Source organism: Oryx dammah, unplaced genomic scaffold (genome assembly GCF_014754425.2).
Source record: "Oryx dammah isolate SB20612 unplaced genomic scaffold, SCBI_Odam_1.1 HiC_scaffold_26, whole genome shotgun sequence".
Lineage (NCBI taxonomy): Eukaryota > Metazoa > Chordata > Mammalia > Artiodactyla > Bovidae > Oryx > Oryx dammah.
The window spans coordinates 93,958,985-94,031,073 of record NW_024070210.1 but is presented as its reverse complement, the minus strand read 5'-3'; the positions used below and the strand labels follow the sequence as shown (position 1 = coordinate 94,031,073).

The window sequence follows — 72,089 nt, the reverse complement described above, 5'->3', positions numbered from 1 at the left end:
CTTCTCTTCTTTTCACAGCTATTTGTAAGGCCTCCTCAGACAGCCATTTTGCTTTCTTGCATTTCTTTTCCATGGGGATGGTGTTGCTTCCTGTCTCCTGTACAATGTCACAAACCTCCATCCATAATTCATCAGGCACTCTATCTATCAGATCTAGTCCCTTAAATCTATTTCTCACTTCCACTGTATAATCATAAGGGATTTGATTTAGGTCATACCTGAATGGTCAGGAGGGCCTAGAGGAGCTATTCCATATTCAAGGTCAGGAGGGGCGGCGGTGAGGAGATACTCCTCATCCAAGGTAAGGAGCAGCGCCTGCGCTTTGCTGGAGCAGCCGTGAAGAGATACCCCACGTCCAAGGTAAGAGAAACCCAAGTAAGACGGTAGGTGTTGCAAGAGGGCATCAGAGGGCAGACACACTGAAACCATAACAATATGGCTAATGGAGTTTAAATGATTAGGATAAGGCTCAACAGAGAGGCTGCAGGGGTCTGGGTGCTTGTAGCTGACAGTATATCAAGGGAAGGAGGCAAAAGACCTAGGCCATCCCATTTCCTCCAGATCGACCAACACAAGGCAACAGGGTTAGCAAGGAGGCAGGAAACCTCAGCAACAGCACTGTCTTGGGAGGAAAAATCATGCATTTGGCTGAAATGTCTCAGAAAAGAGGAGAATATGTCGAGACCTGGGCTTGAATCTTTTTGTTCTAATCAAAGAAAAACAACAAGAAGCAAAAGAAAGTCATAACCCAAAAAGGCATGCAGTTGAAATTGCTGAAGGTCAAGTAGCCACTCCTTTGCCCCAAACTCAGATCAACACGATTGTGAGACACAAAGAGCTAACAGAGTTTTTGAGGTCAATTATGTCTCACCTGAAACCAGAGGGGACCCTGAGAAGATCCAGAGGCAAATGCTTAGAAGAATGTAGGGCCGCCTGACCCTTTGTCCCTGCTGGAAATGGCATCTGGCAGCGGGTGAGAGCACAACTCACTGTTTACTTCTGCTTAGCCCACCTATTATTTTGAAAGCTCCACTTGGTAAGACTGTTTTTGAGATAAATAAACCTCTGATACTTTGTTCCTGAGCCTCCCCTCAATTTTCCCCAAACATGACCTTGTTTTTAGACCTGAGAGATACTGCCTGGTAGAGCATGGTATCAAAGCCTGCAAGATGGACTGATTTGGTAGGACCAAAAGTCACTTCAGGAACCTATTCAATCCTGGTATTTTTCTGTTGCCTTCTTTTCACTGTTTTAATTAGGAAAGTAAGCAATACACAAGATGAACAGAGAAAGTGTAGCACAACTCATTGTGCTGTCAAATAGGACACTTCCTGTCCTAGGTCTCCAGAGTGAGGTTCTTTGCTATTTAGGCCTATACTTGCCTGCTTGACTACCTGCTTCCACTGGTTCTAAGGGGAAAAGTATTCCACTAGACCACAGGCTTTACATCTTTGGGTCTCAGTTTCTTCATCTATAAAGTGGGTGTCTCTGACCACCTCACACAATGATTGTGAGACTTAAAAAGAGATAAACTCAATGTTGGCATTGAGAAGGTCCAATTAAAGACATTCCTGTTTTCCACAGTCATGTTCTGAATAATTGAGGAGTAAGACAAAAGGATATCTCAGATGGAGAACTATAATACCACTTTTATTAGTGATAAAGCTAATTTGAAAAAATGGCTTATATCTGCAAGGACATAGAATTCCAAATATAGAACTGAAGAATTAAAAGGACTCACCCACCCAGCACGGGAATACTCAAGTGCCTCTCACCACCTCCTTCCTCCCTTCCCAGTAAACACCTGGAATGTAGGGAAAGGGCAGAATTTATGATTCTGCTGGGTAGCTTGCTTCCAAGAGGAAGGCAGTGTTACCGAGCTGAACATGGCTAGTTTACACTTCCAACCCTACCAATCTATTACGTCATCTTTTCTTTTCTGGGGAAATGCAAAAAAAACAAAAAAGGACAGAAAGAATGAGGAACATCATACGAGTAAAGCCATCTCCATATGGAAGGGCACTTCAGAAATATGAAAAAAAAAATTGCCTTCACCTTCCCAAGAAACAGATCTTATCACACCACAAACATGTTTTACACTTGTATTCAAAAGCTACACTTTAAATGTAGTACTTCACGTCTATAGCAAATGCTGGGACAAAGTGAACCCTCCTACACTGTTGGTAGGAAATAGAAGTTGATGCAACCACTTTGGAAAAAAGTATGAAGGTTCCTTTAAAAACTAAAAGGAGAGTTGCCATATGATCTAGCAATCCCACTTCTGGGCATAAATCCAGACAAACTATAATTCAAAAAGATATATGCACCCTTATGTTCAGAGCAGCATTATCCACAATAGCCAAGACATGCAAACAATCTAAATGTTCACTGACACACTAATGGATAAAGAAGATGTGCCATATATATACACTGGAATTTCACTCAGCCATAAAAAGAATGGAATCATGCCATTTGCAGCACCATGGAGGGACCTGGAGATTATCACACTAAGTGAAGTAAGTCAGAAAGAGGAAGACGAATATCATATGATATCACTTATATGTGGAATCTAAAATATGGCACAACTGAACGTACGTTCAAAACAGAAACAGACTCACAGAGAGCAGATTGGTTTCCAAGGGGAAGGGTGGTGGGTAGGGATGAATTGGGAGTCTGGGAGTACTAGATGCAAACTGTTACACATAATGGATAAACAACAAGGCCCTACTCTGTAGCACAGGGAACTATATTCAGTGTCCTGTGACAAATCAAATGGAAAAGAATTGAATCACTTTCCTGAAACTAACAATGTTAGTTAGCTAACAATGTGATAAATCAACTATACTCCAATCAAAATTATTTTAGAAAAAAAGAAAATGAGGAAACCACACACACAAAAACTAGTGAGAGAGTCCCTTTCTCTAGTCTGCTATAGCAGTTTAATGTAACATAATCATGGCGATAACATCGCCTCATTTTTGGCACATTCTACTGGTTAAAAGAAAACAGCAGGTGTCACTCTTACACGGGGCAAGAGATTATATAATGGTGTAACCCATGGGAGCAGGGAGCACCTTACAGTGTGTCTACCACACGTGGTATGCAATTGCACTACAGTTCATCACATTATCACCCATGGTTGGTACTGTAACAGCCGTAATGATGACTGTAAGGATGTGGTGATGAACAGATTTTCCTGAGTACATGGTAGCAGTTACAGAAGAAAAGGAACTCAGGCTTTCAAACTCTCAGCTTAAGTCATCATCATAGCACCAGAGAGTTTCTATGGCAGCCCTAAGGTTTTCAATGTTTTGTGGCCATTAAATTTCTCCTATGAAAGTTAGGGCGTTGATTGGGAAGAAGTGGGAGCCTGAAACTTAGAATGAGTACCTCTGTTTGGATTAAGGTGAAGCTGAGATTCTTGATTCTCGAGACACCCCTTGCAGTGTGGGGAGCTTACACTCTTTTTGTTTGAGTTGGCAAGCCTTAACTTGCTGGAAACACCTGTAATGATTGTACCTGAAGCGGGTGCCCATAAGGAGATGACTTTGTGGCTCAGTTGGTAAAGAATGTGGGAGACCTGGGTTCGATTCCTGGGTTGGGAAGATCCTCTGGAGTAGGGAAAGGCTACCCACTCCAGTATTCTGGCCTGGAGAATTCCATGGACTGTATAGTCCATGGGGTCATAAAGAGTCAAACACGACTGAGCAACGTTCAGTTTCACTTTCACGCTCCTTGAGATTTGCCCCTACACTCTATCGTGTCACAAGATCCATAACTAGAGTGAGATTGCACATTGCTTCGGGGAGATAAGTACAAAGTCTGACATGGAAGAAAATAGCTTACTCTCTAAAATAATGGCAAAATTGTGCTACTTTCTATTGGCAGAAAGCTGGTGAATATGTGAATGCATGGGTTTGGCCAAGGAGGATGAAATGTAACTCCTGATGGAGCAAAGGTTATTGCTGTGGGTCACTTGCCGGTGATTCTGGATTTAATGAGTTAGCAGTGGTGCACCTTTGTTTTTTTCTGGCAGGGCCTGCAGATTGATATGTCAATTTACCTGCTGTCTGCCAAAATTAGCAGAGATCTTGACTGTCTTCGATTCTAGTAAGCATCACACTGGTCCATTACTAATTACACCTATTGGCCTAATGAGCAAGAAATTTGCAAGTTTTTTAGATTCCTCCTGCTATGCTATGCTGCCGTCTATGGGGTCGCACAGAGTCGGACATGACTGAAGCGACTTAGCAGCAGTAGCAGTAGCAGCTATGCTATGCTAAGTCGCTTCAGTCATATCTGACTCTTTGTGACCCCATGGACTGTAGCCCGCCAGGCTCCTCTGTCCATGGGATTCTCCAGGCAAGAATACTTGAGTGGGTTGCCATTTCCAGGGGATCTTCCTGACACCAGGGATCAAACCTACATCTCTTGTCTTCTACTTTGGCAGGCAGGTTCTTTACCACTAGCACTTCCTGGGAATAAGGGCTATTTGAACCCCATGAATATTTAGGGGCCTGTCACCTCAGTAAAGTTTCCGGGGATCCGAGGGTCTGGACCATGTCAAGGTACTTTCTCAAAGGTGAAGCACAAGTTACTGCCCCTAGATGGCCTACCTTTAAAAAAGGCAGAATGCTTGGGGGGAATGTGCACCACACTGGAGTCATTATACAGAGCTAGTTACTGAGTAACTGGACAGATTTCCAGACTTTTTTTTTTTTTTACTTTATTTCTTTGGAACTTAGATTGACTTCACTCTCAAGCCCCCAGTTCCACTGAAAGTAGAAAACATAAACTTTCCCAACTCAAGCTTTCCTAGTTTCATCTGGATGCAAGCTCTTGTAGAAACAGAGATGAAAAGCAAGGCGTGTGTAGCCTCTACCCTTGTGTTCCCAAGCTCATCTAGTTTTTCTTTTCTTTTTTTTTTTTACTTTAGCTGACAATTCTGAGTGGATAGAAAGTTCAGGCTGCAGTACAAGCTGCTCTTAAGCCCTCTGACCGAAATACCAATGACCAATAATACTCAAAGGGTCTAGGGCAGGGGTTCCCAACCCCCAGGCCATGGACCAGTACTGCTCCATGGCAGGAGCAGGAGGGACCCAGCTGCATGGCAGGAGGTGAGCTTCCTCTGAGTCTCCCCATCACTTGCATTACCGCCTGAAACATCCCTTCTCCCCAACCACGGAAAATTTGTCTTTCACGAAATAGGTCTCTGATGGCAAAAAGGTTGGGAACCACAAGTCTGGTGCACGTCTATCTAGAGACTTCTGTAAGCACCAGTAGGCAATTCAGAGCAGATACCTTTGAGATTTGGAAGCAATTTATTATCGTCTCTTTTTCAAACAATATTAATCTGAAGTTAAATAACTTGTCTAAAGACAGACGGGTGGGAGGTGGTAGAGCCAACACGAACCCATGTCATTTGAATTAGCCAGCACACTCTACTGGCTTCAGTGATAAACACACAGGACTTCAATTACAGCACTGGTTGTCATCGTTATTGCAGACTCCCCCAGCGGCTCAGCGATAAAGAATCTGCCTGCAGTGCAGGAGATGCAGAGACATGAGCTTGATTCCGGGTCTGGAAGATCCCCTGGAGGAGGAAATGGCAACCCAGTACAGGAATCTTGTCTGGAAAATCCCATAGACAGAGGGGCCTGGGAGGCTACAGTCCATGGGGTTGCAAAAGAGTCAGACACAACTGATTGACTAAACAACAATAACTTCAATTATGGGACTTATCTTGATCTAATCTATGCCTAGTCTTCCCACTAAATGGTAAATTAACTAACGTGAAGTCACTATTTCTTGATATCCCCACACCACCCTGCAGAATGCCTCACACAGAATGGATAGTGCATTAAATGTCTGTAGGATTTGATAGCTACACCCCCACCCTTGAGGTATAACACTTACCTACGATGTGCTGACTTGGCAATCAATGAGTATCATAGCAGGGCTTCCTGGGTGATTCTGCAGTAAAAATCTGCCTGCTAATGTAAGAATGCCAGAGATGTGAGTTCGATCCCTGGGTCAGGAAGATCCTCTGAAGAAGGAAACAGTACCCCCATTCCAGTATTCTTGCCTGGATAAACCCAGAGACAGAGGAGCCTGGCAGGCTAGTCCATGGGGTCACAAATAGTTGGACATGACTGAGCGAATGAGCATGTGCACGAGTATCATAGTAGCCTTTCCCCTGCCAAACCCAATGCCAAGGAGTCTCCTAAGTTACATTAGAATCAGAGTATCTGTGTGCCCATGCCTGTGCTCCTCTCTTGCTCAATGCTTTCTCATGGCGTCTGCTTTAGAACCCACCCAAACGGAGCATGCCTCTCCTCTGTGGGCAAAATCATATTCCGAGTCCTTTGATCACCACGAAACAGAAATTATACAACCAAAAAACAGACATCTGTAATAGGGTTTCATTCTTCTAGCCCAACCAAGTACAGTGCTAAGCAATATCCAGATATTAAATTGTTCTTGCATTTGACTGAAGGCATAATTCCTTTACTTTTGACCCTAGGCCTCAAAGCAAGTGGTGATGCCATTTTGTGAGCATAATTGGGTAACCCCATGCCAGAGTAACAAATACCCAATTACAAAATTTCACTCTGGGCCTAAACTGTGGGCCCAGGTGACACCAAAATGTCATCCTCTTTAACATTATTCAGGACACTGAGAGTCACCCTCCTCTCCAATCTCTGTAGCAAGAAAGAAAGCACAAGGTATGACTTTTCAACAAAGGGGGTTAGAGCAGGGGATTTGTGGGCATTATTACTTGTGAAAATCAACATAGGCTTTGACATGTTTTGCTAAAGAACAACAGACAATGTTGATCCATTTCCTCCTCGGGAGACAGTAAAAGGACAAATTGACATCAGGAGATCTTAGACATCATGGGGTCTTCCACCTCATTTGTCAACTACACCATGGGATTTTATGTCTAGTGAAATTCTTCTTAAATGAGAAATCATAAGAATGAGAGGATATGTCTCAAGACCATAAGATTGTCTCTGGGCCTCTGTGTAGGTACCACTCTATGAGCTGTTCAGTACTCTATATCACCTATCTGACTTTACCAAAATCTTTGGGAAATTCTAGAGTGAGATATGCTTGGCTCACTCATTCATCCAACATATGGTTTTGGAAATCTTAGACTGTGGGGAAAACTACTAAGTCTTCCGGAGTGAAGAGTAATGTGAATGGTCGACAAAGCAGATGAGGTCTCTTTCCTCAAGGAATGTAGACTTTAGTAGCAGAGGCAGGAAATCAGACAAGCAATTGCACTACTGTGTGAAAAGCTATAACAAAGGAGATCCAAGGATACAGGAGTTAATTCAGGGGAAGGGAAGGAAATCCAGAAGAGGTGACATGTAATGAACAACTGGGAATTCCCTGGTGGGCTGCCAAAGGCCCAGGTTCAATCCCTGGTCAGGGAACTAAGATCCCAGAAGCCATGTGATGCAGTCAAAAATAAATAAGTAAACAAATAAAATGGTTAATTTTTTAAAAATGTCTATTAAAAAAATAGATATCTGAAGGATGTTTGCAGGTCAGGAAGCAACAGTTAGAACTGGACATGGAACAACAGACTGGTTCGAAATAGGAAAAGGAGTGCATCAAGGCTGTATATTGTCACCCTGCTTATTTAACTTCTATGCAGAGTACATCATGAGAAATGCTGGGCTGGAAGAAGCACAAGCTGGAATCAAGATTGCCGGGAAAAATATCAATAACCTCAGATACGCAGATGACACCACCCTTATGGCAGAAAGTGAAGAGGAACTAAAGACTCTCCTGATGAAAGTGAAAGAGGAGAGTCAAAAAATTGGCTTAAAGCTCAAATTCAGAAAACTAAGATCATGGCATCCAGTCCCATCACTTCACAGCAAATAGATGGGGGAAGAGTGGAAACAGTAGCTGACTTTATTTTGGTGGGCTCCAAAATCACTGAAGATGGTGATTGCAGCCATGAAATTAAAAGACACTTATTCCTTGGAAGGAAAGTTATGACCAATCCAGACAGCGTATTAAAAAGCAGAGACATTACTTTGCCAACAAAGGTCCGTCTAGTCAAAGCTGTGGTTTTTCCAGTAGTCATGTATGGATGTGAGAGTTGGACTATAAAGAAAGCTGAGCACCAAAGAATTGATGCTTTTGAACTGTGGTGTTAGAGAAGACTCTTGAGAGTCCCTTGGACTGCAAGGAGATCCAACCCAGTCCATCCTAAAGGAGATCAGTCCTGGGTGTTCATTGGAAGGATTGATGTTGAAGCTGAAACTCCAGTACTTTGGCCACCTGATGCAAAGAAGTGACTTATCTGAAAAAACCCTGATGCTGGGAAAGATTGAGGGCAGGAGGAGAAGGGGACGACAGAGGATGAGATGGTTGGATGGCATCACCGACTCACTGGACATGAGTTTAGGTAGACTCCGGGAGTTGGTGATGGACAGGGAGGCCTGGCGTGCTGTGGTTCATGGGGTCGCAAAGAGTTGGACACGACTGAGCGACTGAACTGATCTGAACTGAAGGATGTTAGACTTTGCCATATGATAAAGAGATGGTGGGGCTAGGAGGTGTGGGAACACTGTTTTAGGTGAAAATAATCGAATATTTGAAGATAAGGAAGAGCGGAAGAAGGAAGAAAATAGTGGGACTGCGCCACACTGTTGACAGTCTTCAAGCGGTGAAAGATGAGGCTGAAGATGGAGACAGACGATGGGATCCAGTGCTGCCGAAGGGTGCCGGGTGCCTGTTGGATTCTTTTCACACAAAATATAGTGGACTATACAGAGGTTTCTGCAATTTTCTTTTTTCACGTATATCTTGGATTTTTTTTTTCTACTAGCACATAGATAGCTATGCATTTTTTTTCAAGTTGCATGGCATTCCATTGTACAGATGCACCAAATTTGTTTAATTAATTAGAAGGTGATAGACATCGTTCACTACCATGAATGATGCTACAGCATGTTGTTTTGCCCATGAGAACACAGCCCCTGCTGTCCACGACTGCTTTCTCAGTTAATCCCCACCTCACTCTCCACTCCACAGAGGCTGAGAAAAGGGCTCGGGTGCAGTTAGTTTATTGAAATGTAATTCCAGGAAACGGCAGAAAGGGAGTAAGGAGAGGGAGGTGAGGGGGAGGAAATGCCAATATTAAAGTGTGTCTTAGAAGTTGCCAGGACCCCCGAGACATGTACAGAACATCCCAGAATTGTTTACATGGAGACAAAAGGCTGGAGCATTTATCCGGGGCCTCCCATGCCCCACTAGACAAAGCTCGCATTAGTTCTCCATCAGGGCCAAGCCGAATTTCCCCTACAAGAAGCTCACTAAAGGTTACTTACTGTCAGCTGAGATGAGTCTGAGAAACCATAAAACTGTCCACAGCAAGCTGGCTGAGGTATGTGGTGGGATTATAGAAACATCAGTTATATTTGCCTTTGTGAAATTCAGAAAAAAAGGCGCTCTATCTAAGCAGAACCAATTCTGCACTCTCCTTGCTTGGTGAGTAGATAGCATCTCTGTGTTAATTTGAAAAAGACTTCTTTCTCTAGGCTTTTCTCATCCCTGCTCCAGGGCCAGCGTGCACAACTAGAAAAGAAAATAGACTGAATTTCAGCCCCTTGGCCAAAGGCATTCAAGCAGTGAACAACTTGTACAACCATATCGCACGCCCCAGGATGTCTGTATCAGGAGAGTCGTTTTCTCAAAGTGGCCCAGAGGTATCCAGTGGTTCTTTCCTCAGTTCCGTAGATTCCTTACATGTCTGCAGATCTCTGGGCACTCTCCCTGTGCGTGCTCCTCTCTGGAGCTCTATTCATAAATGTCATCCGTCCTGGCCTCAGTTCAGTTCAGTCGCTCACTCGTGTCCGACTCTTTGCAACCCCATGGACTGCAGCACGCCAGGCTTCTCTGTCCATCAGCAACTCCTGGAGCCGGCTCATGTCCATCAAGTAAGTGATGTCATCCAACTATCTCACCCTCTGTCATTTCCTTCTCCTCCCACCTTCAATCTTTCCCAGCATCAGGGTCTTTTCCAATGAGTCAGTTCTTCGAATCAGGTGGCCAAAGTATTGGAGTTTCAGCATCAGTCCCTCCAATGAATATTCAGGACTGATTTCCCTTAGGATGGACTGGTTGGATCTCCTTGCAGTCCAAGGGACTCTCAAGAGTCTTCCCCAACACCACAGTTCAAAAGCATCAATTCTTTGGTGCTCAGCTTTCTTTATAGTCCAACTCTCACATCCATACATGACTACTGGAAAAACCATAGCTTTGAGTAGACGGACCTTTGTTGGCAAAGTAATGTCTCTGCTTTTGAATATGCTGTCTAGGTTGGTCATAGCTTTTCTTCCAAAGAGCAAGCATCGTTTAATTTCACTGTGATTTTGGAGCCCAGAAAAGAAACGCTTTCCATTGTCTTTCCATTGTTCCCCAATCTATTTGCCACGAAATGATGGGACCAGATGCCATGATCTTCGTTTTCTGAATGTTGAGTTTTAAGTCAACTTTTTCACTCTCCTCTTTCACTTTCAAGAGGCTCTTTAGTTCTTCGCTTTCTGCCATAGGGTGGTGTCATCTACGTATCTGAGGTAATTGATATTTCAGCCAGCAATCTTGATTCCAGCTTGTGCTTTATCCAGCCTGCCATTTTGCATGATGTACTCTGCAAAGAAGTTAAATAAGCAGGGTGACAATAAACAGACATGACGTACTCCTTTCCCAAATTGGAACCAGTCTGTTGTTCCATGTCCAATTCTAACTGTTGCTTCTTGACCTACATACAGATATCTCAGGAGGCAGGTCAAGTGGTCTGGTATTCCCATCTCTTGAAGAATTTTCCACAGTTTTTATGATCCACACAGTCAAAGGCTTTGGCATAGTCAATGAAGCAGAAGTAGATGTTATTCTGGAACTCTCTTTCTTTTTCTATAATCCAACAGATGTTGGCCATTTGATCTCTGGTTCCTCTGGCTTTTCTAAATTCAGCTTGAGCATCTGGAAGTTCATGATTCATGTACTGTTGAAGCCTGGTTTGGAGAATTTTCAGCATTACTTTGCTAGCATGTGAGATGAGTGCAATTGTGGAATATTTTGAACATTCTTTGGCATTGCCCTTCACTGGGATTGGAATGAAAACTGACCTTTTCCAGTCCTGTGGCCACTGCTGAGTTTTCCAAATTTGCTGGCATATTGAGTGCAGCACTTTCAAAGCATCATCTTCCAGGATTTGAAATAGTTCAACTGGAATTCTATCACCTCCACTAGCTTTGTTCGTAGTGATGGTTCCTAAGGCCTACTTGACTTTGCATTCCAGGATGTCTGGCTCTAGGTGAGTGATCACACCATCATGGTTATCCGGGTCATGAAGATCTTTTTTGTATACTTCTTCTGTGTATTCTTGCCACCTCTTCTTAATCTCTTCTGCTTCTGTTAGGTCCATACCATTTCTGTCCTTTATCAAGCCCATCTTGGCATGAAATGTTCCCTTGGTATCTCTAATTTTCTTGAAGAGATCTCTAGACTTTCCCATTCTGTTGTTTTCCTCTATTTCTTTGCACTGATCACTGAAGAAGGCTTTCTTTTCTCTCCTTGCTATTCTTTGGAACTCTGCATCCAGATGGGTATATCCTTCCTTTTCTCCTTTGCCTTTCACTTCTCTTCTTTTCACAGCTATTTGTAAGGCCTCCTCAGACAACCATTATGCCTTTTTGCATTTTTTTCCTTGGAGATGGTCTTGGTCCCTGTCCCCTGTACAATGTCATGAACCTCTGCCCATAGTTCTTCAGGCACTCTATCAAATCTAATCCATTGAATCTATTTGTCACTTCCACTGCATAATCATAAGGGATTTGATTTAGGTCATACCTGAATGGTCTAGTGGTTTTCCTTACTTTCTTAAATTTAAGTCTGAAATTGGCAATAAGGAGTTCATGATCTGAGCCACAGTCAGCTCCCAGTCTTGTTTCTGCTCACTGTATACAGCTTCTCCATCTGTGGCTGAAAATAATATAATCAATCTGATTTTGGTGTTGGCCATCTGGTGATGTCCATGCATAGTCTTTTCTTGTGTTCCTGGAAGAGGGTGTTTGCTTTGACCAGTGCAGTCTCTTGGCAAAACTCTGTTAGCTTTTCCCCTGCTTCAGTTTGTACTCCAAGGCCAAATTTACCTGTTACTCCAGGTATCTCTTGACTTCCTACTTTTGCATTCCAGGCCCCTGTTATGAAAAGGACAACTTTTGGGGATGTTAGCTCTAGAAGGTCTTGTTGGTCTTCATAAAACCATTCAACTTCAGCTTCTTCAGCATTACTGGTTGAGGCATAGACTTGGATTACTGTGATATTGAATGGTTTTCCTTAGAAATGAACAGAGATCATTCTGTCGTTTTTGAGATTGCACCCAAGAACTGCATTTTGGCCTCTTTTGTTGACTATAATGGTTACTCCATTTCTTCTAAAGGATCTTGCCCACAGTAGTAGATATAATGGTCATCTGAGTTAAAGTCACCCATTCCGATCCATTTTAGTTCACTGATTCCTAAAATGTCAATGTTCACTCTTGCCATCTCCTGTTTGACTACTTCTAATTTACCTTGATCCATGGACCTGACATTCCAGGTTCCTATGCAATATTGCTCTTTACAGCAATGGACTTTACTTCCATCATGAGCCCTGGCCTCCCCATGGTCTAAACTCTATTCCCCACACCAGAGACCCCCTGAGCCTCCCTTGTCTTGTCAAGCTTGGAACCTCTCTGCAGGCAGTGATCTTGGACACTGAAAGCATTCACCTTGCTTGTGTCCCCACTCTCTCAGATCACTCTTCTTGGCTGCCTGGTGACCAATATTTTGAAAGTCATGATTTCATATATTTGGTCTGAATTTACAGTTGTTAAATATTAATATGAAGGTAAATTTGGTATCAGTTACTCCTTTTTGGCCAAAAATGGGAATCTCTGTATACACACGAAAAAAAAAATTATTATTGGGCTGCTTTGGATCTTTGTTGCATCAGGTGAGATCTTTCCTTGCAGTGCATGAACTCTCTAGCGATGGCTCAAGGGCTTAGTTGCGCGGCATGTGGGACCTCAGTTTCCCAACCAGGGATTGAACCCATGTCCTCTGCATTGCAAGGTGAATTCTTAACCACTGGGACACCAAGGAAGTCCCTGTATATGCATTTCTAATTTTGATAAATACTCCCTGAATTATTTTCATACCAGTGGTACCAATTTGTACTCCAACTGGCAGCAACATCTCACGCCTATGTCTTCATGTGCCAGCCACAAGACAGAATATTATCAAAATGTGTTTACCTTTGCCAGACTGATGGGTAAGATGGTGTCTAATGATAGTTTTAATATGCATTATCTTGCTGTGAGTGATACTGAGACTCTTTTAGGATAGTTAAGAACCATCTGCATTTCCTTTCCCATGATCTCTTTACTCATATCTTTTGCCCATTTTTTTCTTGGTTGTTGGTATTTTTCTTTTTAACATATGTCAAGGTCCATTATTTCAAAGGGTCACATTATCAGCTGAAGGTCACATCAAGTCAGAGGCTAAGGTGACATTATAGTGCACCCCACGTCATAGTGTTTCATTTATGAAGTAGCATCATATTTTAGATCTTGCCTTAGTATTTCTTGAGTAAAATGTGAAAATGAAAATACTTTCTTAGCTAAAATAATGGTCTCAATACATGAGAAGTGTTAGTCACTCAGTCATGTCCAACTCTTTATGACCCCTTTAGGACCCCACCAGGCTCCTCTGTCCATGGGGTTCTCCAAGCAAGAGTGGGTAGCCATTCCCTTCTCCAGGGGATTTTCCCAACTCAGGGACCTAACCCAGGTCTCCTGCATTGCAGGCAGATTCTTTACTGTCTGAGCCAGCAGGGAAGCCAGTATATGAGAACACACATGTAAACATGTTTTGAAGCAGGAACTTCAAAGACAGGTACATTTATTACTATGTCAGTGCCTTGAGGGAAGAGATCATGTCTTATTTTTATAGTTTAATACATTTTAGTCTTTCTCGCCATATGTGTATATATATATATATATATATATATATATATACTCTATCTTAAAAGGATTCTCTGATAAAAATTGATACATTACCGCAAAATTGATACAAAGGCAAAAATTCTAAGCTTTCCTTTTATTATTATAACTCTGCCTTCTGGCTTTCTTTTTTAGACTGCATTTTCTTCCTTCTTATACGCTAATTTTCCTAGTATGCAGCATATATTTTTTTCAACCCCTTGAGGAAGGATTTAATATGTCTTCATTTTCATTAAAAAGAACTCAGCTTTACCAAACTTTTGAAAGCAAAGCAATTTTTCAAAACCAAAATTTTTGTTATTGAGACAAAATGTAAATATAGTGAAAAGCATCCATCTTAAAGGAACAATCTGATAAGGGTAAATCTACAGACAGGATGCTGGATATCTGCATTATGGTGGTGTGAGTCATTACTTTTCTCTCCCCTTTGATTTCAGTTAAGTGAACATTCATAATTAAAACCAACAAACAAAAAAATGCCTCTGCAGAGCACACCAGGACACCTGAAAGACCTATCCATCTATGCATAGGAAACTGGGTGGACTGGACCACAGAGAAGATGGCAGAGTAAGAGACGTGGTGGTACAGCCAAAGGCACCAAAGGCCATGGCTCGTCCAGCAGCAAGCCAGCACAAGGAGGTGGAGGGTGAGGGCGGTAAGCGGGAGTGAAAGCCACGCACGCGGCAGCTGCAGGGACAGTTGCTCTCTCTAAGGAGAGACCACAGTGACTAGCAGGGACAGAAAGGAAAGAGACGCTTTCACATCTCTTGCTGCCTGCCTTGGGAGGCAAGGAGATGGCTCATGGACTTCTGACACCACCCCAGGCTTGAGGATCCCCCTCCTGGGCTGTGTGTTAGTTGCTCAGTCGTGTCTGACTCTTTGCGACCCTATAGATTATAGCCTGCCAGGTTCCTCTGTCTATGGAATTCTCCAGGCAAGAATACTGGAGTGGGTAGCCATTTCCTTCTCCAGGGGATCATCCCAACCCAGGGATTGAACCCAGGTCTCTTCCACAGCAGGCAGATTCTTTGAGCCACTAGGGAAGCCCCTCTACTGGGCCATAGGCATATTCAAGTGCTAAGTACACACATTCCCTACTTCCTGCACCCTGAAATAGGCACTTATGCTGCCACCACATTTGCTTTTTTTTTTTTTTAATGCACTATGGGTCGGGCTCAGAGCAAGAAACCTGAAACTTGTGCTGTAGCACCACCTTCTGGAAACAAAAGGAAAGTTCCTAACTACCAACCTGTTAGGTAAACAAAGCCTTGCCTGAAAAAAAGGGCGTGCATTATTTCAAATGCAGCAGCAGAGGCAGTTTTCATCAAACATCATAAAAAGTCACGGTGATATGGTATCATAAAAGTAAAATGACAGTTCTTCAACAGCCAAACCCAAAGACATGGAATATTGAGATGTAAGTCATAAAGAATTTAAATAGCTGTTACGAAGAAAATCCATGAGCTACAAGAAAGCTCAGAAAGGCAATTCAATGAATCCCAAAATAAAATTAATGAACAGAAGGAGTACTTTACCAAAGAGATGGAAATTCTAAAAAAATAAGCAAATACAAATTCTGCAGGTGAAGAACCCAATAGATACGATGAAGAGTGAATGAGAATGCAATGGAAATGGAACAGGTCAGGTGGAAGAGAGAGTGAGTGAGCTTGAAGGTAGGAATATAGAAATGATTGGGGTGGAAAAGGAGAGAGTACTAGGATTTTTAGAAAGTGAAGAAAACCTGACTCCATTAGAAGAGCCAACAGAAAGGAACTCCCTGGTGGTCCAGTGGTTAGGACTCCATGCTTTCGCTCCTGGGTCTAAGGTTCGATCCCTGGTCAGGGAACTAAGATTCTACAAGCCAAGTGGTATGGCCAAAAAAAAAAAAAGTCAACATAAGAATAATGAGTGTAATGACTGTCCCAGGAGCTGCAGAGAGTGAGAAGGGAGCAGAGGGTATTTAAAGAAATAATAGTTGAGAACTTCTCAAACCTGGAGAAGGAACTAGAAATTTGAGTCCACAACACTAATAGAACACCTTATTATCTCACCCAAAAAGACCTTCTCCAAGACATATTGTATCAAAACTGTCAAGAGACAACCATAAAGAAAGGATTTTAAAGGCAGCTAGGGGAAAAGACAGTAGCCTATAAAGTTACCCCCATTAGGCTTTCAGCAGATTTCTCAGCAGATATAACAATTGTGTGTGTAAAGCAGTGCAATATATTCAGCAATTAATAACAGATATTAAGGGACAAATAGACAACAATACAATAATTGTGTGAAACTTCAGTACTAGAACCTTGGAGATGAGGAGTGCAGAGGCCCGCCACTGGAAGTTGACAATGACCAACTGAGAGCATCATCGAAGCCGATCCTCTTACAAGAAGCTGCCCAAGAACTCAATGTCAACCATTCAGCAGTCACTTGGCATTTGAAGCGAATTGGAAAGGTGAAAAAGCTCAATAAGTGGCTGCCTCATGAGCTGACCGCAGATCAAAAAAAAAATCATCATTTTGAAGTGTTATCTTCTTACACAGCAACAACGAACCATTGCTCAACTGGATTGTGATGTGAGACGAAAAATGGATACTATAAGCCAACCGGCAAAGACCAACTCAGCGGCTGGACCGAGAAGAAGTTCCAAAGCACTTCCCAAAGCCTAACTTGCACCTATAAAGGTCACGGTCACTATTGGATGGTCTGCTGGCTGTCTGATCCACCACAGCTTTCTGATCCCAGTGAAACCACTGCATCGAGAAGTATGCTCAGGAAATCGATGAGATGCACCAGAAACTGCAACGCCTGCAGCCAGCTCTGGTCAACAGAAAGGGCCCGACTCTTCTCCGAGGCAATGCCTGACTGAGCATCGCACAGCCAAAGCTTCAAAAGTTGAATGAATTGGGCTACAAGGTTTTACCTCATCCGCCATATTCACCTGACCTCTCGCCGACTGACAGCCACTTTTTCAAGCATTTTGACAACTTTTTGCAGGGAAAATGCTTCCACAGCCAGCAGGAGGCAGAAAATGCTTCCCAAGAGTTCATCCAATCCCAAAGCATGAATATTTATGCTACAGGAATAAACAAACTTATTTATCATTGGCAAAAATGTGTTGATTGTAATGGTCCCTATTTTCATTAATAAAGATGTGCCTGAGCCTAGTTATGATTTAAAATTCAGGGTTTGAAACTATAATTACTTTTGCACCAACCTAATAATAAATGCTCATGTTAAAAAATCAGAAAGGTCTCAAATAAACAATCTTACTTTATACAAGGAACTAGAAAAAGAACACACTCAGCCTCAAGTTAGCAAAAGAAAGGAAATAATAAGAACCAGAACAGAAATAATCGAAATGGAGACCAGAAAAACAATAGAAAAGGTCAATAAAACTAAAAGCTGGTTCTTCAAAAAGATTTTTAAAAAATTGACAAACTTTCAGCTAAACTAAGACAAAAGGAGAGAAGATTCAACTAAATAAAAATAGAAATGATATTACAGAAACACAGAGAATCATAAGAGCCTACTATGAATAGTCATATAGAAACAAATTATACAGAAGGAATGGATACATTTGTAGAAACACACAATCCAGGAAGACAGAATAAGGAAGAAACAGAAAATCTGAACATAACAGTAAAAGCAGAGATTGAACCAGCAATCAAAACACCTTTGCAGAAATCTCCAAAGCTAGATGACTTCACCAGAGAATCCTATCAAACATTTAAAGGATTAACACCAATCTTCCTCAGTGAAGTTGCTCAGTCATGTCCGACTCTTTGTGACCCCATGGACTTGTAGCCTACCAGGCTCCTCCGGTCTATCGTGGGATTTTCCAGGCAAGAGTACTGGAGTGGGTTGCCATTTCCTCAAACTCTTCCAAAATATTGAGAGGGAGGGAACTCTTAGAAATTCATCCTGAACAAAGTTAGCATTACTTTGATACCCAAATCAGATAAGGGCATCACAAGAAAAGAAATCTATAGACTAATATCCTTGATTAATATAGATGCCAAAATTCTCAACAAAATATTAGCAACCTGAATTTAAGAACACATGAGGATTATATAGCATGACCAAGTGGAATTTATCCCTGGGATGATGTAAGGATGATTCAATATATGGAAATCAATAAATGTAACATATCACAACAATGGGCTTTCCAGGTGGCACTAGTGGGAAAGAATTCACCTGCTAATGCAGGAGATATAAGAGACTCGGATTCAATCCTTGGATTGGGAAGATTCCTTGGAGGAGGGCATGGCAGCCTACACCAATATTCTTGCCTGGAGAATCCCATGGACAGAGGAGCCTGGTGGGCTGAAGTCCATGGGGTCGCCAAGAGTCAGACACGACTGAGCGACTTCACTTTCATGCTTTGGAGAAGGAAATGGCAACCCACTCCAGTGTTCTTGCCTGGAGAATCCCAGGGACAGGGGAGCCTGGTGGGCTGCTGTCTATGGGGTCACACAGAGTCGGACACGACTGAAGCGACTTAGCAGCAGCAGCAGCAGCAGGACAAACTCATAGCCAACATGATACTCAATGGACAGAAATTTTCAGTGTTTGCTCTAAGATCAGAAACAAGGAAAGGATACCCACTCTCACCACTCTCATTCACTGCAGTACTAGAAGTCCTAGCCAGAACAATTAGGCAAGATAAAGAAATAAAAGGCATCCAAAACAGAAAGGAAGAAATAAAATTGTCATTGCTTGCTGATAATATGATCTTATACTAGAAAGTTCCAAAGAATCAGTACAAAAAAAAAAAAAAAAACCCTTATTTTTACTCATGAACACACAAACTGTGTATCTCTTAACCGTAAACTGAATAACTCTATTCTTTATCAGAAATATTGTCTACTGAATTCTCTTTCTACAAAGTCACCCAAAACTAAAGCCCAAAAGTCATCCTGCACTTCCCTGGTGGCTCAGTGGTAAAGAATCTGCCTGCCAATGCAAGAGATCTGGGAAGGTCCCACATGCTGAGGAACAGCTAAGACCTTGAGCCACAAGTATTGAGCTTGCGCTCTAGAGCCGGGGAGCTGCAGCTGCTGAGCCCACAAGCCACAGCTACGGAAACCCGCCTTCCCTAGAGCCTGTGCTCTGCAACAGAGAGGCCACTTAAGCCCACAGTGTGAAGACCCAGACACCAAAAGTAAATAAGGAAAACTATTTTTAAATGTCATCCTATACAAATGAACTCATTTACAAAACAGAAACAGACTCACGAACACAGAAAACAAACTTACAGTTAAAAGGGGGTGGCAGAGGGGATAAATTAGGAGGTTAAGATTAGCAGATACAAACTACTACATATAAAAGAGATTAAAAAATAAGGTCCTACTGTATAGCACAAGATATTCAGTATCTTGTAATAAACTATAATGGAAAAAGAATGTGAAAAAGAATATATATGTATATTAATAATAAATATACTTTGCTATACACCAGAATCTAACCCTAACACAACATTGTAAATCAATTATACTTCAATAAAAAATTAATTAAAAATAAATCATCCTTTATTTCTCCTAATCCCTTTTCCCAAATCACCAAGTCCTTCACATTCTTCTACCTTTTGAATGTCTCTTAATACATCCTTTTCATTCAACCCTTATTACTCTGCTTTGGTTCTTAAACACCATAATTTCTCATCCAATTTCCAGATCTTCAGTTCCACTCTCTCATTTTTCATTCTACCTCCAAGTGATTGGTTTAATAAGCAAGTTTATGAAAGGAGCCTAAATACTCATTGCTTGAAAATGATTTGTTTACGTAGAAGTCCTAAGAGAATCCACAGAAAAACTGTTAAAAATAGCAGGACTTGGTAAAGTGGTTGAATATAATAAAACATTTTAAAAAATAGCTTTCCTTTATAAGTAAATAGAAGGGAAAAGTAATCTGTTCATGGTGGCAAACAAAATACCTAAACTATCATAGGCAACCTAAAAAAAAAAAAGAAATACGCCATGAAGAGAAAAATAGCAAACCTCAGAAATATATAAATGCAAATAAAGGTCTTCATTACTTTTTCTCATGATAAACTCCTAATTTTGTAAGAAAATGTGTATAAATTTTTGTTCCTTGTAGATACATCGTGTTGATGTCCTTGGTAGGAGAGGACTGAAGAGTATGAACATGTCAGTTCAGCCCACATTAATATGTGGATTTATCAAATTGCCACCAGCAATTATTAAGGGAGAAGAGTGCTTGAGGAAATAATCCTAAAATTCATGTGAAAGAACTTGTAAGAACAGAAGGAAAATTTTACAGAGAAGAATGTTTAGGAGGACTAGGCTCCCCAGCTATCAAAACATTATAAAGCCACGATAAGTAAAGGTTTAGATACAGCAAAAAAATACAAAACTGAATGAAACAGAAAAGGAAATTCCCATATATTTGTATAAACATCATAATAGAATAGCTATTTTATATATTATAATTTAATTGGGAAGAAAGGGATTATTCGAGGAACAATTGGGGAGCAAGGGTTAGTTATCGAGAAAAAATATTAGTTGCTTAAGATTTTGATGTCATTTATTTATCTAATCTATTCCAAACCATAAATATGAAAGCATTTCTTAATAGTTGCCACCTCATGCCCCAGACACCAGTCTGAGTTAAATGCCTCCCAGGGAACACACTGCATTACAATAATTGTTTTACTTGTCTGTTGCCCAACTCAGACAGGGACAAAGACCTGGGAACTCAGACCAAGAGGAGAACTGCTATGTGTCCCATCTTTGTTTGAGTGAGTGCTCAGATAGTTGTGTTTGACTCTCTGCAGCCCCATGGACTGCAGCCAACGAGGCTCTTCTGTCCATGGGGCTTTCCTGTGACTACTGCTACATGTGGGCTGCCATTTCACCCTCCAGCGGATCTTCCAGCCTCGGGGGTCGAACTTGCATCTCTTTCATCTCCTGCATTGGCAGGCAGTTTCTTTACTGTTGAGCAACTGAGGAAGCTGTTTATTTTATATTAAATATCAATATGTATAGAGTTCCTAAGAGAAGAGAGGGAACACTGTGTGCCCAGGCTTGTAAGCAAGACTCCATTTGATAGCTTTCTGATAACAGATGGTTGGGTAACTCAAGATTTCCTTTTAGCTGTACAAGTTTAAACAATAGCAATTTCAAAACCAAGATGTTAGTTAAATGCAGATTAATGGGGATTTGAAAAGATACAGTAGTAAAATGAAGATAAATACCCCCAAAGAATAGATAAATTTCAGCTACATGACGTCTATCTTTTATTCTACATGGAATAATACCGTATCTTCTTGTGTGCTGTGTGCTTAGTTGCTCAGTCGTGTCTGCCTCTTTGCGACCCCATGGTCTGTAGCCCACCAGGCTCCTCTGTCCATGGGGATCCTCCAGGCAAGAATACTGGAGTGGGTTGTCATGCCTCCTCCAGAGGATCTTCCTGACCCAGGGATTAAACTCAGGTCTCTTGTATTGCAGGCGGATTCTTCACCATCTGAACCACCAGGGAAGCCCAAGAATACTGGAGTGGGTACCTGGTCCTTCTCCAGGAGATCTTTCCCACCTAGGAATCAACCCAGGGTCTCCCACATAGGAATACCATATCTTCTTACATAACTCTAATTCCTCCCAGGTGTATTTCCTCATCTGCCGACATTGAAAGAAAAATACAAGATTCTTTGGCATGGCATATTTTTTTCCCTTTTTTATTTTTTTTTTTAATTTATTTGTTTTTATTGAAGCATAATGGCTTTACAGAATCTTGCTGTTTTCTGTGGGCTAACAGTGTAAAGTTGTTGTTATTGAGCATTTTATAAACATTCATCAAGGTAATTTTTTTCCTGCTATGTTGCAGGAAACAGCTACACAGCATTGCAAAACACCATGTATCCTCATAATGGCACAATGGAGCAACCATGTCTGGGTGTATAGAGTAGAGGAGAGGGGAGACTACATTCTACTAGATTTCCAAACAGCTTAACAGCAGCAACAGTGAGGTTTGTAGGTATGATAGTGGTGGTGGTGGCTGTCGTTTAGTCACTCATTAGCTTCCGACTCTGTGATTCCATGGACCATAGCCCACCAGGCTCCCCTGTCCATGGGATTTCCCAGGCAAGAATACTAGAATGGGTTGCCATTTCCTTTTCCAGGGGATTTTCCCAATCGAGGGATCAAAACCCCGACTCCTGCACTGACTGGCAGATTCTTTACCTCTGAGCCACTGGAGTGCCCAGTGATCTTTGGCTGGCTATTCTTCTCAATATGGTGGCCCTTTTCAAACTGAAGGCAGTGTTCATGAGCAGATGACATAGGCAGCCTAGAGAGAGAAGGTGAAGGAGAAGAGCTGGTGGCTGATAGTTGGGAAGAAAAGGATTAGGGAGAATTCTAATGAGGGCAGTAGTTTGCCTAAGACTCTAAAACCCAAACAAGCCATCCTTGTTCCTGCAGCAGTTTGATGGGCCCTTGTGTTTACGCTGACAGCGTCTCTCTGTCACTGCCTTCTTTCTATCAACCAACCACCTGACCCTCCCTCTCATGTCTCCTACTTACTCATAGTTTCTGCTTACTCATAGCTTCCGTGTGCCATACTCTGAGTCTTTTGGATTCTGTTCCTGCCACCAACTCCTTGGTTCCTTCTTCAGACCTACAGTTCACATTTCCTAGGAAGAGAATCAGCTTCACCAAACATTGTCCCCATTAAAATAGAGTTTTCCTATCAGGAAATTTAATAATCACAGGGCTAAGTCTATGGATTATGGAAACATCTAGGACTTCTACAGTCAGCAAGATCTTTGGGGGAGAAAGATCAATTCCAGACGTGGAAGGGGCCTGCGGATATAGCCACATAGGCTTGTCTGGTACTATAGCACAGAAGGATGAGCTTGAGAAAGTGGGATGGATGGGGAGTCACAACATGGGTTTTGTTTCATTAGTTGCCTGTAGTCTATTCCCATCCATATGTCCTACAGGCGAAGGGAAGTTCTGGGTCCTAGAGTTTTGGAAGTTTGGGCAGCATTATTCATGTCTCTCTTACAGTACTTACCTCATTGTAAGTATCAATGTACTTGTTTCAAAACACCAGATTGCTTGCTCCATGAAGCCCAGTATTGGTCTTATTTATCTTTGTGCCCTCAGTGCCTGACAGGGATGATGAGAAACTGCTCAGTCAAGTCCAACTCTTGGCGGCCCCTTGGACTATAGCCTGCCAGGCTTCTCTGTCAATGGATCATCTTGGCGAGAATACTGGAGTGGGTTACCATTTCCTCCTCCAGGGGATCTTCCTGACCCAAGGATCAAACCCACGTCCCCTGCAGCTCCTGCGTTGGGAGGTGGATTCTTTACCACTGAGCCCCCTGGGAAGCCCTGCCTGACACAGAGTAAATGCTTAATAACTATTGATTTGAATGAATGGTTCTGGCTTGGAATCTGAATATTAAGAATGTTTCCAAATAAGTTGAAAGATCATAGTATCATGGTATTTTTTCCTATTTTGTACTTGAAAAATATTAGCAGGAAAGACATTACATCTTTTGAGATCTTTCAATACATATTGATAATGTACATAATCTGATTTTTTTTAAATGCCTTAATATTCATTTCTTTACATATTTTGCTTTTCACCATCAACATTATTTTGTACACAAATTTCCAAATATTGATGTAGCCACATAGTAGATATTTTTATGAACTTCCACAGTCTTAAATCATTGTCTACTCAGTCATGTCCCAATTATTGGATGTTGAGAGATGTTATGGTGTCCAACAGAATAAAGACTTGTGCACATGTATAAGTTAATTTTCATCTCACTATAGAGGTATTTAGTTTATATTTAAAATACTCCAACCAAGAATCTGTACTCCTGAGACAGATACATAAGCATTCCAAATAACTTATTGAAATCTACCCAGTGGTTTGCTAATTAGCTGAGGGACATTAGGTATAACTTTTATTGGTGAATTGAGTGGTGTTCAAGGTTCAAAGACTGGGCTTCCTTGGTGGTTCAGATGGTAAAGAATTCACCTGCCACGTGGGATGTCTGCGTTCAATCCCTGGGTCAGGAAGGTCCCCTGGAGAAGAAAATGAACCCCACTCCAGTATTCTTGCCTGGAGAATTCCATGGACAGAGGAGCCTGGCAGGATACAGTCCATGGGGTCGCAACTTAGTTCACTTTCACTTTCAATCTTCATAATCTCAATTTAGTGATCTAATTTGGATGACATCAAACTAGAACAGGTTAAAGTTATATAATTATGTTCGACTTCAGTTATAGTTACTAATCATTCTAGACTGCTACCAATCGGTTACACTACATATGTGATCTTACAGATTCACATATGTTACTTTACTGTACATTTTTGGAGGCCTAAAATATTCATTTTCTATAGAGTGTGTGCATGCACGCTCAGTTGCTTTAGATGCATCCGACTCTTTGCGACCCTATGGACCGTAGCCCGCCAGGCTCCTCTGTCCGTGGGAATCTCCAGGCAAGAATCCTGGAGTGAGTAGCCATGCCCTCCTCCTATGTAGTACGTGTGCTATGCTGTGCTGTGCTTAGTCGTGTCTGACTCTTTGCTGCCCCATAGACTGTAGCCCACCAGGCTCCTTTGTCCATGGGGATTCTTCAGATAAGAATACTGGAGTGGCTTTTTCACAATGGGTTTGCTGCCAGGACACAGGTGTTGTGAAAACCACCATTAAACCTAAGCCAAAATGGGAAAGGAGAAGACCCACATCAACATTGTTGTCATTGGGCACGTAGATTCAGGGAAGTCTACCACGACTGGCCATCTGATCTACAAATGTGGCGGGGTCGACAAGAGAACAATTGAAAAGTTCGAGAAGGAGGCTGCCGAGATGGGAAAGGGCTCCTTCAAATATGCCTGGGTCTTGGACAAACTGAAAGCTGAACGTGAGCGTGGTATCACCATTGATATCTCCCTGTGGAAATTTGAGACCAGCAAGTACTATGTTACCATCAGTGATGCCCCAGGACACAGAGACATCATCAAAAACATGATTACAGGCACATCCCAGGCTGACTGTGCTGTCCTGATTGTTGCTGCTGGTGTTGGTAAATTTGAAGCCGGTATCTCCAAGAACGGGCAGACCCGTGAGCATGCCCTTCTGGCTTATACCCTGGGTGTGAAACAACTAATTGTTGGCGTTAACAAAATGGATTCCACTGAGCCACCTTATAGCCAGAAGAGATACGAGGAAATTGTTAAGGAAGTCAGCACCTACATTAAGAAAATTGGCTACAACCCCACACAGTAGCATTTGTGCCAATTTCTGGCTGGAATGGTGACAACATGCTGGAGCCAAGTGCTAATATGCCATGGTTCAAGGGATGGAAAGTCACCCGTAAGGATGGCAATGCCAGTGGAACCACCCTGCTTGAAGCTCTGGATTGCATCCTGCCACCAACTCGCCCAACTGAGAAACCCTTGCGTTTGCCTCTCCAGGATGTCTATAAAATTGGTGGTATTGGTACTGTCCCTGTGGGTCGTGTGGACACTGGTGTTCTCACACCTGGCATGGAGGTCACCTTTGCTCCAGTCAATGTAACAACTGAGGTGAAGTCTGTAGAAATGCACCGTGAAGCATTGAGTGAAGCCCTTCCTGGGGACAATGTGGGCTTCAATGTCTAGAACGTGTCTGTCAAAGATGTCCGTCGTGGCAATGTGGCTGGTGACAGCAACAATGATCCACCCATGGAAGCTGCTGGCTTCACAGCTCAGGTGATTATTTTGAACCATCGGGCCAGATCAGTGCTGGATATGCACCTGTGCTGGATTGTCACACAGCTCACATTGCTTGCAAGTTTGCTGAGCTGAAGGAGAAGATTGATCGTCGTTCTGGGAAAAAGCTGGAAGATGGCCCTAAATTCTTGAAATCTGGTGACGCTACCATCATTGATATGGTTCCTGGCAAGTCTATGTGTGTCGAGAGCTTCTCTGATTATCCTCCCCTGGGCTGTTTTGCTGTGCGTGACATGAGACAGACAGTCGCTGTGGGTGTCATCAAAGCAGTGGACAAGAAGGCAGCTGGAGCTGGCAAGGTCACCAAGTCTGCCCAGAAAACTCAGAAGGCTAAATGAATATTATCCCCAATACCTGCCACCCCAGTCTTAATCAGTGGTGGAAGAACGGTCTCAGAACTGTTTGTCTCCATTGGCCATTTAAGTTTAATAGTAAAAGACTGGTTAATGATAACAATGCATCGTAAAACCTTCAGAAGGAAAGGAGAATGTTTTTGTGGACCATATGTTTTGTGTGTGGCAGTTTAAGTTATTAGTTTTTAAAATCAGTACTTTTTAATGAAAACAACTTGACCAAAAATCTGTCACAGAATTTGAGACCCATTAAAAAAAGTTTAATGAGGAAAAAAAAAAAAAAAGAATACTGGAGTGGGTTGCCATGCCCTTCTCCAGGGGCTCTTCCCCACCCAGGAATCAAACCCAGGTCTCCTGCGCTGCAGGCAGATTCTTTACCATCTGAGCTATAGGGACGTCCCATGTAGTGTATACATATACACTAATTATTTCACAGCTGGATCCTCACATGAGATTTTTTTTTGCAAACTGGCTTCTGTCATTAATCTGGCTGACTTTGGGTGAGTCACTTAATCTCTCAGGAAGTCCTCATAGGAGAAGTAAGGTAGAAAATCTCTAAGAACAATTCTCACTTCAAAACTGCCCTTCACCATTCACAGTTTAGATACCCCTCAACATTCATATTTACTTTCAAAGGGTATTCTATACTTCTGTCTTCTTTCTAACTTGGATCAGGTAGTTTGGAAGGAAACCTGAAAATCCCCTTCGCCATTTCCCTTGCACCTAGAACCAGCTCTCTGAAGCTCTGAACTCTTCAAAGTCAAAGAGACATCTTAAAAAGAAAACCTTCCTTTCTCATCTAGCCTCTAAATTCCCTTCTACCCTATTCATGTCTAAAGTTCTACACTCTTCGGTTTTTCTGAGACTGTCACCTTTCCCTCTTTTAGACAAAACACTTTTCACTCGAAATGCATTCTCTACTTCTAAGAAGGGAAGCAAATGTCAGCTAGCATCTCTGTCCCAAAGTGTAGGTTTGTCCAAACTCCCACCAATTTAAAATATTTTGCATAAGCAAAGTCAGTTTCACTCTTTTACCTCTGTTCCATTTAATTAAATTTCTTTTCTTTTGTCTCATCAAAAAATAATCACCAATCACTATACAAATTTGGAAATTATGGGAAACTGTAAGGAAGCAGATTTTTTTAAAAAAAAGAAGAAGAAACAGTGATAAACGAACTACCCCAAGACAGCCACTGACCACAGTTTGACAGTTTTCCTCTTAGACTCTTTTGAGTCTCTGTAGTTACTTTTCACTTTTTCCTCCCACTTATCCTTCCTGTATACCTTCAGGGTCTGAGAACTCTCAATCTACCCAAACAACCAGACTGAAGGATGAAAACTTTTAGAACTTGAAAAGGAAATTAAGTTCTAGAATAGGCAGAACAATTTCCTCTTTTTCAGACCATGTTTTCTCCTCAACTTAAAAAAAAAAAATTATGAGGGCTTCCCTGGAGGTCTAGTGGTTAAGAATCCACCTGCCAATGCAGGGGACTCAAGTTTGAGCTCTGATCTGGAAGGATCCCACATGCCACGAAGCAACTAAGCCTCTTTGCGTCAGCTACTGAGCCTGAGTGGTGGTAGAGCCTTGAGCTACAACTCCTGAAGCCCACGGACCTAGAGCCTGTGCTCCACAAGAACGCCAGTGAGCAGCAATGAAGAGTAGCTCCCCCCGTAACCACAGCTAGAGAAAGCCCCCACACAGAAACGAAGGCCTGGCCCAGACAAAAATAAATGAATAAATCTTTCTAAAAAATCATGAACATTTTCAAACACATGAAAAAGTTGAAAGAGTAATGAAATGAAAACCTGAATGCCTACTTCCGAGACTGAATAATCGTTAACATCCTAAAATTTTGCTTTATTTCCATCAATCATCTACATATACATTTTTTTCTTTTGAACCATTTGAAAGTAAGAAGCAGACATCGAGGCACTTTACCCTCAAAGACTTCAGCATGCATCTCCTATGAAGAAGACATTCTCCTAGATAACTGTATATCATTACTTAAACTAGCAACAGTAGTTTCACACCACCATGTAGTATCCAATCCATATTGAGATGCTTCTAGTTGTCCCAAGAAGACACTTTGTGTTGCTTTTTATTTTTGAACAAGGATTCAATCAAAGAATCACAGGTGGCAGTTAACTGTCTCTTTAGTCTCTTTTAGTTTAGAGCAGTCCCTTCTCGTTTTTCTTTTTAAATGGGCTTTACTTTTTGAAGTCAGACCTTATTTTAAGATCATCCTTTGAATTCATTCCCCATCTCAGAACTAGCACAATCCATTACTTTTCACTTGTACTCCTCACTCAAGTCCTGACTCCATCTCTCTGATACTTACTGTCGATAAGATTATTTTTCTAGAGGGCATCCCATATCACCTTCCAAATCAAGCCTGGTGAACCAAGCCCTGCACCCTTCATGGAAGTATGAGTTGAGCTTGGCTGACTAGCATGAATCTCAAGACTTGGATAGAAGCTACTGGGCGTTACTCCTCTCTTCTCCCTAGACTTGAACTTGAGAGCTTCTGAAGCAAGAGTGCCCACAGGTATCCTGCTGCCATGAATGAGAAAGAGCCTGGAGACACCAAGGTGGCACTTGGAGCCAGAAAAAGAGGCCAGCTTGGCAGAGGGCAGAACAGAGAACTAGGGGAAAATAAACCCTGGGAATGAATATCTTTGGAGGCCTGAATCTAGTGTAATAGAAGTCAGATCTAACTCCTGGACTTTTTAGTAACTGAGCTAATTAATTCCCTTCAGGGGGCAAGCCAGTTTGTACTAGTTTTCCTAACACTACAGTCTAAAGAGTCCCAGCAGATGTATGCTTTATAAATTCACTTTCACAATAATCACTGATTCTTACAGACCCTTGGGACTTGAGCCTCAGCACCATCATTTATCAATATCCCACCATCTTCTTTCTGAATACTTGTTTTGTTTCATTTGCAGAGTTCTTTAAGGATAGAAACTTTTCATTGTAGCTGATCTTTTTATGGCCTACATATTTCTATTTTCTAATTGCTTTAGCTGATTTGTTTTCTTACTGCATTATCTTTGATATCTCAAGCTTTTGTCTTTATCACCAATTCTATTTGAAATCCTCACTAATGAGTTCCTTAAGAGTTATAACTTATTTATTAATTCTGTAATAATATTAAGACTCAATTCACTTCCATAGCATTGAAATCTCCTTTCTATGTTATTTTACCACCTAGTCTTTGAACTTTCACTTTAGTGAATTTATGTTGTTAATACTATTATTAATTGCATTAATTGCTCTAAATCATTCATTGTTTTGAAATGAGGAGTGAGAGACATTTCTTCTTTTCCTTGAGTTATATTTTCTTCTAGAGTAGATTCATTGTCTATTTCTTCACTTGCTCACTTCTTTAATTCATTTATGGTTTAAATGAATTATGGTATGTTTCTCTAGTTGCCATGCCATTTCTTTTCTTCTTGCTCATGTCTGAAGTGGGCTGCCATGTCTAGACTCTAGGGCAGTGGTTTTCAACTCAGGGTGATTCTGTACCCCAGAAAAAATGGGGACATTTTTGGTTGTCACAACTCGGGTAGGAGTTGGGGGGTGTGTGGTTTGCTACTAACCTTTAACAGTAGAGGTCAGGGATACTGGTAAACATTCCATAATGCACAAGGTACTCCACTCCCCCACAACCAAGAATTATCCGGCTGAAAATGCTAAGTGCTCAAGTTCAGAAACCCTGCTCTAGGGCCTTCTGTTCCTCTGATGTCTGATCTATGACATGAAGCCGCTGTCCTTGTTATTCTTCCATATTTCTCTTCCTTTAAAAAGAAGAACTTGCAAGCTGAATAATGGGCTCTCCTCATTTCTCTGTATAACTGGAGGGGAGAAGGGATGAGTCCTTCAGGGACTGCGTGTACCTGCTATTACGGTACCCGGGCTTTGCTCTGTTTTCTGAGATTTCTTATCATCAGGAAGCCTCTCCCTGGGTGGAGGAGTGTCTACTTCTATGGCTTCCAATCATATTCCTAACCCAGCATGGAACCAAGAAGATGGTGAGATCGTGCAGTTCTTCTGACGCCTGTTTTTTGTGGGGTTTCTTTTGGCCGCACTGCATGGCATGTAGAATCCTGAGCAAGGATCAGACCTGTGCCCCCTGCAGTGGAAGGGCAGGTTCCTAACCACTGGGCCCCACTGGCCCCAGGGAAGTCCCTTTCCTGCCTCTGTGGCCATCCTGTGGTGATGGTGCCTTCTCTTTAGGGATCTGTGACTTTTCCCTGGTCTATCTGCTGACCACCTCAGTCCATCTCTCACCTGTGTGTGTTTGGGTGAGCTCGTTCGTGCCCCACTTTTTGCAACCCCATGAACTGCAGCCCACCAGGCTCCTCTGTCTATGGAATTTTCTAGGCAAGAATGCTGGAGTGGGTTGCCATTTCCTTCCCCAGGGGATCTTCCAAGCCCAGGGATCAAACCTGGGTCTCTTGGGTCTCCCACATTGTCAGGTGGCTTCTTCACCATTAGTGCCACCTGGGAAACCACTGGAAGTTGTTGAGATTGGATCAAATAACCTAATTCTTTTGCCTCGCTCAATTGGGCTGGGATAAGATGAAGAGAGGGTCAACGGTAAAAATCTCTTTATTGCTTGGCTACTACTTACTTTTCAAAGTTTTGACCTAAAGTTGTAGTCCTTTATTGCTATTGTAATCTTTATTGCTATTGGTGAAACCTTCTCTCTCTCTCTTTTTCTGTCTTATGAAGATTTTATCAGGTGTAAGAACAGGAGATTTTTGTGTTCAGTCTGTTCTCTTTCCCTCCAGTTTTCCTACTGTAGCAATAGGTATTAAGATACCCCTGACTCAATATTTTATTATGCCAATATTACTTTATTATTGATCTTGGATGGCTATGAAACCAGGCCACCCAGGAAGCCACAAATCAATATACTCACTTGTCAAATATAGTTTTCAAAACACATGGAAGAATTGACAGTCTATGGCCCTACCACCCAGAACAGGCCTGATCTCATCTGATCTTGGAAGCTAAGCAGGGTCGGGCCTGGTTAGTACTCGGATGGGAGAATCCACAAACCTCTGAACCTCAGAGTCCAGTCTTTCTGCCTCAGACGGGCCTGGCACACAGCTGTGCTGACTGTTCTGATCACTGTCGAGAGCTCTGCAGCTTTCAGCGTTTACCTTCACTAATAGCTACTCCCCGAGAAAGGCAGCATGCAGGGCACCATCTGCCAACAGACGCAGTCCTCCCATCTGCAATGCCCAAGGGGAAGGCTGAGCAAAGAGACGGCTCCACAGACAGCCCAGCCAACACCCTGGCAGGATGTTTGGCCACAAAAACACTACACTCCCTGTATGTGCTGCGTTTGGAATGTCTCCCAATTTGCTAGACTCTAGTCAATGAGGAGCTAGCAGCTGGACATAAATACCCATTTTTCATAGCCAGGAGAGGGTCAACTCCACAAGAGCTGTCTCTATTTGCCTTTGGCTTGTTGATTTCTCTTCCACAACTACAGTTCATGAGAGATCATAAAGCTGGCCGAAGGCAGGTGGGAGCTATTTCTGGCTGTGGGCCAAGAAAGCAGCAGATTGAGAGGCAGGAAATGATCAGCCCTTTTTCTCTCCAAGTGGCCGGCCTCCCAAACACTGACGTTCCAGGAAGACTCTGAATACTTCAAGAAATTCCGTGAAATCTTTCAACTGGTTAATTCCATAGCTATATTAGGCACCATAAAATTGGTAGGAAAATAATTTTTCAATTATTTGTTTCTTGGAATTCAACCAGTGGCTAACTCGCTCAGGATAGGCTGAGCAGATGTGACCAAATCAGACGCAGACCCTCATCATCCCTGGAGTTTCCTTTGGTTTCTGAAAGTTTGAAGCCTGACTCTGTTGCAGACTCATGTCAAGTGTTTGGCTTGCATGCATGCATGCTCAGTCATATCTGACTCTTTGCAACCCTGTGGACTGTAGCCTGCCAGGCTCCTTCGTCTATGGGATTCTCTAGACAAAAAAACTGGCGTATGTTGCCATGTCCTGCTCTAGGAAATTTTTCTGACCCGGGGATCAAATCTGTGTCTCTGTGTCTCCTGTGTTGACAGGTGGATTCTTTACCAATGAACCACCTGGGAATCCTAGGCTGTTTGGCAGCTTTCAGCAAATTGTTAATTGGCAAATTGGCTTTTGATGAAACCATTTTCAGGGAAACGACCTAGAGCCCACTTCCCTCCCAAACACTGGTTCCTTACCACCCACTCTGGCCCTTAGCAAGTTGCCCATTCCAGACTCTGGCATTGACAACCTGTTCCTGATCTTAATCTGCTTCCCAGGTCTCTGACCTCAGCTCACACTTGGCCAAAACCAGCCATTGCAGGGCCATTAATCAACTTGCCTGACTTACCTTAAACCTTCTAAACTACTTATCATCCTTGATCTCTCAGAGTCATTGTCTCTGTCTTTCTCAAAGTTCTTTGTTGTTTTTAACTGTAAGTCCTGTGGCCTTACCCTTCCAGGTCAAGGCTGCTACCCTCTGGTGGAGTAAGCTGGCCCTCCTTGGTCACAGTGGAAAGCCTTCAGAGTCATTCTAACTCATCCTCTCCATTTTCTGCTCTATTGGTGTCTCTGAGCTTTTACTCCCAACACTTCTGGCAACAAAGGTGTCGGGTGTTTTTAACACCCCTTTTCTAACTCTGCTACACCAGCTGGCTGCCCTGCAATGGAATTGAATTCTGACACTACCTACCTGGAATTGAAGCTGAAGCTCCAATACTTTGGCCACTTGATGTGAATATCTAACTTATTGGAAAAGATCCTGAGGCTGGGCAAGATTGAAGGCAGAAGGAGAAGAGGGCAACAGAGGATGGCATCACTGATTCAGAGGACATGAACTTGGGTAAATTCCGGGAGATAGTGAGGGACAGGGAGGCCTGGTGTGCTGCAGTCTGTGGGGTTGCAAAAAGCTGGACATGACTTGGCAACTGAACAACAACCACCACCTGGAATTAGAATCAGAGCCCACGAGTTAAGGACTCAATCCCACACGACTGCCCCACTTCAAATGCTAGTCTTAAACCCCAGGTTGTCACAGACGCTTCTGATCAACTAGTTATAAATTTGGGGGCAGGGGTCCCATAGACTCTCCCTCAGTTTCGATAATTTGTTAGAAAGGCTCACAGAATGCAGGAAAACAAATTTATTGGTTTATTATAAAGGATTCAACTCAGGAAACAGCCAAATGGAAGGGATGCATAGGGCAGGGTTCGGGGGTGGGTGAAGGCCCTCTCTGGGTGTACCCCTCTCCCAACACCTTGATGTGTTCAGCAGCCCAGAAGCTCTCTGAGCCCCATCATTGAGAGATTTTTTTTTTAATGGAGGTTTCATTACATAGATATGCTTAATTAAATCACTGGTCCTTGGTGATTAACTCAATGTCTAGCCCCTGAAGCGAGGAGGACGGGGCCTGGGGAAAGGTGTTGAGGTGAAAATTCCAACCCTCTCATCTTGCCTGGGTCTTTCTGGTGACCAGCCCTCACCCGGACCCTATCCAGGGACCCCCAACCACCAGTCATCTAATCAGCATACAAAAGACACTCTCATTATTCTGCACATTCCAAAGGTGACCCGCTGTGGTCTCAGTAGGAGTGAACTGCCAACCCAACCTGGCACAGCCAGCCTCTTCCATCTGAACTTGAACTGTGGGTCATAGAGACCCGGAGCTGGGAGCTGCATGGCATCAGGGGCAGAGCTCTGAGTAGAAGATCCCTCAGTTCATGCTCTTGAGCTTCCTGCCTTATGCTTGTTTAAATTTTTCTTAGATTGCATAAGATCTGATATTGCCTGTTCAGTATCAGATCTATATCACACCAGGCACTATTTCAGCAAGCAGAAATGAACTGTTTCACTGTGGCCAGTCCACTGGTTGGTTGAGTAGTCTGTCCCAGTCTCCCTTCCCACGCTGTTCCCCACCCCCCCCCCACCAAAGAGACTACAAGACTCAAATATTCTATTTTCCGACTTCTCTTGGATTTAAGGGTGGCCATGTGATAGACTTCTGGCCAAAGAGATACAAGCAGAAGTGTTCTGAAAAACTTTGGGGAAATTGTTTTTCTGATGAAAAAGACAGCTTCAGTGTGCCCCTTCACCTTATTTCTCCTTTAAACTCTGGGAGACAAAACTTTTCCTCGACTCTGTTAAGAGTCTTTGGCTGGACCTGAGAATTAGGTTGACATAAGATAGGTTAACAAGAGAAAAGTGTACAAATTTTATTTTTTATCCCTATATGGGAGACTTCACATAAAAATGAAGACCCCAAAAGCAGTTACACCCAAGGGCTTATATACCAGGTTGAACAGAGAGTACTAGTTGTGGAAAAGTAACTAAAATATACAGAGAGCCTAAAGGAAAATAAGAGTTAACTTAATAAGATCTGTTTGTACAGGTTTCCCTTAGACTCAGCTCCCAATCTCTGGTGATAAGAATGTTTTCTTCCTGGTGTAGAGAGGCCATCTTCCACATGAAAGAAAAAGTGCTTTCAGGAAGAAAAAGGGAGGTCACAGCACCTTTCCTGCATCTGCTATTTTCAAGTACCTCTAGCTCAAAATTATCCTTATGCCAAAGTGGCCTGTTTGGGGATGGCACTTTCTACTACTCTTCAGAACCCAGATGTAATACCTGGAGCTTCAGCTGTCATCTTCAAACCATGTGTCAAAGACCAACAGAATTGTAGAGGTGCTGTCCCTGACAGTGTTAAGCTACTGGACCAACGCTAGTTACCACCTACCTCCATATTTCTTGATGTGAGGGTGGAGAGAAATGTTTAAACCTCTATGAGTTAGGTTCCCCATTACCTGCAGCTGAAATGAATAATTCAAAACAACTCATCCATAAAGACTAATTACCCTATGCTAACTGCTAAGTCACTTGAGTTGTGTCCGACTCTGTGCGACCCCAGAGATGGCAGCCCACCAGGCTCCCCCGTCCCTGGGACTCTCCAGGCAAGAACACTGGAGTGGGTTGCCATTTCCTTCTCCAATGCATGAAAGTGAAAAGTGAAAGTGAAGTCGCTCAGTCGTGTCCAACTCTTAGCGACCCCATGGACTGCAGCCTACCAGGCTCCTCCATCCATGGGATTTTCCAGACAAGAGTACTAGAGTGGAGTGCCATTGACTTCTTTGAATTACCCTATATATATATATACCCTATATATATACCCTATATATATATATATATATATACCCTATATATATATATACACACACACACACATATATCCAAAGAAAAATAAAAACACTAATTTGAAAAGATACATGCACCCTGAAGTTCAAAGCAGTATTATTTACAATAGCCAAGCCAGGAAGCAACCTAAGTGTCCATCAACAGATGAATGGATAAAGATGTGACATATATATATATATATATATATATATATATATATATACACACACACAAACATATATATATATATACAATGGAACATTTCTCGGCCATAAGAAGAATGAAATTTTGCCACTTGCAACAACATGGACGGAGTTGCAACAACAGCATGGAGGGTGTCATGCTTAGTGAAATGTCAGAGAAAGACAAATTCTGTATGATATCACTTACATGTGGAGTCTAGAAAAATAAAACTAATGAATATAACAAAAAAGAAACAGACTCACAAATTTAGAAAATAAACTAGTGGTTACCGGTGGGGAGAGTAAAGTTGGGAGCGACAAGATAGGGGTAGGGGATTAAGAGGGAAAAACTACTATGTAAAAAGCAAATAAGGTACAAGAATGTTCTATACAGCAAAGGGAATATACCCAATATCTCATAATAACTATAAATGAAGTATCATCTTTAAAAACTGTGACTCACTATGTTGAAACTAATAGAAGGTTATAAATCAGCTACATCTCAATTTTTTTTTTTTAACTCACCTTGGTGCAGAGAAAGTACTTCCTAGTATTGAGGCAGTAAGCCAAAATGTAATTTTACTAGTTCTAGGAAACCTTTAATTGTTTTCTAATCACTCCACATGAACCCCCTTAATCATGGGAACCATGTCATCTACCTTATTTAAAATTTCCACAATCCCTGAGCAGGGCTGGACCATCAGAAAAGTGCTTTTTAAACACAATATTCTTTTCATGAAGCCCTAGGGTTCCAGATAAGGTGCACTCCAGAATCTGCAAACAGTTTCAGAAAACAATACCCTTTGGAACCAAACAAAAAACCCCAGCGTGATTCAATGGAGGCAGAAGTGACTCACCCTAAAAGGGAGCTATAGATGTGACTGCAGAGAAAATGGTGTTCTGTGATAAGAAAACCAATATACAGCCACTTGGCAAAAGATGAAACTGGATTTACCCCTCACACCACAGAAAAGAATGGACCCCAAAGGGCTCAGAGATCTTAAAGTGAAGAGCGAAACCCAACAAGTAGTAAGAGAAAACACAGATGGATTCCTTATGACCTGGGTGTAGGTGAAGGCTTTTGAATTATAATTCAAAATCTAGATACAATAAAAGACTACGTTAATATGAACAAAAATAAAACCCAAAACTTCTGCATGGCAAAAATGACTATAAGCAAAGTCAAAAGACAAACTGGAAGAAAACATATGCAAAATATATCACAAATAATGATCTAATTCTCATTATAAGCTGCACATCTCAAATCTAACAGCAAACAGAAGGGTAACACAGACACAGATTAGAGCATCTCTGAACAAACAGGAATAGATTACCATTCACTCACTAGTTCCCATACATTTTAGGACTTCATAGTTAAATTTTACTGGCAGAAAGTTTGAAATGCTTACCTGTTTACAGACTATTTCAACAGACTATTTCAAATCTAGTGTGCAGAAGAGTTTCTGTCAAATCTGTAAAAACAAAATATGCACCCTATGTTTTAAGAAATACAAGGAGATTTCAAAGATATTTTTGACTCTGACATTCTCCCCCCTCACATGGTTTTTAAAAAATGAAAAAGCTTCGAGGTTCTGCTGGAGTTCTGGTTTTGCACTGATTTTAGAAAATAACTCCCACAAATAATATGCTTCTTCTCTCCAGCAAAGACAAGATTTTACATATTGGAATCATAGTAACTCCAGTGGGATGTAGAAGCTTCTTGAATTCCTCCTTAACTGTCCATCAGCCCTCTTGTCCTTTCTATGAAATATCAAGGGCAGGAAATGTTTGCTGACTTCACTTAACAGGGTAAGTTCCTGCTTAGCAGTACTTATAACCACAGTCAGAGTTTCACTATTTTTTAGAATTGTCAATAAATACATACTGATCACTTTTCCACTAGAGTACTTGCGAGTTTCAAAATGTGGACATCCACCAGCTGCAGGGAGCAGGTCTATTCAGAGGCCAGGGACAAGTCAAGAGAGGCAATAAGAGGCCTTCAGAATGTGGTTTGTGAATGGAATACCACAGCCCAGGCATTGGGAAGCAATTATAACAGTTTCAGGGGGAACGGGACTAGCTTCTGAAAGAATTCAGGACCTGTAGTCAAAAGAGGCTCAGTAGGGATATAAAAGGAACGAAGAGGCTGATATGGGCACCCATGATGCAGTCCTCACAGCAGACGAAGGTACCTCTTACAACACACTCCCTTATTCTTGCCTGGAGAATCCCATGGACAGAGGAGCCCAGTGGGCTCCATACCGTCCACGGGGCCGCAGAGAGTCGGACACGACTGAGCTCACAGCACACACACCTCTTGCCACATCACCTGCTCCTGTGTCATCATCAGCGGCAGTTCCTGGCAGACTGAAGGCTTCCCCCTTCAAACGGACTATCAAGTCTTTCAACTTGTTTGCCTCAATGTTTTGTCCAAAGCCTCAGGATGTGCTCTGCATAAGTGCCGGTGGAGTGCCCCAGAGGGCGCTTTCCAACCAAACAGGGAGGGGTAAGTGGCCCCACCTCCCCACCTCCCCTGACCCACCATCCTTTGGAGGCGCCTTCTCCAGGGGTCCCCCGCAGAGCTGAGTCCCACTGCCCACAGTGGTGGCTGGCTGGAGACTGGCCTTCCCCTCTTCCCTGTTATTCTTTGCATACTTATTCTGACCTCCTACAGTCATCCCCCAATAAGGTATTGCTCTAAAGTTTTTGACCCAGTCTTTGCCTTTGGGGAACCCAAATCAAGATGGTCCTACTCTACATGAAGGAAGAATAGGGTCACCTGAAAAAGCAGGTTGAAGTTTTTAGTCTCAGTCAGACCTGCTTGAAAAGAATAGGGTACCAGAGAGCAGTGGCTCTATCATGCTGATGCAGGGCAGAGTGGAAAGACATGCTTCTGTTATATTTAAGGCCTCTCTTCTCTGTACCTGACTATACTTTTCCTTTTTACTGAAATGAAATAAGAAGGGTACCTAAAGACAGAGATCAAACAGTTTCACTCTCACTTGATTCTCTGTTAAATCCAATATCATGCAATGACCAGATAATTACAAGTTGAGCTTTGAGCTTTTTACCAAAATTGAGATTATCTGGAGGTCCAACCAGTCCTAGATTACAAATTAAAGATGTCTCCCTATGCGAGGAACAAAATAGAGACATAGGCTTTGTCCACAACCTGTAACCAAGCTCCTGAAGAACTTTCAGGGCAACTGGTTTCTATTTCAATCAAGGATTGGGCAGGGGTCCATTCCAACTGCTTTCATTACCTTCTCAAGGGCAAAAATTATTAGCCTATTGGTGACATCGATTATAATGATCTTAATTTTCCTTGCTGTGAAAGTGAAGTAGCTCAGTCGTGTCTGACTCTTTGTGACCGCATGGACTGTAGCCTACCAGGCTTCTCCATCCATGGGATTTTCCAGGCAAGACTGCCAGAGTGGGGTGCTATTTCCTCCTCCAGGGGACCTTCCTGACCCAGGGATGGAACCCGGGTCTCCCTCATTGCAGGGAGACGCTTTACCCTCTAAACCACCAGGGAAGCTGCTTCCTTGGTGTACACAGGTCAGATTTCTTCCTAAATATGTGTTTCAAAGAACAAGCAAGTGCGGGTTGTGAGCAGAGAGTCGTTGAGCAGAGTCTTTGCAGGTGTTTATCTTCTTGGAGAAGATAAACTGCCCATCTTTCTAGAAGAAACAGAGAGAACTTGGCAATACCTTTCTTGAGAACAGAGGTTAATTTGCTAACTCCACTCATTCTCCAGGAGAAGGAAAAAATTAGTTTTAGAGATGTTGGGACCTACCTGGGGAGGTTTTATCAAGAACATCTCATAACATAGTGTCATTCAAGAAGCACAAATTATTCAAAGCCTGAAAAAATGCAAGTTTGAGGGAAAGAAGTAAGATTTGGGGAATGAGACAAGGTTAGAGGACCTATTGGTGCTCATTGATCCCTGGCCCCTGCCCCTGCACCAAGCATCAGCAACTGTAGTTTCAGTTCAGTCCAGCTGAAACAAATATGGAAAGAACTGGAAATTTTCTAAGGGAGGCAGGACTCACAGGCCTAAGAAATTTCAGAGTAAGATGCAGCCATTGTGGTAAAGAAGCATGGAGATCACGTTAGGATTGTTAGGTATTAAACAATACCGAAGAAAAAGCAGTGAAATCAAGACAACAGACTGATTGAAAGTTTCTGTGAACTATTCAATCATTGTTACAGGTGTTGGAACAGAGCAATGAAAATAGTGAGGCCCTTTATTCTTTTTTTATTTTTCACTTATGTTTTGCCACGCTGCTTGGCTTGCAGGATCTCAGTTCCCCAATCAGGGACCGAACCTGCACTCTTGCCAGTGAACACACAGATTCCTAACCACTGGACCACCAGGGAATTCTTGAGATCTTTTATTCTGAAAAGAGAGTCCTCTTTGCTAGTTTCCCAGATTGCTTTTTTATGTTCAACCTTTCATAATATACATTTTTGGTAGGTTTGTCTAGGTGTTAATGAGAATTCCATGGACATTTCAAGCTAATGTTTAAAAACAACAGATCTTTGATCTTAGGTTTGTGTCTTTTCTTATGCCCTTAAAATCTTGATAGTAAAACTGTCTCCTATTTTTGAGTTAAGTGATCAGCAACTGGATTGGGTACTCACCCAGTATGGGGACAATACGGAAGATTTAGAGGCAGGGGCCTTTCTTCAGTCTTGAGCTGGGCATGTTGATGCTGCAAATAAAGATTACATTCCCCAACTCACTTGTTGCTAGATATGGCCTTGCACTTCTGGTTGTTGAGATATAAACAGTGAAAAGGAGTTGACTAAGCTGGGATGGGTCCTTTTTCTGCCGTTTTGTTTTTATTCTGCTTCTCCCAGGAGGACTGAAACAGATATGAAGAGTGGAGCTCCAGTTGCCGTCTTGGCCCATAAGGTGACCCTGAGGATAGAAACACATGCTGAGGATGGTGAAGCAGAGAGACAGAAGGGTCCCTGAGAGTATCTTGTGCTTCCATGTTAATCCTGCTGCTGCGTCGCTTCAGTTCTGTCTGACTCTGTGCGACCCCATAGACGGCAGCTCATCAGGCTCCACCGTCCCTGGGATTCTCCAGGCAAGAACACTTGAGTGGGCTGCCATTTCCTTCTCCAATGCATGAAAGTGAAAAGTGAAAGTGAAGTTGCTCAGTCATGTCCGGCTCTTAGCGACCCCGTGGACTGCAGCCCACCAGGCTCCTCCCACCGTGGGATTTTCCAGGCAAGAGTACTGGAGTGGGGTGCCATTGCCTTCTCCGATGTTAATCCTAGACAATCTATTTCCAGTTTCCTTTACCCAAGGGGGTAAAAAAAAAGAAATGTTCATCTTGTTGAAGCCACTTCTAGTTTAGGCTTTGTTACTTGTTACAAATTCATTGCAATTTGTAGTAGCTGTAGTAAGGGGGCCATTTTGGGGGCCACTTTATCTACAAGTGACAGTAATTTCATATTAAAAGGTTGCCTATATTTGCAGGTCTGGGCAATTGTCCTTTGGCTTCTCTTTCAGTGGAGTTGCTCAGGAAAGCTGAGTAGAGCTCTCTTGGGTTACTCTCCTTCTTTATTTTCTTTTGCATTGCCTTGTTTTTGCCCCCCACCATTATTATTTCCTCCCTCAACTGGGAGAAAATACAAAGCTGAAGGAATAGGCCGGGACTGGGAGAGTGAAGTTGAAAAGAAAGAAGATATTGGGGCCCTGACAACTCAGCTGGATACGGCTTTCGGCTTTCTAGTAAATGGCTCCCTCGGCTCTTATCACCTAAGACCAGGAGTAGTTTTGTTATTGAAGGAGAAAAAGTAGTGCTGGTACTTGGGTCAAAATGTGTTCTTTTTCTTTCCTCCTTTTATTTATTTTTTTTCTTTTTGGTCTTACATTGACTTTTGGGGAACCAGTCACCCTAGCCAAGAATCCTAAGAATCTCAGGGATGTATGGTTACTCCTCTTTATAGATAAGTTGTTTCTCTGTTGTCTGAGGAATTTTTTTTCCCCTGAGATAAGTAAATTCCTTTAAAAGAAAAAAATATGTATTTGAATATATCTCATACTTACCTGGGCTTCTCAGGTGGTGCTAGTGGTAAAGAATCCGCCTGCCAAGCAGAAGACCCAGGTTCGATCTCCGGGTTGGGAAGATCCCCTGGAGGAGGGCATGGCAACCCACTCCAGTATTCTTGCCTGGAGAATCCCATGGACAGAGGAGCCAGGCAGGTTGCAGGCCATAGGGTCGCAAGGAGTTGGCCACGACTGAAGCAACTTAGCATGTACGCATGCATACTTACTTTTCAACTGATTCTACAAAGCTGGGGAAAGGCCTAAAGAGAAGAATGGGGAAACCATGAATAAAACAAACAAAATTGCCATTAAACAGTGCAAGCAGGTTTGTGGGTAGAAGTCTTTAATTGTGGGCACCCTCTCCTGAAGAGACCTTTGCTCCCAACTTCAAGAGAGACTTCAGCTGTTGATTTCTGTCTACAAAGTTTTAGAAATAAGAAGCAGAATTCTAAGTTTTGCTACTGAAGTTAAATAGGAAAAAAAAAAAAAAAAAAAAGAGGACCATCCAAAACTTTAGCTTACCTGAGATGCCACCAGTAGAAATCTGAGATCTACCAATTTATGACTTCCTCACCTCTGACATATCTCATATCCTGCAGTGCTTCAAGATTTTTGCCCGATTAAATGCTCTGCTCCTGCATCTATGCCATCTCCATTCTCATGATCACGATCTTGAGTCTAGTGCCTTGAATAGCCTTCCTTCAAACCACTCCCTCCCTTTACTCAAAACACCCTGCACCCCAACTCTGTGCCCTACCTGTTTCCTCAGTGAACCCTTTATATGCTACTGCTAAGTCGCTTCAGTCGTGTCCGACTTTGTGCATCCCCAGAGACAGCAGCTCACCAGGCTTCCCCGTCCCTGGGATTCTCCAGGCAAGAACACTGGAGTAGGTTGCCATTTCCTTCTCCAATGCATGAAAGTGAAAAGTGAAAGTGAAGTCACTCAGTCGTGTCCGACTCTTAGCCACCTCCTGGACTGCAGCCTTCCAGGCTCCTCCGTCCATGGGCTTTTCCAGGCAAGAGTACTGGAGTGGGGTGCCATTGCTTTCTCCGAACTCTTTGTGTACCTCATGCTAAACCCTTATCATGTTATCTGGAAGGACCTGTTTGTGTATGTTTTCTTACTTAAATTTGACCTTGAGGGACTTTCCCTGGTGGTCCGGTGGTTAAGACTCTGCACTTCCAGGGCAGGTGGCACAGGTTCTATTCCTGGTTGGAGAGCTAAGATCCCTCATGCAGCAAAGTGTGGCTAATATATTAAAAAACAAAAACAAACTGAAACTTGAGTGTTACAAGCCCCTGGCTTAGCAAAATAGCTCCTCATTGACTATTTCTTGACCTTGAGCAGGAGTGATAATCACAGTATGTGCCAAAATTATCACTTGCAATGAACTAGTTTAAAAAAAAAATCCTTGAAATTAAAAAAAAGTGTGTGTGTGTGTATGTGTGTATGCAAGAAAAAGGGAGAAAATTACCCAATGTGAGAAGATGTAAATTTGAACATATCTGGGAGCTGTGAATGTGAAATTAATAGATAAGTAAAATTCGGTCTAGATAGATAAGTGAAAAAGGTCTTTCACAGTGGATCATCAGAAACTTCAGCAATCATGATATGTGCTAATACCAAAGACAGCTCTGTGGAGGGATTTAGAGCATGTGCTTAGCAAATGGATTTCAAAGTTCATATTCCAAATGTGTAAACCTAAGCCGATTACTTAACTTCTTTGTTTCTGTAGATTCATCATTTGTCAAATGCAGATTCTACTAATGCTTTCCTAATGTTATGAGAAATGAAGGAGTTAATATAAATAAAACACTTAGAAAAGTGGCCAGTGCATAAAGAGCTATATAAGATTTTACTATTATAATTAATGTTCCTGTTATAGTTCCTCATCCTAAACATGGCCCATGACAAGAAGAAGAAGGAAAAGTGATGGTTGGAGGGCTAACATACTTATGTAAATAAATATTAATACTAAGAGCTATGTTAAAGATGGCAATGCGGGCCACTTCTACTTTAAAAGTGTCTCTTAAAACTGTGCTTTTGTAGGGTTCCCTGGTGGTCCAGTGATTGGGAGTCCATCTTGCAATGCATAGGACACCGGTTCTGTCCCTGGTCAGGGAGGACCCCATGCTGTGGGGCAACTAAGTCCCTGAGCTTGTGCTCTGGAGCCCGCGAGCCACAGGGACTGGGCGCACGCGCAGAACTGCTAAGGCCCCGCACCCTATAGCTCTGTGCTCCGCACTGAGAAGCCTGTGCCCTGCAATGAGGAGGAGACCCCGTTCTCGGCAAGTAGAGAAAGCCCGCACACAGCAGTGAAGTCCCAGCACAGCCAAAAACAATTAGATAGAAAAAACAAGAACTGTACTTTTGTAAGTGTACTTTGCTGTGAGGGTAAACCCACATAAGAAGACACACAGATTTCCTTGACCACCCTACATCCCATTTTCCCCTTCTAAGTTGTGTCTTTGCCAAATTTTGTGATCTCTCATTAAGTACAAAGTTTTAACAGCAGTAAAGATTCTTTCACATAAATTTTGGGAATCATATATAAGTTGTTTTAATAATATAAAACTAGATAATTAGTTTCTTTATTACTTGCTTTTGAACTCATAATTTTATTGGAGTTTATAATTAAGCAGAATTTGGGAATACAGTTTCCAAATCTTGGTCTAAAGCCTTTTTTTGAAAAACCTTCATAATCCTTATTTGAATTTACATTAGTAAGCATTTGTATAAACTGTAACTAGTAATTCTGAGATATCTGGTCCTTTTGACTTATAGGGACATTAAAAGTATGACAAAGTTTCTACCTCTTATACAAATCTTTCTTCTTCCTTTTGATAAAACTCATAATAGGATACTTCAATTTTTGGTTAGTTCCCTTTGGTCTTCACTGTGAAAACTCTTTCCTTCCATTGTAATTAATTCAACAAATAATTAACAATCATCTAATTCTACGAAGAGGTATAAGATTCATAAAAGGCAGTTTCCATGTCTGTTATGTTGTCACTATAACTCCAGTGCCAACCAAGGTGCATTGCATATAATAGGTGTTCAAAAAGTATTTGGTAAAGAAATACAAATAAAGATCCTACACTGAAGAAGCAGTCTAAGTTTTAGCTCTGGGTTCAAATCCCAGTTTTCCTAATTATTACCTATTTGATCTAAAGTAAGTTGTTTAACAAATTCATTTCCTTGTAAATGTAAATAATATCTATTTCATAAGGGTTATGAGAATTGCCTGGAAATCCCATGGACGGAGGAGCCTAGTGGGCTGCAGTCCATGGGATCGCTGAGAATTGGACACGACACAGTGACTTCACTTTCAGTTTTCACTTTCATGCATTGGAGAAGGAAATGGCAACCCACTCCAGTGTTCTTGCCTGGAGAATCCCAGGGACGGGGGAGCCTGGTGGGCTGCTGTCTATGGGGTCGCACAGAGTCGGACACGACTGAAGCGACTTAGCAGCAGCAGCATGAGAATTTAGCAAGAGAACAGTTTAATAAAACTTCTCCTGAGTATACAGTATGTATCAGGGACTGCATTTCAAAATACAGGGCTTTAAAAATTGAGGGGATTGCAATTTGTGTTCTTAAGACATTTCCACATAATAAAATAATAACACAGGTCATATAATATGGACCTGTTTGGGTGTTCAAAATAGGAAGAGATGACCTGTATTTAGGGGAATTAGGAAACAAGGTCATATATGAAATGGTCCTTGAAGGAGAGTTAGGATTTCACCAGTTAAAATGGGCAGGCATATCCAGATGGAAAACAGAGCTCATAAATGGAAAGGTAAAAAACTGCTGAGATGTCAGTTATTCTTTTGGCTGAACGTAGGGCTGAGGTAGGAAGTGAGACACAGCCTGAAATGTGGAGTAGGGCCATACTGAGGTCGCCAGTTTCTTTAATCCAGTACACAAGGAGCAACTCTTGATGGTTTGGGGGGCAGACCAACGGAATTATAGGATTTGAAGGTGGAAACACCAAAGTGGAGAGACAGATTAGGAGAGGTTATTGCATTATTTCAGCGAAGAGATAATAAAGGCCTGCAGCAGGGAGTGGTCAGAGGCAGAGTAGACATAACAAAGCAGGCACATTTCAGAGAGAATGGAGGGTCTGTGACCAGTGCCGTGCGCTGGAGGGGCAGAAGGGGAGTGGTACAGGAGAGGGGGGCAGTGGTTTGGGGATAGAGACCCCGTGACTGAAGCCATTGACACTATTTACAGAAAGGGGTAAGTCACAGCAAAGTGTGGGTTTAGGTTTCGGAAATGGGTCAGTTTGAGGTCTGAGTTTCTCCTTTCTGCTACCTTCCCTTTTTTATATCCAGGTTTTCAGGGCCACCTCCACTTCCCTCTTCCTCTACCCACTAAGAGATTGTGCTTTCTATTCTCGACCGGACCCTGCGCTTATCTTCAGGCCCCAATTATTCTGTTCCCCATAGTACTCTCCCAGCCAGAATGACCCCAGGTCAGATCCTGGACTGGAGGACACTCCACCCGCCAGATCCCCTATCATCTTCGCCTAGGCAGCTTCCAAGCGTGCGCCTCCACGGCTCTATGACCAATAGGCAGACACCAGTGCTGGGATTCGACTCGCTATTGGTTGGCGGAGCCATGGTGAGAGATGGTGCGGTGCAGGTTCTCAGCACCAGCGAGAGCTGTGGGCGGTTGTTAAGGCGACCGTTCGTGACGTAGGCCCGTCAGGCCGAGCCAGCCCCAGATGATTGGCTAGACGATCGGACGATCCTTCCTTATTGGTCGCGGGGTCGTCCGGTCCCGAGCGTGCGTAGAGCGAAAGTTCCTTCCGCTCCGCGTCTCCGTTGGCTGGAGACGGGCGGAGCGCCGGCTCCCGGGAACTGTGGCCTCTAGTGAGATCTGGAGGTGAGGAGGGCGGTGGGAGGGAGAGGGTTGGGGTCGTGTAGGTGGAGGTTCTCGGGCTCCGCCCGACCCTGCCGGGAAGAGGCAGCCGGCACCGCCTGCTGATCGGAGGGGAGCTGAGCGGGAGGCTTTGCCCGGGCTGGCGCCTCGGTCCGGCGGGGACTGCGAGGAGACGTCCTTGAGGCGCAGCTGGCCGAGCGGCGGCCCGAATCTATGCCGGGGAGCCGCGGGACAGGCTAGGCCTAAGGGGCGGACGGGGGGCCCTCCTCTTCGGGGCTGTGGTCGCTGTCGATGGACCGGCGGGGCGTCGCCGCGTTCCCTGGCCCTGTCCGAAGCCGGCGGTGCTGGCCGAGCAGTCGTGATCGTGGGGGCGAAAAGGCTGCCAGGCGGGGTGACCTCGGGGTCCCCTCGATTCGATAAATGCTGGGGGGCTGTGAGGCAGACCGGCCCGCAGCTCGAGGAAAGGACGCGAGAAAGTCTATAAGGTGCCGTGGTTCACGCCCATGATTGCTCTTCTTACTGGGTTCACGCCCTGGCGCTGCTCTTCGTCAGCACCTTTCTGTAAAGTGACGGATGAGATCTCCGTAAATGCTGCTGGCTAGCTCAGAGCTGTGGATCTGCATAGATTCATCCGGTTATTTCTTGGAGAAACGAGTTGAGCGGATGCGAGAGCCCAGGGTAGAGACTTGCCCAGACTTAAACGATTCTTTTTGCTAGAGGCGTCTTCTCCTTGGTGTTGATTACTGATTCCTTTAGTCCAAATCCTGTAGTTTTTTCGGAATTATTTGGTTTTGGTATTTTGGCTAGGAGAAACGTACCCTGGAGATTCACAAATAGAACAGTCAGTTTTTACGGTGGGAGGAAGTTGATGTACTCCATCTTACATGGTCGTTTGAAATTGTTCAGAGCTTTAAGACTTGCCTTCTCAGCATCACACAATGTAGAGAATGTGTTTTTGTTGTTGTTTGCTTGTGGATTGATTTTTCTCTTCATGCAGCGAGAAACAGTTTATGATGTAGAGGTAATCTAGCAAAGACTCAGAATGTGCTTTAGGGATGGACTGGATTTTGAGGGCCTTCTTGGTGGTAGTGTCTTTCCAATTTGTGATAAAACTTGGCAGTAAAGACACTGAGAGTTAGTAATTTGAAGGCTAAAAAATATGCAAAGATTAAATCATTAACATGGGAAAACTTCGTGTGTGTGGGATGAACATTTCAAGATGAAGTGTGTGTGCTCATGTTTCATGTTCTCTTTTTATTCTTGTATGATTTAGATTATGAATAGGTAACCACCTGTATCAGTAGCTGTTTAGGTTGACCATATGAAATTGTTGATGAAATTTGATCATTATTCCCCATACAAAAAATAGCAGTTTCATATGGTTCACTTAATACTTGCCTTTGTTAAAGAACTTTGGAACTCTAGCTTTATAAGTGAATAAAAAGATATGTGATTTACCAAGAGGCATCATGCCATAGAATTGAGGGTAGAATCCAGGTTTCCTTATTCCAGTGCAAGAATTTTTTTCCCCCCTAAGATACTGGGTTGAGCAGCAGAATGCTAATCCTGTTGGAATTAAAAATGACTCAGTACAAGACATGGTTCCTGCCCTCAAAGTGACAAAACGTACACAGCAATTAATTTAAGAACAGTATAAGATAGTATATAATCAAATACTCGAATATATAGCATAGGAAGAGCACTGAGTGGGAGAAAGAATTAGAGTAGGATGCCAAAGCATCCTTTTCTGCAGTTTGCCACAGTAGGTGGTTTTTGTAGCACATTGGATTAGAGTTTGGGGATTCAGTTTAATTTAAATTATCCATTCTTTTGAGTAATCTATGAAATGTTTGCAGCATACTTCTGTCTGTATGGGCAAGGCACACACTGCCAAACTTGACTTTTTTAAACTAAAATTTATTTTTATTGCAGCATGGCCTAAACACTTTGAATTTGCATGAGCCATCCCTATTGACTGCTAGTGCCATTTGCAACTGCTGATGAAGTTGGAGGATTGGATTCCATGACATTTAAATGCTTTGCATAATCACAGGGATATAGGGAGGTTGCTAGTGGGAAATGAGATGTGCGTGCAATTATGGTGACTTTTGACACACCTTTGTACATTTGGCTACTCATTTTGTGTTTCCAAATAGGTGAGGTTCTCTGTGTTTGGGAATGGTTCATGGGATTCTGTGTCAGTCTTTACCTGAATGTTGCAAAGATGACTTTAACCTAGGAAAGAAATGTCCCAGAATTGACAATGTTACCATGAAGGTTTTGAGGGAAAACATAATGATCCTAATATATAATTATGGATTAATAATGCTCAACCTATTTGTGATCAAATTGGGGTGCCTTCTTGCTAGCAGCTCAGATTTTAATTCTGCTGAATTCACTTTTTGATAGTGAAAAATATATTGGCTTGATAAGGGAATACTCAAGTTGAGAAGGCTTGGGGAGAATTAAAATTTTTGACCTAATTTTGAAATGTATTTTCCGTTAATTCATCTTCTGTAACATTGATGCTGTTAGACTAGTTTACAGGGTTTTGGTTTTTGTTTTTAAATATAAGGAAGTCATGTGATAGAAGGCCAGCATGAAAATCTAGGCCCTTATTAGGTTTTTAGTTGAAATGAAGTAGAGTTCAAATCTAAGATACGATTAAATATTCTCCAGCACTTCAAGTCCTTGCTAATTTAACAAAAGATATTTTTGTTATCGTTCATTTTCCAGGATAGTATAGAAAATATAACTTTTCTTCCCCACTCGCCCCTCCTCCTTAATATGTTCTCTGAATGCAGAGAACTGGGGCCCTTGAAGAGGGGGGAATTATATCCATACCCTGCTGCTGCTGCTGCTGCTGCTGCTGCTGCTAAGCCGCTTCAGTCGTGTCCGACTCTGTGCGACCCCACAGACGGCAGCCCACCAGGGTCCACCATCCCTGGGATTCTTCAGGCAAGAACACTGGAGTGGGTTGCCATTTCCTTCTCCATCCATACCCTAGGGCCCTTTAAAAAAGTCAGTCTTTAGGTCAGGTTCAAGATGTGTCAATAACATGCACACTACTGTAGCTTAAGAATTTATTTTTAAGTAGCAGGTGTTTCTTGAGCAAGTGCTGTTAAGATAGATGAGTGCAAGGCACTGGGGAATGCAGTGAGGAATAGAACTCAGGGCGGAAGGCTGAAACACCTGAAGAGACACAGGCAGGTGCACGCCACATTTACGTTTCTCAGTGCCTGCCAGCCGTTTAAAATTGAGACCCACATTAAGGGATGCATGTTATCTCAGACGCCAGGACATACACTCATGTCTATGATGGCATGAAACATAGTGTTTCCAGAAATAATACTTACCCATACCACATGTCTAACCCACAGCTATTTTCTTCTTTTATTTTAAAATCTTCTGACTTATAAACTTGTTTTCATAATCCCATTGATCCAATGAAGGGATTATGACCTGCAGTTTGGAAACCAGGCATCTGTTTGGTGGTCTGCTGTGGCTGAAGTGTAAAGAATAGAGTACAATGAGTGATGCAGTGAGAGGTGATGCTTAGTTGCTCTGGTCCCTAAGTGTCTCTAATTTTCTTTTCCCTAATCCTTTAAATAGATTAATCCTTTATTTTCCGTAATTTGATGCTTTTTTATTTTCTTCTTCCATAAACGAATCACTTGCTTAATTACCCTAAATGAAAGATTCATTTGAAATCTTGATTGTCAGTCAGTGGGCCTAAAATTTAATCTTAATTTTAATTGATTTTAATGAGTGGTTAATATGCTTTATCATAAGCATTAATTTTAGTGTAAGAAGGCTTGCAAGTGCCTATATTAGAGATCAATAACTATATTAGATTTTTTAAAAAATCAGAATATCAAAATTATTATTATTTAGTCAACAAACAGGAGAAGGCGATGGCACCCCACTCCAGTACTCTTGCCTGGGAAATCCTGTGGACGGAGTCCATGGGGTCGACTGAGCGACTCCACTTTCACTTTTCACTTTCATGCATTGGAGGAGGAAATGGCAACCCGCTCCAGTGTTCTTGCCTGGAGAATCCCAGGGACAGAGGAGCCAGTTGGGCTTCCGTCTATGGGGTCGCACAGTGGCCACGACTGCTGCGACTTAGCAGCAGCAGCAGCAATCAACAAACATGGAGAAGCTTAGTTATGGTAGTCACTAGATCAAAATAACCCAAGTTCTGTTGGAGAATTTTGAAAGCCACGTGTGTCTGCTTTGGCCAGCCAGCCCCTTATTCTTGTACTGGTCCAGCATTTTTATTAACTGTTAAAGTCTGGGAAAAGACCTCTAGTGACAGCAACATTAGGAAGGTTAATAAACATCATTTTGCTAGTGATAGTGACATTATGCCATGTGTTATATGGAATGGAAAGGTCTAATGGACTCCTGCCCTTGAGCTTTATAAACTAAGATAGTGATTTATAGGAGGACACTGACGGAGAAGATGGTTTGGTATTTACCTTTTGCATAACTAGAATGTAGAGAGTGAGGACAGTGCTTATACCCATTTTGTGTCAAGGTAATCAGAAAATGAAGGTGAGTCGTTTCTCACCTTCATTTTCTACTTTACTGCTTTCCTCCTTGGCTTAGATAATAATCAGAAGCTGAGATATTTATTTGGTTTGATCTTAAATGCTCAAATTCATACAAGTGGTAAGAAATAGCTGCTTTTAAGCTGTTTGCTAATGAATAATAGAGGATTTAAGTATTGTGAATAAAAGAGTAATGAGTCCTGTCATTTGGATTTTGTAATTATTTCCCAGAATTACAAGGAACACTATCAAATAGTATTATCCTTAAGGTACAAGACACTGCATACAAAAGCAGGGTTTTCAAAGCAGGGTTTAAAACGTTTTCCTAGAAATACAATGAGCTGTATATTAAGTGTTCACACTTGGTGTTCCTTCCAGGATCCAAGGATTCTGTAGCTACAATGTTGTCAAGACTTTTCCGAATGCACGGCCTCTTTGTGGCCTCCCATCCCTGGGAAGTCATAGTGGGGACGGTGACCCTGACCATTTGCATGATGTCCATGAACATGTTTACTGGCAACAGTAAGATCTGTGGCTGGAATTATGAGTGTCCGAAGTTTGAAGAGGTTTGTGAGATTAATCTGATTGTTGACTCAATTACATTGTAAATTTCTCCTTGTAGAGACCATATAATCAAAAAAACTTATGAGTAAGATTTTTATTTCAGTATTCATAACTTACCTCAAATTTTCATTTACTTACATTTACTTGTATTTACTTATACGGATACTTTGCTTCTGCTTTTGGTATACAAATGAGTGTAATTGACTTGACCTGAGAAATCTAGCTTTCCTAAGTGACTTAACAGTGAAAAATGATTGGCTTTAAACATTGGATGTTTAAAAATTGGGAGTTAATATTTTATTTGCATTTTAATGTTTTATTTTACTTGTGCCTTATCATGATGATACATAAACTAATGATGCCATGCAAAATAAAAATTCTAATTTTTGATTTGGGCTTTTCTTTTCTATCTCTCCCGATAGGATGTTTTGAGCAGCGACATCATAATTCTGACAATAACACGATGCATAGCAATATTGTATATTTACTTCCAGTTCCAGAATTTACGCCAACTTGGGTCAAAATATATTTTGGGTAATAATTTTATATATGAACCTTTTTGTGTCTTAGCAACTTTTTTATTTCCTGTGGAAATTTGCCTGTTTAAATGACATGGGTGGACATGTGTGTGTTGCTTAGCGTGTGCTGTGTGTACCCAGTAGTTTCATTTCTTTTCATTCAAGTTAGACATTCTGCTCTTTGAGACCTTAATAATCTGGAGAAAATAATATTTCCTTCAGAATATTGTCGGACTGTGTGTTATTATGTGTGTAATAAGGATGAGATTTTTTTCAGTGTGTTAAATTTTGTCATTTATAGGTATTGCTGGACTCTTCACAATTTTCTCCAGTTTTGTATTCAGTACAGTTGTCATTCATTTCTTAGATAAAGAATTGACAGGTTTGAAGTAAGTATTTAAAGCATAAATATACTTTCTTCCAAAATATATTGTTAAGAACTTTTCTACAACATGTTATAAAGCATTGTAATATTTAAATTAGCAAAAGTTTGTGGAAAATAGGGGAAATTTTTTCATGAAATCAGTTAGCTAATACCTGTTAATGTTTTGCTGTGTTTCATTCCCCATTTTTTTTATGCTTAAAGAAAACTTCTGAGATCCTACTCTGTATACTGCTTTATAACTTTTATGCTTATGAAAAGTTATAAACATCTTTGAATGTCCTTAACAGCTAGCTGTCTAGTATCTTCCTATATGAATATATTGTAGTTTATGTACTTAATCCTCTGAGTTGGATTTTTTAGGTTATTTAATTTCTTCCATTAATAACAATACTGTGATAAATGTCTTCGTAGCAAATTTTTGTTCTTATTTTCTTGGGATACATCTGTAGGAGTGAAACCGTAGCCACTGTGGGTCTTTAGGGCTTTTAAGGGTCATTATTGCCAACTTAACTCTCCAGAAAAGTTATCCTTCCATAGATAGTATTTTAATTAATGAGAAAAGAATTACATGCAGTATACTAGTTTTCCCTAATACCTGAAAATACAGCTCTCCTATGAAACCTTTTGTAAGTGAAGAAGCAGTTACCTTGGAACACATCTTCCTAATGGAGGCACCCAGTGTGTATCTTTGAACTCCGTCATGTTCGACTCTTTGTGACCCCGTGGACTGTAGCCCTCCAGGCTCCTCTGATCGTAGGAATTCCCAGGCCAGAATACTGGAGTGGGTTTCCATTTCTTCCTCCAGGGGATCTTCCCCGCCCAGGGACTGAACCCAGGTCTCCTGCATAGCAGGTGCACTCTTTGCCGCTGAGCCATGGGGCTGCTCAGGATCCACACAGTACGCCGAGATGCAGCGCAGGTGTGCTTCAGAGCGGCGGCAGCTTGGCGCCGAGGTGCTGAGCACAGTCCCTGGGCAGTGCCAGCCTGCTCCAGGTGCCCACGGCCTCTGCAGCGGCTCCCTCAAAACAAGCACTGCATGCTATTTTCACTTTTCACCTTTTTTTGTAAGAGTGAAAACCCTCTTTGGATTTCTTTTGGTTAGCAAAAATGAGTACTATGTAAGTCTTTCTTAAAAGTGAAGTGGCATAAAGTGAGCTTTTGAAAAGTGGGGGATGCCTGTATTCCACTGTTTTCCCCCATACTAATTCACAAGAATGCATTTTTTTCCTTTTACTAATGATGCTGTTTTGCTCTAAAATTATCCAAAGGTGTTTCTGTGTAAGTGTATTTACATTTTTAAACATTAAAAATCTTCTTAAATAGTTTGGCTATTAAATTTAGCTTTGAGGTTGTCAGAGGAGTATAGGGTATACCTCTTGGTCTGTAAAAGGTACACCAGGGCAAAGGTTTGTTTTAGGAAGGGATTTTTAGTAATATTTTTCTTTTGTTAAATATACCTGATCATGTTTTCTTTTCCTCAGTGAAGCTTTGCCCTTTTTCCTGCTGCTGGTCGACCTTTCCAGAGCAAGTGCGCTAGCCAAGTTCGCCCTCAGTTCTAACTCACAGGTATTATTGATAAGACATGAATGTAGGTGGTATTCTTTTCTCTCAGGTTGTTTACATTCATAGGAAAGATTAATAGAGCTTCTTCTTAGTTCATGATTCAGGAATTGCGTATAATTTTGTCCAGTCTTAAGACTGGTCTTCTTAGGTACCCTAGGAACTGTCCCATTTTTCTGCCAACTCAGTTGTAATTCCACAGCTTCTAAAATTTGGAATTTTCTCCATTTTCGTTTTTGAAGGTTTCAGAACGTAAGGTATTATGTCTTTTGGATAAATTACAGTATCTACCTATTGAAACGCATTAGCGAACAGACAGGATCTAAGGGAAGAATCTCAGGGTAGATTGATTTCTAAACCCCTTGAATTAACACTAGCATTATTTCATCGAACGTTTCATCTTGGTGTTCATTAGTCACTTTAAAGAATGTAACATTTTTAGTAATACTGAGTATAAAATATCATGTACTTCTGCCCTGAGCATGTATTTGATGAATATTTATGAGCATTTGAGCATTTTGACAAGGATATTTAAGTTTCATAATACTAACATGATCTCAAAAAATTTGAAACTAAGAACTTGTGTCAGTGAGTGGTAGCCAAAATATAAAATGATGTAGGGATTTATGTGGGATTTATGTGGCAGGACTCATACACTACCTCAAAGGAGTCTTCCTAAGAAGTAACTCAGTCAGTGGGTGGGGAACGGAGAGCAATGTACATGTTCTCTTTTTAGACCTTTATATTATTAGTATCCTTTATATCTGGAATGCCTGTTAGTCTTATCATATTGTGTATTTTATTCTTAATAGAGTAAATTCGATTTGGTAAAAGCCCTGGGATGCTCTAAAAGTTCTTAAAATTATTTCCTACCTTCTCATTTGCTATGTTTGTCTGCTTTAGGATGAAGTAAGGGAGAACATTGCTCGCGGGATGGCAATTTTAGGTCCCACCTTCACGCTGGATGCTCTTGTAGAATGTCTTGTGATTGGGGTTGGTACCATGTCAGGTTTGTAAACAATTTTTAATATACTTTAAAATTAATTGGTAGAAGAGAGAGAGGAACACATTCAGTTCAGTTCAGTTCAGTTCAGTCGCTCAGTCGTGTCCGACTCTTTGTGACCCCATGAATCGCAGCATGCCATGCCTGTCCATCACCAACTCCCAGAGTTTACTCAGACTCACGTCCATCGAGTCCATGATGCCATCCAGCCATCTCATCCTCTGTCGTCCCCTTCTCCTCCCACCCCCAATCCCTCCCAGCGTCATAGTCTTTTCCAATGAGTCAACTCTTCACATGAGGTGGCCAAAGTACTGGAGTTTCAGCCTCAGCATCATTCCTTCCAGAGAAATCCCAGGGCTGATCTCCTTCAGAATGGATCTCCTTGCAGTCCAAGGAACTCTCAAGAGTCTTCTCCAACACTACAGTTCAAAAGCATCAATTCTTTGGTGCTCAGCTTTCTTCACAGTCCAACTCTCGTATCCATACATGACCACTGGAAAAACCATAGCCTTGACTAGACGGACCTTTGTTGGCAAAGTAATGTCTCTGCTTTTCAATATGCTATCTAGGTTTGTCATAACTTTTCTTCCAAGGAGTAAGCATCTTTTAATTTCATGGCTGCAATCACCATCTGCAGTGATTTTGGAGCCCCCAAAAATAAAGTCTGACACTGTTTCCACTGTTTCCCCATCTATTTCTCATGAAGTGATGGGACCAGATGCCATGATCTTCGTTTTCTGAATGTTGAGCTTTAAGCCAACTTTTTCACTCTCCACTTTCACTTTCATCAAGAGGCTTTTTAGTTCCTCTTCATTTTCTGCCATAAGGGTGGTGTCATCTGCATATCTGAGGTTATTGATATTTCTCCCTGTGAACACATTATATTGTGTTAAAGTCTGACTTTTAAAAGTCTGATATTACAAAAATTAAAAAAATTTTAATTGTATGAATATGTAGGTATATCTGATCTGACCTTTTGTCTGTCTGCTTTAGTGAAAACTGAGCAGGTTACTGATTTATTTTCATTCTTATTATCTCATCATCTTTTCTGGTGCTCCACTTTTTTGATGACTTTAAGATGTTTTTGTCTGGTTTTTAACCAAGATTGTACTCTAGGCTCATTTAGAAAGCCATCTTCTAGCCCCTGATGTCGTCTGGACTGACTTTAATGAATCGGTTCCTTCTGTTTTAACTGTCATGTAGGAGACAATGCAGAAGTTGGGAGCTGGACAGATGTGAGTTGGGTCCACCTAACAGTGGTTAGGAAGATTTAATCAGTATGTAGTACATCTTAGCATTGAGCCAGCATTGACCCTAAAATATTTGTTTATTCATCCTTAACTGGATAGTAGAGAACTAGATGTTAAACATCAAACATAGGACTCCATTATATAGGACAGAAATTATGGCCTCGTGGAAATATGCCAGAAAGAATATATCATGCTGTTGTCAAGGTTTCCTAATCATTGAGACTAGACTTCATGGCTTTCTCATGAGGACCACACTTGGCTAACTGCTCTTCTAGTGTATTTCCTGGTGCCTTGGTGCCCTCAATTAGGGATTTTATTCTTTCAGAACTAAATCAATTTTTAAGAGAGTAGTTAGTTGTCATTATTACATGAGATCTGTTCACTAGATTGTGTATAAGTATATATAATGTTTCTTCTAACTTTCTGAGGGTTAATTTATTATTTATTCAGTTATTTAATCTATCATTCAAAACTTACTCAAAACTTATTCAGCAAAGAATATTTTTTAAAAAGTTTTAAAATGTGTATTTCTTAAAATTTACTTTTTTGGGGTACAGTTTTAAGTTTTGACAAAGATGTAGTCATGTAACTGCCACTATAGTCAAGAAAGCATTTTTGACCAGGTGAAATATAACTCTGTAATTTTATTCAAGAACAGTATGTAAGAAGATGAGAGGATTATCTGGGAACGTGGAAAGCAGTGGAAACTGATAAGGGAAATAGGGCGATGACTTTGGTCAGGATAAGGCACATGGATGAAGAAAGTGATTCAATTCAATGTTGGAAAAGTGAGCAAGGAGGCATTTACAGCCATACAGAAATGGGAAGATTAGTGATTTGGCTTAGAGTAGAATAAAAAGACAGATTTAATACTTATTAACAAGGAAGTAATGCTTGGAAAAGCCAGTGAAAAAGAAAAAAACTCTTTACTTCTTGGAAGTATATAGTGCTGTCCCCTTGTAGCAACAAAGTGGCACAAAGAAACTGTGCCCCTGAGCCAGAGTGAGGAAGAATGCCTGGAGAGCCCGCGGCAGCAGCGCAGCCACTGCTGTACAGAGGCAAAGGGGCTTAGAGCACTGGTCAGGTATGGTTTTGATAGTCTCCAGTTTGAAAAGATTCTGTTTGGCTACTGTTTAAATGTACCTGTTCATAATGCTTTTGACATTGTAATTTTGCATTTTCTTGAATTTCTGCCTTAGTAATAGCTATAGAATTTTTAGGAAATACAGTACATGTTTTTTTCTTTCATTTAGTCCAGTGATCTAATACAATTCAGAAAATAAAATCCAATGTTGAAATTTTTTAAGTTTTGTATTACTCTAGTTAGCAGTTTTTATGGGAGAAGGGAATCAATTTTTATGTTTTCAGAACATTTTTATTTTTAATATGAATGTCAGAAATATGTTTTATATTCAAGTTTATTTGTAAAGCGAGGGAGTAGGGTTTGATAATCTAATCTTTTCCTAGCTCTGTTCCCTTCTATTTGAGAAGATTACCAAACGACACCTGAAACATTTGTTAATTTTGGATGTTGGGTTGCCTTTCTGTGTTACATCATTTTTCAAAGAGAGCAATGAAATGAACTGAAATTTTAAGACCATCAATAGATACCACAGAGGTGATATTGAAATGACAGTTGAGTAGTGCACATAAAATACTTACGGTGATACTGTATCAAGAATGATAGAACAGGCAGTGTGTTTTATAAAAAGTCCTTGGCCTGCAGGTGAATTGCTTCTGTGGTGATGAATGGGACTGGACTAGTGGGGTAACTGGGTGGAAGGCATTTGCCCATTAGAGTTCTGTCCCTGATATCTATCCTGTCTCAAAACAGAGTACTGCCGTTTGATACAAGGGGGTGATCGGGTGGCATTAAGCACTGCCGTGCCTGGCGCTGTGACTTTGGGGACGTGGGAGGAGGCAGGGTCTCTGCCTTCAAGGGAGCTGTCCCTCTTGCACTCGGGCTTCACAGCCCTTCAGAGCTCCTGGCTTCCTTCTCCAGTAGATGGCAAAGAGCTTAGTATGCCAATACTATCACGTCTTTGTCTACCTATAGGAAGAGCCTTGTGATGTAGGCAGCCTCAGAAGTACACGTCCTGCTTACCCCCTAGTTCACGCTTTTCGTTTTTCTCTAACCAGGGGTGCGTCAGCTTGAAATCATGTGCTGCTTTGGCTGCATGTCGGTTCTCGCCAACTACTTTGTGTTCATGACTTTCTTCCCAGCTTGTGTGTCCTTGGTTCTAGAGGTAAGAGCTGTTCCTACTTACGGCACTAGTAGAAGAAGATTTCTCATTACGTGAGTTCACCTGAAGACAATTGGCACCTTCTAACGGAACACTGACTTCCTTTGTAGCTTTCTCGGGAAAGCCGCGAGGGCCGTCCAATCTGGCAGCTCAGCCATTTTGCCCGAGTCTTAGAAGAAGAAGAAAATAAGCCAAATCCTGTTACTCAGAGGGTTAAGATGATTATGGTAATGACATAATTTCTTTTCCTTTCATTATCTTTGGTTCCAATATCATATTCTGCTTTTTAGTTTTTTTTCCGCTTGTCTTTCTACAATTTTTGGCTCTTTCACTGATATTCCTCTTCCTTCCCCCCACCCCTTATCTTTTTCCTCATTCCTTATGAGATCTCTGGTCTTCTCCCTGCCCTAAATAGATTTTTCAAATCCTTCCACTTTCTCTTTCTTTGCAACTCTGTTCTTTTGGGGGAATGTTCTCAGCCTTTCACTGGGGTTGTCCCTTTGCTCAGTCATGTAGCAAGCCTGGGGCTTTCTTTACCTGGTGAGGGAGGGCATGGGAGGAAGACTGTTCGGTTATCCACTTGCAAAATGTGAGTTTAGGTTCCATTGATACGTAGAGGGTACATGATTTTTAAACTTTTATTTCAGTCTCTAGGCTTGGTTCTTGTTCACGCACACAGTCGCTGGATAGCTGATCCTTCTCCTCAAAACAGCACAGCAGACAATTCTAAGGTTTCTTTAGGACTGGATGAAAATGTGTCCAAGAGAATTGAACCGAGTGTTTCCCTCTGGCAGTTTTATCTCTCTAAGTAAGTTCCCTGAACCCTACTTTGAATCATAGCACTCTGTGCTTCTGACAGTTTAGGTTATGCCTTTTTTATTTCTGAGTAATAACATTTTAATTTGCTTTCTTTTATTTAGAATGATCAGCATGGATATTGAACAAGTTATTACCCTAAGTTTAGCTCTCCTTCTGGCCGTCAAGTATATCTTCTTTGAACAAGCAGAGACAGAATCTACACTCTCGCTAAAAAACCCTATCACGGCTCCTGTAGTGTCCCAGAAGAAAGTCACAGATGACTGTTGTAGGCGGGACCCTGCACTGGTCAGAAATGACCAGAAATTCCATGCAATGGAGGAGGAGGCCAGGAAAAACAAAGAAAGAAAAGGTGATTTCTTATTCTTTTCATTTTCCGTTCTGCCAATGTTGATTTGTGAAGTTGAGTCTTTTTTAAAGCACAAATTCAGTGTCTGAGATTTCTTTTGATCTCTTGAACAGTTGAGGTTATAAAACCCTTACTGGCAGAAAATGACACCTCAAACAGAGCTACATTTGTGGTGGGTAACTCCATGTTACTCGATACTTCACTGGAACAGGAGGCACAGGAACCTGAAATTGAACTTCCCATGGAGCCTCGGCCTAATGAAGAGTGTCTGCAGATTCTTGAGAATGCAGAGGTGAGAAACTAGACTCAAGCTTGGTATCTTTCTTAAGAAAAGGAGTTTTTTATTAAAGGAAGGAAGGAAGTTACAGCTTCTGAGTACCTATAAGTTCTCAGCACAGTGTTACATGGTTTACAGGTCCTGGTCTCATTATTTATTTCCTGCAACCTTGTAAGATAGATACAATTTTCTCCATTTTTCAGATGAGAAAATGTTGGCTCTAGGAGGGTTAATTAAGTATGTCCCAAAGTAAAACAGAAAACGCTAAAGCTGGGATCAAGAGTCCAGGCTTTACTGACTGAAGACTCCGTGCGCTTTCTACTATCGTTTGATAAAGAGAGGAGCGACTGCTCTATTGTATGTGTGTGTTAAGGCCTAGGAGCGCTTTGACACAGAAATGAATTTCAGAGAAAGAAGAGAGGTTTGAGGGGCTTTTTGAGTTTTTAAAGCAAGCTTGATGCTCCTGAGGAGGCTTGTTTTCTTTCTGATGTTTGAACAGGATGTCCTGCTGACAATCCCTGTTTGACTTAGGGGTTTAGCATGACTGTTATGTTCCATTCCTATCTGCTTACCCTCATTCATTCCGAATTTATGTGCATATGAGTGAGAGTAGATTTTGTTTCTTTATCACTTTCCCTCATTCTTATTAATACGTGTACCAGTATCTCAACTGCCATGCTACATACAAAACTTATAGGGTGGGTGTCAGAATCTTAATTGTGAAATTTTTTCCCCCTATGTATGTCACTTGCAAAATTTAGTGTTTTGGCTTAACATTTTGTTTAGCTTTGCATTTTTATAAAGAATTTTTATTTTGATGTTCTCATTTCTATTCAAATCATCTCCTTCTTTAGAACTTCAGATTCCTTTGGGTTCTCAAAGTACTTTTATTTTAGTTCTGCAGAGAGCACTGTGTGTATAACATGTTCTGTTTATTATGAATAGTACGAAGTATGATTCTTCAAGTCTATTTTCATTTCCCTCTATCAACCCCCTTCCATGTTTTTACTTCCATTTCTTTAGAAAGGTGCAAAATTCCTTAGTGATGCTGAGATCATCCAGTTGGTCAATGCAAAGCATATCCCAGCTTATAAATTGGAAACTCTGATGGAAACCCACGAACGAGGTGTATCTATTCGCCGGCAGCTACTTTCCAAAAAACTTCCAGAGCCTTCTTCTCTCCAGTATCTACCTTACAGGGACTATAATTACTCCTTGGTACGTTATTTTCTGTTTTCGAGCAGGTTTGCTTTACAGCTTTAGTCTTTCAGTCTTCTTCTTGATTTGTCTTTTAAACTTTCATAGTTTTATAAAACATTTTCCTTTTGAATTCATTTTACTATAATTTTGTATTCTACTTATGGTATAGGTCATCAAAATTCAAAAATACTTTCCCTGTTATTTACAGTCATTACTCAAGTTTAGTGTTTTCAAGACTTTTTAGAGTAAATAAAAAAACTGGTTGAAAATAATACACTAAAGGATTAAGTTGGAAGGAATGACAGAGGCTGGGTATTTGGTATATAGATTTTCACTTGGTGCCTGACTTTACCTTTTAGGTGATGGGAGCTTGCTGTGAGAATGTTATCGGATATATGCCCATCCCTGTTGGAGTGGCAGGACCTCTGTGCTTGGATGGAAAAGAATTTCAGGTTCCAATGGCAACAACAGAAGGCTGTCTTGTGGCCAGCACTAATAGAGGCTGCAGAGCAATAGGCGTAAGTGGGCATTTATGTATCTGCCTCTCAAGATACTCTCTAGGCAGTGAGATGAGATTTGGGGACAGTCAAGGAGACCTTTTGGGACAAGCAGAATTTTTTTCAGGATTAATGTCTGCTCTTGTCACGCCCTCTGGATAGCTTGGTGGAGGTGCCAGCAGCCGAGTCCTTGCAGATGGGATGACTCGTGGCCCAGTGGTGCGTTTTCCCCGTGCTTGTGACTCTGCAGAAGTGAAAGCCTGGCTTGAGACACCTGAAGGGTTCACGGTGATAAAGGAAGCATTCGACAGCACCAGCAGGTGTGTAGGGGGGAGGGGGCTTATATGTGCATTCACATTTATTTCAGAACCAGTGCCATACCCTAGGATGACTAAATATAACTGTAAACATATCGCCTTCTTAAGATGATGTAACGAAACATCAATTTTAAATCCATGCTTTCAGATGTTAATTCTTGGTTGGGATGGAGTGGGTGGGGTGGGGTGGGGTGGGCAGAGCAGAATATTGATTTCAGTGAATATCTACATAGAGGTTATGTTGGATTTACAAGGCTCATTTTGATTAGGGTATTACTTTGCCCTAGAGCAGTTTTGATCTAAAATTGCTCTCCGGCAGGATTGCCTGAGAAAAAGATTTTCCAAGCAGGATAGAGGTAAATAAATTAGTATAGTAGATTTACTTTGACTACAGAAAATTAAATTGATAAGGATAGTCAATACAAATGATAACCCCAGTATAGTTCAAGCTTTTAAAGTTTGTCATGAAATGACTTTCTCTATCCCTTCCTTCTTGCAACATGTAAGAATGAGATACAGCTGAAGCAGCATTCTAATAGAATATTTAATTAAAGAAGAAAATACTTTTAATATGTAGTCTCCATGAGTTTTCTGTTAAGTATAAAATAAACCAACTAAGCTAGACTTTAGGATAACATCCATTTTCTTAAAAAAAAGTCTTTACTTCTTTTGTTAAAAGGTTTGCACGTCTACAGAAACTGCACACGAGTGTGGCCGGACGTAACCTTTACATCCGTTTTCAGTCCAGGTCAGGTGATGCCATGGGGATGAACATGATTTCAAAGGTAAGCACGGATGGACTGTAATAGAATTTGCTGGAGTGATTATCCCTGAAGAGGGGAGCAGACTCACTCTTTATGACCTCCTATATTTTTGAATTTTTCACCCTGTGCACATATTACTTACTCAAGGAGTTAAGTGATTGAAAGATTTTTATTGAAAGGTCAGTATTGATACAGGTAGGTCATGTTATATAAATTAGGCATTTGTTGGTTGGTATTGTTCATATTTGAGATACTTAATCTAGAGTTAGCATTGAGCATGTTCCGGGTCTACACTGAAGGGCTGGGAGGAATCTGGGGATTAGTGCTTCAGAGCTTTGTCCTGTAGTCCTGAAAGCTGACTTCTTCTAGAGACTTCGAAACACACGTTTAAGAAGCCAGGTTCGTGTGTGTAGTTCCTTTAATTATCTCCTTATAAGAAGACTGTGTTTAGCTCGTCTTTTTTCTACTAATATTTGTTATTTGTCAGATAGAAATGTAAAATTTTAAAGTCAACTAGTCAGGCTAATTATGCTTTCCCAGTTATAAGGACTATTCAGAAAGAGAGTAGAGTGACTGAACACATGTGCTTTAAAAATTTCCAGTAAATAGCAGTTCCTGACGAAAAAATTACAAATGGAATTACTTTGACCCAGCAATTCCACTTTTGGGTAGACACCCAAAAGAACTGAAAGCAGAGACTCAAAAAGATGTTGGTGTAGCCACATGCATAGCAGCGTTCACAGTCGCTAAAAGCCCACACGTCACCCACAGATAGAGTGTGGGGTGTACTTACAGTGGAATGATATTCAGTCCCAAAAAGAAAGCAGAAAGAAAGAAAAGAAAGTGAAGTCGCTCAGTCGTGTCCGACTCTTTGCGACCCCACGGACTGTAGCCTGCCTGGCTCCTCCATCCATGGGATTCTCATGAGCACACTGGAGTGGGTAGCCGTTGCCTTCTGCAGGGGATCTTCCCGACCCAGGGGTCAGACCCGGGTCTCCTGCATTGCAGGCGGACGCTTTACCATCTGAGCCACCAGGGAAGCTCCGAAAAGAAAGCGTGCCACATGCTGAATGTGCACGCGCCTTGAGGTTCACGCGCTGAGTGAGAGAGTCTGGTCACATAAAGGGAAGTACTGCGTGATGCCCCCTGAAGAGTTAGCTCCGTTAGTGAAATCCGTAGGAGCAGGAAGAAGGGTGGTTGCCAGGGGGTGTGGGGAATGAGGAGGTGTTTAATGCGCATGGTTTGTGGAGATTGCTGACACAGCAATGCGAAGGTTCTTAACAATACTGAACTATGCACTAGAAAATAGTCAAGATGGTGAATTCTGTAAAGTGTATTTTACCACAGGTAAAAAAACATTTTTTTTAATTCCCAATTTTTTTAAACTGGGTTTTTGAAGTGTGAGTTAATTGATCTAACTTGATTAGAAGTCCTTGGAAGGCTTGTTACAGTCTGTGTAAATCCTGATGACATTCCATTTACAAGATTTACTTGTAAATGTTTGAGTTCTCTTTACTGGCTTTGGTAACTTCGGCTTGTAGGTAACAATTTAATAACTAGAAGAGGGGATTTATGACACATTGGTCATGGATTGGGGTCCTCACTCCCCAGTGACACGAATATAGTATTATATCCTCCTCATACGATTCATCAATGACCACAAAGAACTTCATTTTCATATTAAAAAAATCAGGAAAAGATTATTATTATAGTTATTGTATTTACAAGTGTTAGTATTATTAGATACAAAAAAAGCCTCTGATTCATAGATAATTTTGTGTGTTTTAATGTAGTTTTTCTTGTTATTTTCTTTCTTTGGCTAATAGGGTACAGAGAAAGCACTTTCCAAACTTCAGGAGTATTTCCCGGAAATGCAGATTCTGGCAGTCAGTGGTAACTATTGTACAGACAAGAAACCTGCGGCCATCAACTGGATAGAGGGACGAGGAAAGTCTGTGGTCTGTGAAGCTGTCATTCCAGCCAAGGTTGTCAGAGAAGTGAGTGGGTGACTCTTCTGTTAATCTTTCACTGGATTACAGAATTGGGAAGAGAAATAGTTACATTCTAAGTAAACTTGAACATATAGGTGAATGTTTCATGTTCAAGACGACTGCTTCATTCACAGACCAAACCTTACTGCTACTTTCTGTTGAGGTCAGGGCTTACACGGGGCCACATCTACACTCCCTTGTTCTCTGGAGGCACTGAAAGTAGATCTGGTAACCCACTCCTAATCTTCAGGGGAAGACGTAAAATGTGCACAACTCTGTGTCCTAGGTACTGAAGACTACAACAGAGGCTATGATTGAGGTCAACATTAATAAAAACCTGGTGGGCTCTGCCATGGCTGGGAGCATCGGCGGCTACAATGCCCACGCAGCAAACGTCGTGACTGCCATCTACATTGCCTGTGGACAGGTGAGGGCTCCAGCCTCCACCTCTCTTGTCTTTTGCTGTTCTAAAGAAAGAGAAGTTTTCTATTTTTACTTTGTTTTTTTTTCAGGATGCAGCACAGAATGTTGGTAGTTCGAACTGTATTACTTTAATGGAAGCAAGCGGTCCCACGAATGAAGACCTGTATATCAGCTGCACCATGCCATCTATAGAAATAGGAACCGTGGGTGGGGGGACCAACTTGCTCCCTCAGCAGGCCTGCCTGCAGGTAAGACACGTGGGGGCACCGGCTGCAGTCGCCTCGAGCCCGGTTCTGACTTGTTGCGGTCCTCTGTGTTGCTACCTGCTACCGCGTATCACTCCTCTCTCATTTCAGCTGGTGTTTTTGTTCATTTCCCACTGGTCTAAGCCAGTGTGAGCAAGTGCGCCGCTAGCCAGGTCACGGCGTCGGGCTTACTGTGGTGTCCTCCCCGTGCGCTGGCTGGCGGGCTTGAAAACGGAGCGCATCCTGCGGGGCCTGGCTCTGCTAACGCTAGCTCAGGCGTGTCTGACTCTGCAGCCCCATAGACTGCAGCACGCCGGGCTTCCCTGTCCTTGTCCATCTCCTGGAGCTTGCTCAAACTCATGTCCATGGAGTTCGTGACCTAGTTGCCCTCGTTTTAGCTGATTGAGTAGGAAGTTGCTGCCATGACAGGAAGGTTGAGTCCTGCTGTGTCTGTCCCTGGCTGCAGATGCTAGGTGTCCAAGGAGCGTGCAGAGACAACCCTGGGGAAAATGCACGGCAGCTTGCCCGAATCGTGTGCGGCACGGTGATGGCTGGGGAGCTGTCTCTGATGGCAGCACTGGCAGCAGGCCATCTGGTCAGAAGTCACATGATTCACAACAGGTAAGACTGACAGATTTGTTTGATATATTTTCCCCGTGCTTAAAATATGCAGTATAAAAAACCTACCCATCAGATAACAAGTCCAAGCTTAACATTTTGCATTCCTGATATTTTGCATATCTCCTTTTCTGCCTAGGTCAAAGATAAATTTGCAAGAACTCCAAGGAACTTGCACTAAGAAGGCAGCTTGAACAGCCTGACCGTTCAGAACTAAAACACGGGTGTTGGGTTCTAAAGGACTAACGTAAAATCTGTGAATTAAAAAACTCAGTGCAGTGTCGTGTTGAGAATGAATAGACATGATCAGTGAGACGACTGCTTGGTTTCTGGCTCTTTCGGAATGATTGAGGTTCTTCTTTCCATGCAGAGTTCTCAGATCTGAAAACAGTTTACGTGCTTTACATGCTGTGTCCTCTGGCAAGATCTTGACATGGATATTATGCCTTTATAGCATCACAGATGGTAATCTACAGCACACTTCTGAAGGAGAATACAGCTGGGAAAAAAAAAAACAAAACTGTTTTCTTTTCATGGAACTCATGGAGATCAGTGTGAGATTGAACCCTCCTCCTGTCCACACCCGCCCGGCCCCAACCCTGGGTTGAAAATGGATTTTTAAATTATATTGTAGCTGACAAAACTCCTGATTTCATAGTTAATTTATTAAGTCTGGGTTGTAGACCTTTAAGAAATAAGAGCTAAGTTTATTTTTTGTAAACTAATAACTTCATTTGGTGCTGGTCTATTTTGATTTTGGGGGATAGCCAACATAATTCTTCAGAAAGGGACCTGCTTTCTTCAAAGGAAGAATTACTCTTATTCCCATATTACAGAATAATGTGCTAAGCAGTGCTAAACAGTTCTCTTTCAAGAAAACAAATCACTGCATTTATTTCTGCAAGCTATTTGTTCAGAGAGGACTCTTGTCTAAGTATAAATGTTTGTCTAGATTGATTATAACATATCTTTCAGGATATAAGGCTTTTAAGAAGCAGAGTTTTGTGCTCTTTATTAAAGATACAAGAGCTCTTAATATTGCTTAGACAAAGGTGACTATTTATCAATGAAATACAAGTCTGTGACCTCTCTCAGAACTCAGAGGGTGGAAAAGGACAGGTTTGGAAGAAAATGTACTTTTTCTTGAAGCCAACTTAAATTTCTTAAGAGACAAATTTATTTAGCTGAAAAATCTAGGTAGTTTTTTGTAAAGAACTGTACCAAATCTGTATATGTTGTAATAAAGTTTCTTGTGCTAGGAGTTTATTGAAAGTGTTCAAGAAATAAATAAAAATCAACTGATATTCTGGTAAAATACTCAAAGCTTGGGCCAGAGCAGACAGTATTCTTTAATGTTGTCCAGGAAACCCTGGCTTGCTTATTGAGCCTAATGAAGGGGAGAGTCATCTTTCAGAGCCAATGAAGGCACCGCGTGAATGGCCTTGGAGGGAGTGTCCCTTGTCCTGTGGCCAGGAGGTTGGTGGCTGAAAGGTTCACACAGGGCTCTTTGATGGACCCAGAAAAGCTTCCTCAGGGGGTCAGCAGAGTTGTCGAATCTTAATTTTTTTTTAATGTATAACTTTTGTATAAATAATAAAGAATTCCTTATTTTGTATTACATCAAATGCTTCAAGTGTTGGTCTTGGAAAGCTGGAGGCTCATGCAGAAGATGGACTTTGAGAACCATTCCAGCCATGCCATGGCAGCAGGGAGAGCCTGAGTGGTGGTGTCTGCTTTATTGTTGGGGAGGACTGACATTTCCTGTTGTTATGTAAAAGTTTAAGTTGTTTCTGTTGTGACTTTTCAGCCAGTGACTTCTTATTTATCTGAATTTCTTATGGAAGTGGCAGTGGAAAATATTTTGGGTCCTCATTTTGGTGACTGTAAACCATATCATCTTGCTAAACTGATGTTTTGTACAATTACTAAACTGTATACATTTTGTTATACTTCCCCCACCCCCCAGTTCCAGTAAATTATGACAAGGAAGTTAATACTAATAAGTGTAAGCAGTAACTATTTTTTTGTTTGGATTAACTATAGGCCTGTCTGAGATTGAGAAGCTTTTAAAGTCTGGTCCGTGTGGTACCTCTAATGTCAGTTGGTGTCCCAAGACCATTTATCATTCTCCATAATCTTCTCCAACTCTACAGGAGTGGCAGGCCAGTTTAATACATGCATTAAGCCTATCTTTCTTACACTTTGAATTGTTCAGATTTATCATCTCAACTGGACTACTTGTGGATATTGGGGGTGTGACGGTTAGTTGAGAGGAAGAAGCCATAAAGATTGGACAGCCAAAACCAAATGGCTGTTGCAGGAGAGCACATAAGCTGTTCCAGCTGAGTGCAGCTTGATATAGCTGAGGTAGGCCTCTTCAAAAGCTGATTCCCATTTACTCGTGATTTCTGACTTTACTGCCATAGTTAAACAGGTGTGTATGAATCCCTAAGAACCAAGCCCAGATATGTGAAAATCATTTTGAATTTTTCTCCCAAGGTGACTTTGTCCAGTTGGCCCCCTCGAGAGAGAGAGCATCAGGCTGGGCAGGAGACAGGGAAGGAATTTCATCTCCTTACTGCTTGGCTGAGCAGGGAGACCCGTGTGGCAGCACAGGTCTTCCTTATCTCAGAGGCTGCGAATTAAATCCAAAGAGAACCGCTCACGTCGGAGGGTCTGAGCTCAAACGAGAGGCCACAGAACAGCAAAACCTCCACACAAGCCCGCTGGGAGCAGAAGACTAAGGACAAGCAGTAAACTCACTTGCAGCAACTTTGAAGGCCAACGTTCCTCAAGCTGTCCTCTTTCTATTCGGACATGACTTGAATTTGTTAAGAACTATGCCCAGTTAGCAAAAAATAATAGAGAACTTCTATACTGTAAGCCAAAAGAAGATAGCAAGTGATTTAGTTTAGATCTCAGCAGATTCTCTTCTCATTATGATGTCCAAGGAACCCCTGTCTCATCACACACACATATATGCTTTTTGTTCTTTTCCTCCTGAGCAAGCGGGGGAGCTGCTGAGGGCGGTGTGGCCCTTTCAGACAGTTGTTTTGTAAGGCCAGGGGAAGCCTGGCGCCTCCAGCTGGGGTTGGGGTGGAATCAGGTGGAGTTCCACGGTAGGTGCCTTCAACCTGACACCCTTGGTCTGGCGTGGGGCCAGGACTCGGGCAGATCTTTCTACTGTTGATGCTGCTTCTCTAATAGTCCTGGATTTCGGTCTGAGGGTCATGGTATTATTGTGAACAAGTTGTGTGGGAAACTTGTGTCTATCCGGAGGTGCACAGTGAGCAGACTCGCACGGAGAGGCCATGTGCTGCTTAATATTAAAGACGATTAGAATTAAATCTTAAAAAAAATTAATCTTGGAGATATAAGCAACTAGAAACTAGTATGTTATTTGGGTTCGTGTCTCCGACCTGTGATCCCTCCCCGCCCCACCAAGTCACCCGAGTTCTCCACATTTTCAAAGAATGGTATGACTGTCCCAGAAAAAGGCATTTTTGGCCCCCCATCCCCCTCACTTTCCTTCTCCTTGGTCTCTGCTCTCTCCCAAAGTGCCAAATATGACAGTAGAGGACCAAAAGGGAAAAAAGGTCCACCCCTCAAGAGGTGTGCACGGATAGCACTCTCTACTCCCTCCCTTTACCTCCCCCACCCTCTAGCCCCCGAGTTTGACTGCCTTGCACTTGAACTTCCCAGGATGGTGGCACTGGAGTAAGATTACCCAGAGGCAAGGAGCTGATCATTCCACCAACCATTCGACTGGTTAATTCTGAAGCCAGGTGGCCATGAGCCTAAAGGTGGGAGGGCCCTGTGCCAACTGCTAACATAAAGCACACAGGCACCTTGTGTGTACTGTCAAGGAAACTTGCGGGAAGGCATCAGGACGGGAATCCAAAAGACAAGGCTACAGTCACCTAGCCTGGGTTGCCTCCTTTCCTTTCCTGTTACTTGAAACTGGGCTTCCCTGATAGCTCAGTTGGTAAAGAATCTGCCTGCAGTGTGGGAGGCCTGGGTTCAATCCCTGGGTTGGGAAGATGCCCTGGAGAAGGGAAAGGCTACCCACTCCAGTATTCTGGCCTGGAGACTTCCATGGACTGTAATAGTCCATGGGGTCGCAGAGTCGGACACGACTGAGCAACTTTCACATCACGTGAAATGGAAAACGAGGTTTAGTGGATGAGGTGGGAGGGACAGGGAAGGGAGCAAGTCTGTCTCAGTCGCTACCCTCCAGTCAGCTGGGATTGCATGTGAGAACCTGGACACTAAAGCAAACCCAGAGTAGCGTTAGCCCTAAATGATGTGCGATGGCAGGACCTCTCTCCCCAGCTGTCTCCTAGCCTGGGGGGTCACAAAGGAGATCGAGGCTGCTGCCCCACCTCCCTGCCCATTTCACCATGGGGACAAGGGCTGTAGCCTCAGGCTCTTTGGATCTAGGGTACGACCTATGAACAACCTACCTCATTCTGAAACCTTGACTGCTCTTAGTAGGAAAGTCAAGTCAGGTCTGTATGAGCAGCCTGCTCACCTCTCCATCAGCAAATCTGGATGCTCTCACCCATACTGCACAACCCTTGGTAAGTAGCCAAAGCTTGAAGCTGGTTTGCTGGTACAGCCTGGATAATTACAATTTTAAATGGAAAGCTACTGAGGAAAGGTCCATCTTTAACTTGCTTTTAGGACAGTACCTAGCCAGGCCAGTAGAATCCAAACCTTGAACAAACTTGAGCACTCTACTCCATTAAAGAAAACAAAACTAAAATGATAAAAACATGTACAAATAAAAGTTGAAATTTTTTGTTTCCATATTTCAGTGGTAAATCTTGCCCACATTTCCCCCAGACCAAGGCCTCTTGAAGACAGGGACCATGTCTTCTTGTAACTTAGTACAGTACCTTAAGTTTAAAGGTCCTCTATTGTTGAATGACTGACACAATAAACTTGTAATTAGGACGTATTCCAAAGGGAAAAATATAAGTTACAATAGGAAGACGACAGCAGTGTTGAGGGAGCTGGGGATTCCACTCGTGGCTCTGCCACTAGCCACTGTGAAACCTTGGTTCCTTGGCTTCTTGTTTCCCTCAGTCTTGTTCAGTCACTAAGTCAACACTGCCGACTCTGCGACCCCATAGACGTCCCTTCTGCATGCCAGCCTTCCCTGTCCTACATCTGGAATTTACCCAAACTCATGTCCACTGAGTCGGTGATGCCAACCATCTCATCCTCTGTTGTCCCCTTCTCCTGCCTTCAGTCTTTCCCTGCAGCAGGACCTTTCCCAGTGAGTCAGAGCTGACTCTTTGCATCAGGTGGCTGAAGTATTGGAGCTTCAGCATCAGCCCTTCCAATGAATATTCAGGGTTGATTTCCTTTAGGGTTGACTGGCTTGATCTCCTTGCTGTCCAAAGGACTCTTAAGAGTCTTCTCCAGCACCAGTTTGAGAGCATCAATTCTTTGGCGCTCAGCCTTCTTTATAGTCCAACTCTCACATCCGTACATGACTACTGGGAAAGTCTTGGATTTGCTGGCTTCTAAGGCCTTATCTGGGCTTCCCTGATGGATCAGATGGTAAAGAATCTGCCTGCAATGCACAAGACCTGATTCAGTCCCTGGGTCAGGAAGATCCCCTGGAGAAGGGAGTGGCAACCCACTCCAGTATTCCAGCCTGAAGAATTCTATGGACAGAGGAACCTGGCTGGCTATAGCCCATGGTTCACAAAGAGTTGGACACGACTGAGTGACTAACATTTTCACTTTTCCCCCCCACTTTTCAAGGCCTATATTGCAGAAAATGCTTTTATTTACTCTCTCCTCATGTATCTGTTTGAGTCAATTGGGCTGATAAGCTAGTCTAGCTTATTAGTAGAGCTGCTAGAATAATACAACAGCAATGTCGTAGTTACATAATCCATCTTCCAGAGTTAAGTCCAGGAATGTGGACTCAGGCCTGGAGATAAAGGCACTGCTGAAACACTTAGCTTTAGATATTCAAGGCATTAGGTTTCCTAGGTG

General features: G+C 42.1%; 1 protein-coding gene and 1 pseudogene across 2 annotated transcripts; both read left to right on the top strand.

Moving 5' to 3' along the window:
- The first annotated feature begins 24,747 nt into the window (after positions 1-24,747).
- On the top strand, positions 24,748-26,395 carry LOC120852612 (annotated as a pseudogene).
- A 20,007-nt stretch (positions 26,396-46,402) lies between these two features.
- On the top strand, positions 46,403-68,071 carry LOC120852611 (3-hydroxy-3-methylglutaryl-coenzyme A reductase). Of its 2 annotated transcripts, none has more exons than XM_040225946.1 (20): positions 46,403-46,507; positions 51,436-51,623; positions 52,044-52,155; positions 52,441-52,528; positions 54,006-54,090; positions 54,988-55,093; positions 58,477-58,583; positions 58,691-58,807; positions 59,228-59,388; positions 59,501-59,748; positions 59,859-60,037; positions 61,046-61,240; positions 61,582-61,740; positions 61,882-62,039; positions 62,716-62,821; positions 64,627-64,797; positions 65,078-65,218; positions 65,304-65,462; positions 65,926-66,080; positions 66,217-67,697. In XM_040225946.1, exons 2-20 carry the CDS (start codon positions 51,459-51,461, stop codon positions 66,269-66,271), a joined length of 2,667 nt encoding a protein of 888 aa, XP_040081880.1. In that variant the 5' UTR covers positions 46,403-46,507; positions 51,436-51,458; the 3' UTR covers positions 66,272-67,697. The 2 variants fall into 2 exon arrangements, with proteins under 2 accessions (XP_040081880.1, XP_040081879.1); XM_040225945.1 differs by lacking the exon at positions 46,403-46,507 and adding an exon at positions 48,467-48,660 and having other exon boundaries at positions 66,217-68,071.
- The last annotated feature ends 4,018 nt before the right edge of the window (positions 68,072-72,089 follow it).

Bases quoted from the DNA above. Each gene is read 5' to 3' on its own strand.
- LOC120852611 (XM_040225945.1), top strand. From the start codon at position 48,603: ATGGTGACTTTTGACACACCTTTGTACATTTGGCTACTCATTTTGTGT. The intron at 58,808-59,227 runs GTAATGACATAA...CTTTTATTTCAG, and splicing joins AGAGGGTTAAGATGATTATG to TCTCTAGGCTTGGTTCTTGT. The intron at 61,241-61,581 runs GTACGTTATTTT...TTTACCTTTTAG, and splicing joins GGGACTATAATTACTCCTTG to GTGATGGGAGCTTGCTGTGA.